Source organism: Carcharhinus amblyrhynchos, chromosome 2 (genome assembly GCF_965287045.1).
Source record: "Carcharhinus amblyrhynchos chromosome 2, sCarAmb.v2.hapA, whole genome shotgun sequence".
NCBI lineage: Eukaryota > Metazoa > Chordata > Chondrichthyes > Carcharhiniformes > Carcharhinidae > Carcharhinus > Carcharhinus amblyrhynchos.
In genome coordinates this window covers 113,846,748-113,918,836 of record NC_137325.1, presented here as the reverse complement: position 1 = coordinate 113,918,836, position 72,089 = coordinate 113,846,748, and the positions used below count along the sequence as shown (strand labels likewise).

General features: G+C 45.4%; 1 protein-coding gene across 1 annotated transcript; it reads left to right on the top strand.

The window, feature by feature from the left end:
• Window positions 1–33,540: 33,540 nt before the first annotated feature.
• On the top strand, window positions 33,541–69,581 carry enkur (enkurin, TRPC channel interacting protein). Its single transcript, XM_080217305.1, has 5 exons — window positions 33,541–33,660; window positions 39,045–39,190; window positions 53,119–53,339; window positions 68,141–68,287; window positions 69,072–69,581. Exons 1-5 carry the CDS (start codon window positions 33,584–33,586, stop codon window positions 69,243–69,245), a joined length of 765 nt encoding a protein of 254 aa, XP_080073431.1. The 5' UTR covers window positions 33,541–33,583; the 3' UTR covers window positions 69,246–69,581.
• The last annotated feature ends 2,508 nt before the right edge of the window (window positions 69,582–72,089 follow it).

The window sequence follows — 72,089 nt, the reverse complement described above, 5'->3', positions numbered from 1 at the left end:
CCAGGCTACTTTTGCCAGTTTGATTTGTCCAACCTATAAGAAGATCAAAATTTCCTATGGTTATTGTAGTCCCTTTCTTACAAGCCTCCATTATTTCTGGATTTATACTTTATCCATCAATGTAACTACTATCAGGACCTATAAATGACTCCCACCAGTGATTTCTTTTCTTTGCTATTTCCTATTACCACCCAAACTGATTCCACATTTTTATTCTCCCAACCAAAATAATTTCTCACTACTGCACTCATCTTCTCCTTTTATTAACAGAGCCACCTCAGTCTCCTTTCCCTCCTATCCTTCCAAAATACCCTTGAATATTGAGGTTCCAGTTGTGGTCACTTTGCAGCCATGTCTCGATAATAGTTATCAAATCATAAAAGAATCATTAAATCCCTACAGTGTAGAAGGAGGTCATTTGGCCCATTGAGCCTGCACCAACAACCATCCCACCCAGGCCCTATCCCCATAACCCCATGTATTTATCCTGCTCATCCTGACACTAAGGGTCAATTTAGCATAGCCAATCAATCTAACTTGCACATCTTTAAACTGTGAATGGAAACCTGAGCACCCGGAACAAACCCACACAGACATGGGGAGAATGTGTAAACTCCATTCAGTCACCCAAGGCCAGAATTGAACCCAGGTCCCTGGTGCTGTGAGGCAACAGTGCTAATCATTGTGTCACCGTACCACCCACACATACACTTATTTCTATTTGTGCTATCAATTCATCCAACTTGCATTCAGATAAAGAATCTGTTTTTCGAACCAATGTTCTCTGTTTCCACATTATTTATTGGTATACTATTTTGTTGATACTCTGGATATCATCACCCATTTCAAAACTCTACACGATTGCATTGTCGTCTCTTCAGCTTTCCAAAACTCAGATGAGTCTTCCCCCACTATTTATTTTAAACCTTTTCTACAGCTGTAGCTAGACAATCCACCAATCACAGCACAGTTTAGGTGAAGACCACCTCAACAGTATAACTCCTTTTCTCCATCAGAAGGTGCCAGGACCCTCATGTGCCAAAATCCTTTTCTCCCAATCTTTGAGCCACACTTCAACTCTCCGACCATACTTATCCTGTGCCAAATTATTTGTGGGTAAAGTAGTAATCTAGAGATTATTAACTTTGTGGTTCTTCTTTGTAAATCTAGTCCCCAGCTGCTCATAATCCCTCAGCAGAACTGGTTTCTTAGTCCTACCTAAAAGGAGGAATTTCTTCAGCCAGAGAGTGGTGAATCTGTGGAACTCATTGCCACAGAAGGCTGTGGAGGCCAGGTTATTAAGTGTTTTTAAGACAGAGATAGATAGATTCTTGATCAGTAGGAGATCAAGGGTTATGGGGAGAAGGCAGAAGAATGAGGATGAGAAAAATATCAGCCATGATTGAATGGCGGAGCAGACCCAATGGGCTGAATGGTCTAATTCCGCTCCTATATCTTACGGTCTTATAGTCAATATCATTGGTACCCAGGTGAATCAAGACTACTGAATCCTCCCCAAGTTCCACTCTGAGAAGATGTATTTAACCCTGACACCAACCTTTAAGACTCACATCCTCAGCTGCAAGGAATAATATCTAATCTTTTAATTATACTGTCCCATTCTACAACATCACTTTTTACTCCCTAACATGAACAGCTTGCTGCACCATAGTGCAATGGTCAGTTTCCTGATCTTTCCTGCAGCCCCTGCTCTCCTCATGTTTCTCAAACTGATTGGGCAACTGCAAGGGCTGAGGCTCCTCTGTAGTTACATTTCTGGATCCCCATACTTGCCCTATTCAATCATTCTTAACCTTGACCACAGACCAAATCTGAAGTTACTAGTTTAAGGGGTGAGGCTGCCTCCTGCAACAAAGCATTGAGGTAATTTTCCCTCTTTCTAACAAATGGTGGTCTCTAAAGCTCAGACTCCAGTTCATCAACTCAGAGCTGAAATTCGTTAAGTCTTCCCAGTACTGAATTTCCAAGTCTCCTCTTTACTGAATCCTCAAGTCTTCCCTGTACTGAATTCTCAAGTTAGATTTAAATTAAGAAAATCTCACCAGAGAGGCGCCCACCTGCACCACATTCCCAAGTTAACACTTGCACCTCAAGGAGCTGAGGCTTCATCACACTCTGCATGTCCGCACTCTGGTGAATTTTTACAATCTAGACACCTGAATTGCAATGATATCATCCACAGACATTGTTATTTCACTGGGCGTGTTGCATTCTCTGCTAAATACTTATCAGGACTACTGTTGCTACCTGCTTACAATGTTACCTTGCAACATTGCCCCCCTGTGGTATTTTACTACAATAATCTTTGATAAGTGCTAGAATATTCTATTTTCCTTTTCCTGAGACTGGGATAGGCAAATTGACCTGAAGAGGCCTACAGTGTAATATTAATGCAATAGCTTGATTGCAATTGCTGGATAATTCATATTCTGAGAGTCCTAAAAATGACACAAGTGATGGTGTGTGGCCCATCAACAGGTTATGCCTGTTCTGGTCACAATATTTGATGGTGAAATAATTTTTCTACATATATTGTTTCCTTACTGATAACACTTGCATGTACTTAGCACATGGAGCCCTGTGAAATTAAAAAAAGCCTTGTTTATTTTAAAATTTAATGGTGCAGTTTTTCTAAAAAAACAGACTGATTTTATATCAATTTTTAAAAATGATTTGTTCCTTTTATAAGTCACATAATATTTAAGTGGTTTAAGTGGTAGGCAGCATTTAGAGGAAGATTCTATACCACTGGTATGTATAATACATGTAGCTTCAAGAAGGTTATGAACTTAATGATTAAAAATGGCATCAGATGGTCTGAATCAATTGATTGATATTCAAAACAGATGGTAATTTAGTCTAGGCTAAGTTCTATTAAAGGTCACTGCACTGCATTGCAGGGGTGGCACAGTGGTTAACACTGCGTCAGGGACCCAGGTCCACCTCCAGTCTTGGGCCACTGTCTGTGTGGAGTTTGCACGTTCTCCCTGTATCTGCATGGGTTTCTTCCGGGTGCTCTGGCTTCCTCCCACATTCCAAAGATGTGCAGGTTAGGTGGATTGGCCGTGCTAAATTGCCCCTTAGTGTCCCAAGATCGGTAGGTTTGGGGAATTAGTGGGGTAAATGCATGGAGTTAAGGGGATAGGGTGGGTGATCAAACTGAGTAAGATGCTCTGTTGGTGAGCCAATTTAGACCCGATGGGCTGAATGGCCTCTTTCTGTACTCTAGTAATTCTATGACACTACAACAAAACACGTCTTTAAAAATGAGTATCGGTTAAAAGGATTAAAGCATAATTTGAGCTGCCAATCAGATGTCTGATCCCTTTCATTAGCATAACTGCCAGTATGATGGTGGAAGCTGATGATGCTAATTATTCAAATGAACAAATCTCTCAAATTGGCCGTGGTGATTTTATTGTGCTGTGGGTGGATCACAGCTGACTATTCCCAATACAAATTTTGATGGTCACAGAGACTATTTTCTTTTACATATTTGTTCAGAACAGTGGCTCAGTGGCTCAGTTAGCACTGCTGCCTCAGCACCAGGGACCCAGGTTCAAACCTCGGCTTGGGTCACTGTCTGTATGGAGTCTGCATGTTCTCTCCATGCGTTTCCTCCAGGTGATCCAGTTTCCTCCCACCGTCTGAAAGATCTGCTGGTTAGGTGCGTTGGCCATGCTAAATTCTCCCTCAGTGTTACCGAACAGATGCCGGAGTGTGGCGACTAGGGGATTTTCACAGTAACCTCATTGTGGTGTTAATGTAAGCCTACTTGATACACTAATAAATAAACTTTAACGTTTACTCTACATTATCACTTTGCCTGGTTTATTGAATACCAAAGGTCCAAGGCATGAGGTAGAAATTACACTGGGCCCCAATTTTCAACTGACCTGCCCCAATCTTCAGGTAACTAAGTTGCTCCTTAACAAGTATTTGGGCTGGAGTACTCAGGAAGGAATCTAACACTTGTTGTCCGGACGAGCCTAAAAATGATCCCCAGTTTGACTGTGGGACCGATGACTGTACTGCTTGCACACAGTTTCACTGCTAACTTGGCATGCTTAGCACCAACTCACACCCAAAAAAAACATTTACCAGGACTAGTGAGCCTGTGTTACAAGCAGAGGTTGGTCAGGCTAAGACTTTATTCCTTGGAATGTGGGAGAATGAAGGGTGACTTTATTGAGGTGTATAAAATCATGAGGGGCATAGATAGGATTAATGCACATATGGAGCGATTCTCCCAGGAAACATCCATGGAGGCCACTTAACAGACTTCCCACTGGGTGCCATCGCTTCTGTGAGTCTCCAGGCACCATTTTAAGGCGCTGTCAGCTCTGTGCCAGAAATCGAAGCAGAGCTGTATAATTTATGCAAATCAGGATTTGCATTCCATTAGCGGGCGGAGGATTGAAGTCTCTGGGCCTGGTAGCTTACCTCCCTGGAGTGGAAACCCCACTCAACTGGGGTTTATTTCAGTTCCCCACTGGCGGGGAACTGGCAGTCTGATTCCGCTGGAGTGAAAGAGGGCCATCGAGGCCCCGAGCATGTCAGGGATAAGGGGGAGTGCCCCCTCGGCATTACCAGCTTGGGCAGTCCAGGGGCCAGCCTGACCATTGGCCTCCTGACACGTCTGGGGGGCCAGCGGTCTGGCCGTGGGTGCGTCGAAGGGGCAGTGTTGCGGGGTTGTGGGTTGGCCAGCGATCGAGCTGGCCAGCAATAGGGAGGCTGGTAACGCGGGGTTACTGCATGTGCGCTGATCTTGGCACTGACAAATCGGTACATGTGCAGTGTCCCGCTCAGCGCTTTTTGGCAGGAATAAGCTCCACCCACCGATTTTTGACATAAATTGCGCTAGTGCACTCTGTAGTGTAGAGAGTGCGGGAAATTTATTTTGAAAATCCTGGTGAAAAAATCAGCAGGAATTACTGCAGTTTTTACACAAATTCGACACTTAGAATTTTTTTGGGAGAATTCCACCCCCATAATCATTTTCCCCATGGAAGGGGAATTGAAAACTAGAGGACATACGTTTAAGATGAGAAGGGAAAGATTTAAAAGGGGCCTGAGGGGCAACTCCCTTATGCAGAGAGTGGTGCGTATATGGAATGAGCTGTCAGAGAAAGTGCTTGAGGCAGGTACAATAACAACATTTTAAAAAACATTTGGATAAGTACATGGCTGGGAAAGGATTAGAGGGATATGGGTTAATGTGGAGAATTGGGACTAGCTGGGAGGGCACCATGGTCAACATGGACCAGTTGGGCCAAAGGGCCTGTTTCTGTGCTGTATTGCTCTATGGCTCTCTGTATGACTATCAATTTCCAACCCAAGGTATTTAACAGGAAATAGACAGCTCCTAATCATTTAAACAAAGCCCAGAATTATTTATTACTGGGGCCACAATTGAAATAAACTAATGATTTTGATATATTTCAAGAGAAATTAAAAGCATACATTCAAAAATCTGTTGATTTCTTTTTATCTTGCAATGCCCTGTTCTGACAGTGGATGTCGCCAAGGGAGCTATTTAAATCTAATTCCTCAATTATTTTATTGTCAAAAATCAATGTTAAATATTAAAAATGAGGCATTGTTACATTAATATTTATTCCAAAGTGAATGTATTTGGCTTGAAGCTATTTTCTTTTGAAAGGATTAGCATGGAGAACAATGTGCAAAACACAGTCATGAATTATTGAGACATACTCAAACCAAAAGAGAAATACGATATTTTGATAAATTTAAACTAACTACTTAGATTAGTCAGACAAAAACTGTTCATTAAACAAGGCACACCTAGTGTTTCCCAGGCAGATTCCGGGATGACTGGACTGATGTATGTGAAGAGATTGACTAGGTTAGATTTGTTTTTGCTGGAGTTCAAATGAATGAAGGGGGATCTCATAGACACTTATAAATTTCTAACAGGACTAGACAGGGCAAATGCAGGGAGGATATTCTTGATGATGGGGGAGTCCAGAACCTGGGGTTACAGTGGACCATTTAAGATGGAGGTGAAGAGACATTTCTTCGTCCAAAGAGTAGTGAGCTTGTAGAATTATTTACCACAGAAAGTAGTTGATGCCAAAACATTAAATGTATTCAAGAGGTAGCTGGATATAGTTCTTGGGGCGAATAGGATCAAAGGTTATGGGGACAAAGCAGGATTAGGCTTTTGAGTTGGACCATCAGCTATGGGCATCAAAATATTTGTGGGTTAGATGGGTTGGCCACGCTAAATTGTCATTTAGTATTGGGGGAATAGCTACGGTAAAGTTATGGCGATAGGGCCTGAGTGGGATTGCTGTTGGTGCAGACTCAAAGGGCCAAATGGCCTCCTCTTGCTCCTATCTTCTACGTTTCTATGTTTTACTCTCAGGCTTCCACTGCAGTACAATTAGCCACATCTGAAGATGGTACTTCAGTGATTATCACTCAAAAATAAAAAAAACAAATTACTTTTAGTATTGTTTTCAGCCATTATTACCTATTTCTGCCATGTCCACTGAATCCCACTGACTCCATCCAACTGATCTCAAGCAGGAAAATCTCCAATTTGTCCACTGAACACAATAAGAAGTCAACTTGGCTGTGATAGCATAGAATCCATAAAATCCTGCAGTACAGAAGGAGGCCATTTGGCCCATCAGGTCTGCACCAACTGCAATCCCATTCAGGCCCTTTCCCCATAACTTTAACATAGCTGATCCCCCTGATAAAAATTACAAATTAGCATAGCCAACCCACCTAACCCACACATCTTTGGACTATGGGAGGAAACTGGAGCACCCGGAGAAAACCCACGCAGACGCAGGGAGGATGTAAAGACTCTCTACACAGCCAGTGACCCAAGCCAGGAATCGAATCCGGGTCCCTGGCACTTTGAGGCAGCAGTGCTAACCACTGTGCCACCCAGATATGAGAACAATGACATTATAGGTAAGCTGCAGCATGAGAAACACAAAAAAAATGCAAAGGTAAACATAAATCAATTTTTAATATCTAACAGAAGAAAACAATTCCAAAATAAATTTGACTAATTTTATTTCTTGGGGGACAGTTTTAAAGCATTGAGGTTTCATACAGCCCCATGTCCATTGTCAAAGATACTGAACATGATTAAGAGCAACAAAATTTAAATGACCTCAGCAATTTCATTTCAGATAGATGTTTGAATTCTCCATTGGTTCCAAAACGGATTTAAAATCTTTGTCAGAATTTTATTTTGCTGGTTTTCATCTCATTCAAGCCATACCTGCCTGTTTATTACAATACTGGATCCACTGGCATTGCCCTCTGCCAAAATCCACCTAAACACTCTGGTTGAGTTTGTCCTTACTTTGAACTTGAGTAGAGATAATATTTGCACAATGAGCAGCATTGTTGGCATACGTTTGCACTTAGTACGGAGTAGTACAGAGATGCAAGGGACAGAGAGATGAAAGAGAATGTATATTGTTACGACCAGCCGGAGGTGGGGTTCCCAAAAAGGTATTGATCTGGGTGGGACCCTGCAATTTGTCACAGTCTGACTGGGATATCCCTTAATTGTCTCAAACTCAGGTGAAAAGGGATGACTGACTCCTTGTCATTGTTCTACCAACCCTCTGCTGGTGGTAACAAAGGTTTAATCCAACAAGGTTTTCTATTCCTTAAATATATTTTCCAGATCCAATAGTTATGTTTAAAAAGGAACAAATTCAACCAGGCTTTCTTGAGTTATGATAGAGTAAGTTTATTAACTGCTAAGTGGTCAGGAGAAATCGTAAGATACATGCAGCTGTGTTCATACAGATTAGAGATAAGAATTGAGTCCAGCAGGAAGTACATATATTTTAAAAGTTATGCAGAACAGTCCCTGAGTTATGTTGTGGCTGCTACAATTGTTCTCCATATAGTTAGCTTCTACTGGCAAACAATTCAGTTGTTGGTTCAGGTGGCCCAAGAGATTTCAGTTCTTTTCCAGCTGCAATCCTTCTGCTGGCTTATCAACTTTTACAGAAAGAGATGGAAAGGGAGTTTTAGATATTTCTGCAAAGTTGGTTATCTTTGCATGGACCCAGCCTCAGTTATTGTATTGTCATCAATGTTACAAACTTTCAGCCACTTTTCTTAGAGAGCACACACACACACACACTTACAGAGCAATGTCAGGCTTGTCATTATTTCCTCAGAGTTTCTCTGCAGTCCCAGCCAGTAACCTGTATCCACATTGGCAGAGACAGATAAAACTGTGACATTACTGTGAACGATGATATTCATAGACATCTTCAACCTCTCTTTACAACAATCTGAGGTCCCTATCTGCTTTAAAAAGACGACCACCATCCCGATACTAAGAAAAGCCAAGCAGCATGCCTTAATGATTATCAGCCAGTGGGTCTGACGTCTATCATTATGAAGTGCTTCGAAAGGCTGGTCATGGTGCGAATTAATTCCAGTCTCCCAGACTACCTGGATCCACCACAGTTCGCCTACCACCACAGCAGGTCCACAGCAGATGCCAACTCCCTGGCCCTGCACTCAACTCTAGAACAGCTAGATAACAAAGACACCTATGTCAGACTCCCATTTATTGACTACAGCTCAACCTTCAATACCATTATTCCCACAAAATCCATCTCCAAACTCCATGGCCTGGGGCTCGGCACCTCCTTCTGCAACTGGATCCCAAACTTCCTAACTCACAGACCACAATCAGTAAGGATAGGCAACAACACCTCCTCCACAATCATTCTCAACTCCGGTGCTCCACAAGGCTGTGTTCTCAGCCCCCTACTATACTCCTTATACACCTATGACTATGTGGCCAAATTCCCCTCCAATTTGATTTTCGAGTATGCTGACGATATCACCATAGTGGGATGGATCTCAAACAATGATGAGACAGGGTACAGGAATGAGATAGAGAATCTGGTGAACTGGTGTGACAATAATAATCTCTCCCTCAGTGTCAACAAAACAAAGGAGATTGTTATCAACTTCAGGAAGCGCAAAGGAGGACATGCCCCTGTCTACAACAATGGGGATGAAGTAGAAAGGATCAAGAGCTTCAAGTTTTTAGGTGTCCAGATCACCAACAACCTGACCTGGTCCCCAATACCAACACTACAGTTAAGAAAGCCCACCAATGCCTCTACTTTTTCATAAGACTAAGGAAGTTTGGCATGTCAGCTACGACTTTCACCACGTTTCCAGATGCACCACAGAATGCATTCTTTCTGGTTGTATCACAGCTTGTTATGACCCCTGTTCTGCCCAAGACCACAAGGAACTACAAAATGTCATGAGTGTAGCCCAATCCATCACGCAAACCAGCTAGTGTTGATTGTGCCTGCACTTCCTGCTGCCTCGGCAAAGCAGCCAGCATAATTAAGGACCACACGCCCCTCGGTGTTTTCTCCTCCATCTTTTTCTGTCGGGAAAAAGATACAAAAATCTGAGTTCACATACCAACCGACTCAAGAACAGTTTCTTTTCTATTGCTGTCAGACATTTGAATGGACTTACCTTGCATTAAGTTGACCTTTCTCTACACCCTAGCTATGACTGTAACACTATATTCTGCACTCTCTCCTTTCTGTCTCTGTGAACGGTATGCTTTGACTGTATAGTGCACAAGAAACAATACTTTTCACTGTATGCTAATACATGTGACAATACTAAATCAAATCAAATCAAATCAAAGACAATGGGGGCAATCTTACCCTCTCCTCCTCCTAGTCGATGGGCAGAGAGAGCTGGTAAGATTGCAAGATAGGTGAAAAATATGTTTAATGTCTGATTTCCTGCCGATCGCAATCTTATTGGGCCTGAATATCCAGCAAGATCAGCCTGGCATCCAAAAAGGGGATGTGGCTGATTACAATATTGAAATATTATATTATGTTATTTAAATGATACTAGCTGAAAGAACATGTCAGCTTTCTCCAATTAGCTGTATGCATCAAGATGCTACCAAGTATTTATGTAGATTCTGACAAAACTTCGCCATTTCGTCACAAGATTCAAATCATGATAGGGACAAATTCAGAGCACTGCCATCTGCTGCAGAAATATTCAACTACCTTGCATCATAGGACAAGCATTCAGTGACTGTAACAATGAGTAGTGGCCTAGATTTTGGGTGTACCTCTTTACATGCACTGTCAACTTGTGAGGTTGACACTACAGATTGACAGAGTGGATATCCCCCCTAATAATAATCACCTCATGAGGCACAACCCACCCATTAGTGGCAATCAAACAGAGTCAAGTGCTGGGCTACAGACTCATAAGGTTCATTTTTGCCTGTTACATCTTCGCCCCTTAGCAAAGGTTGCTAATCAGTTGTGTTGCCTTTTGCTATTCAGCTGACATGTTTTTCAAACACTTCTTCCGAGTAAGAGGGTGTTTAATTGTACCTTTTGCTATTTAGTATATTGTATTCGCACCTCACAATACAGTCTCCTCTATATTGGGAAAATCAAATGCAAGACTGGGTGACCATTTTGTGGAATATATCGACTCCAAGCATCCAATTTCCTGCCCTTTTAATACTCCACTGCACTTGTGCTCTGTCCTAGGCCTTCTCCACTATTTCAGTGAAGCCTGAGGAACAACACCTTATCTTCTCGGTCAGGCATTTTACAGCCTTCTGGACTCGACATTGAGTTCAACAGTTTCAGATCCTGACTTCTGCCTCCTTTTTTCAAAGGGCAGCTATTGGTAATGATTCTGCTATTCCCATTTACTCCTCCTTTGGACCCATCTTTTGTTTCTGTGTTGACCCATTTCCATTCCCTTCTCTCTTTGCACCATCACCTGTTTTGTCATTTAATCTCTCCTACCAATCGCAGACCTTCAGTTTTGTTCTTTCCCCTCTCCCCCTGTACCTGTTTAAAATCTGCTATATCTCTTATTTTTTCCGCTACTGATTAAATGTTGTCAACGAGAAACATTTACTCCATGAACACTGCCTTATCTGCTCAGCATTCCCTGCGTTTTTTATTTCTGTTTCAAATTTCCAGCATCCACAGTATACTTTTGTACAAAATGTGTTTTAAGTCTCTTCTTAGAATCCTTTCAGTGCAGAAGGAGGCCATTCAGCCCATCAAATCCGCACCAACAACAATCCCACCTATCCTCATCACCCCACATATTTGCCCCACTAATCCCTCTAAACAATGCATCCAGGGACAGCAATGGTCAATTTAGCCTGGTCAATCAACCTATCCCCACACATCTCTTGGAGTGTGGGAGGAAACCAGAGCACTCGGCGGAAACCCACACAGACATGGGGAGAACATGCAAACTCCACACAGACTGTGACCCAAGCTGGGAATTGAACCCAGGTACCCTGGAGCTGTGAGGCAGCATTACTAACAACTGTGCCAAAATGCCTGTCCTAAGATCCTTTGAATGGTTCCCATTGTTCCTCTTCAATGGTACACATCCAGTTAAATCTGGTGTGCACTCATTTTTGTTTTATTTCCCACCACTAATGATGTCCCTGAATATGTCTGAGTCTGAACCTTGTGCTGTGAATAAATTTGCATTTGAAGAATTTACTCTTTAATTTTTCAAGTAAGATTGGCAACAATTCTTAACCATCTACCACTGACTTGGAAATATCAACAAAAGTCATCTAGACTTTACCACTTCCTCTTCTGCAAGTATCACTGATGTGTAACTGCATGACTTGAATATTTGATTCAAATGTACAAATACACAGCAGTCAGTAAGACATGTCTTATTCTGAGGATAGCAGCCACATTCTCTTCTGTTCCTCCATGAGATTATAGATTCATAGACATTTACAGCATGAAAGGAGGCCATTCAACCCTTCATGTCTCTGCCAGTCAACAAAGATTTGATTACACTAATCCTATTTTTCAGCACTTGGCCCATAGCCCTGGATGTCACGGCCCTGCAAGCGAATATCTAAATACTTCTCAAATGTTACAATGGTTTGTGACTCAACCACCATTTTTTGCAAAAATATACCTTATTCATAAAATATCTGGAAAAACTTTACCAACATTTCAAAGTGGCCATCACACAAAGTGCAATAATATTCAGGTTTCCGACATAGATCATGTTGCACTCTGAGGTGCTTCAATACAGTCAGAGACATGACAGACATATCAAATTGGTCATTACAAATGGTGCAATGGTACTTAAATTGTATATCTAGATCGAGTTGCACTCTGAGATATTTCCATACAATTGGGTAGTGAGTTTCAGACTCCTGTTACTCTCTGGGTGAAAAGGTTTCTCCTCAATTCCCCTCTTCACCTTCTATCTCTTACCCTAAATTGATGCCTGCTTGTTAATGACCCCTCTACTAACAGAAAAAGTGCCTTCCTATTCACCCTATCTATGCCCCTCATAATCATATACACCTCTATCAGGCCCCCTCTCAACCTTCACTACTCTAAGAGAAACAGACCTAGCCTACCCAATCTTTCCTCATAGCCCAGACCCTCCAGCCCAGGGGGCATCATGGTAAATCTCCCATTTCAGTGGGAGATTTGAATGTATGAATGTGTCCTGCTTCTAGCAAATGTAATTGAGCTACATTATGAGCTTAACAGATTACCTCAACGTGGTTGTTAGTGTAGCTATCAGCACACTCAGCCATTTTCAGTAAGTGTGGTCCATAGCAGAATCCATCTAATAGTAAACATTTTGTTTTGGGTTTTACAAACATGGGCTGGCTGAGTGCGATCTGTATTCCTCCTGTTACAAACAACCAAAGAAACACGCTGTTTCATTTCATCAGGCAGTTGCTGGGATTTATGGCCTACATACCTAACATCTTACCAGCACTGAAATTCATATACAACATTACTCAATTGTGTAATAGGCAGAATGCCATCTTGGGCTAACAACAGCATCCTGTTAGTGGAAAATGCTATTCGTGCAGCCATTGCACAGTCGCAGCTTGCTTAACCTATTGTTCAGATTTTTGAGATACTTTGCCTTTCCTGGGTAATTTGTGGTAGACAGAGCATTATTCAAGTTCAGAAGTTATGGCCTTTGGTCCATTTGCGAGTCTGCATGAAATGCAGTGAACAATGATATGATCAGGATAGCCAGTGCCCTGAAAGTATCTCCATTCCACCCCTTCCTTCTCAAAATTAAAATATGGTGGGCAGAGGCCATTTTAAAGGAAATGGGTCTGTCGATCTTCCACCTTCCTTGATAAAAATCCAGCCATTACTTGGGTTTCTCCATGGCCAAGGCCAATGGATACATTGATCCACAAGGATCACCTTTTGGATAGCAGTTCCTACTGCCTATTGTGAGGCTCACTCAAAGATCTCGCTGATTTTCATGGCACAGCCAATGCATTCTCAGCAGAAAATGGAGTTGACAACAGGGGAAAACCATCTTAAGGTTTGATAGTCCTAGCAATATTGTAAAAGCATCCAAAAAACAAACTTGTGATTTCTCCAAAAATAGCAATAGAGAAAATCTTCCCAACTGTGTTTATGATGTTGCTGACACATAGCAGGCAGAGAAATTGTTCCGCCCAGATTGAAACAAAATCCTGTAAAACAGAAAGACAGCTGTGTATCCTTAAATGGCTTTCCTACTTGTAGGAAATGTCAAACGAGACTCAACTCAAACCTATCTATCATGATTAAGACTTTGTTTTGACAAGAAGGCAACATGCAGATGTCATAGCACCTCAGGAAATCAAACATAGGTACATATATTTAGTTCTGGATGCTTGCAAATGGAAAAAATTGTATATAGAGAAATGTCAAAGCACAATACAGTCACAAAAATCAGACTAAGTCATTATGAGGAATTAATCCTTTATGTTTAGGATTCAGCAAAGCTAATGATTTGAATGACTTGTCCTTGTGCTGGTGCATTAGCTTAGATTGCTTGGTCCTTGCAATTGACAAGGTACCTGGCCCACCACAGATGCAGGCCAGAAAAGTGCAGCCAGTCCATAATTTTCTGATCGTCACTCAGTGACCCAGGTAGGGGCAAATGCTCAGAGGCCTTAAGCTTGACATGAGTTATTGCCCTCTTCCTCAGGCTATCAAAGACAAGGAGCTCCTACTTCCATACCCTGTTTGCAAAAGAAGCCCTACAGTACAGAAGGACGCCATTCTGCCCATCGAGCTTGTACTGACAACAATTCCAACCAGGCCCTATTCCTGTAACCCTACGTATTTACCTTGCTAATCTTCCTAACATTAAGGACAATTTAGCATAGCCAATCAACCTAACCTGCACATCTTTTGAGTGTGGGAGGAAACTGGAGCACCTGGAGGAAACCCAGACGCGGGGAGAACATGCAAGCTCCACACAGACGTCACCCAAGGCTGGAAATGAACCCAGGTTCCTGGCACTGTGAGGCAGCAGTGTTAACCACTGTGCCACCGTGCCACTGATGACAATCATCCCAGATACAGCAGAACTTCAAACCTACAAAGTCATTGGAGTTACATGATACTTCTTTGCTTCTGTAAGCTGCTCCCAAATTTAATTGTTTTGAGATAAGATACAATCTGCATTTTCTTTTAAGGTTAAGAAATTAAATAGAAAGCAATTTAAAAGTAACCAGCCTGTCTGAAAGGTTGTATTTACTTGAGTCCAAGAACACATGCACCCGGAGGGCTTAGGCTAGCTTGTCAGCAGAATATTTTTAATCGCTTTAAAGCACATTCCCTGACTGCATATAAGATGCAAAATGCCTTATTACATGCACCATTCACCTCTTCCCAGCAGTTACTGTGAGATTCTGTCTTAAGGACAGAACAGCTTCTTCCCTGCTGCCATTGGACTTTTGAATAGACCTACCTCGTATCAAATTGTTCTTTCTCCACACCCTAGCTATGACTGTAATACTGCATTTTGCACCCTTTCCTTTCCTGCTCTATGAATGGAATGCTTTGTCTATACAAGCGCACAAGAAACAATACATTTCACTGTATACTAATACATGTGACAATAATGAATCAAATCAAATCAAATCAAATCAAGAACTGTGGAAATTGCATCTGGGATAACTGAAAGGGAACTTTTCTTTCAGCAGGCCCATAATATTGGGCTGTTTCACTAACTTGCATTTTTGTATAGGATATAAGAACAAAAGAACATAAGTACTCGGAGCAGGAGTTGGCCATCTGGCCCCTCAAGCCTGCTCCGCCATTCAATAAGATCATGGCTGATCTTTATGTGGATTCAGCTCCACTTACCTCCCGCTCACCATAACCCTTAATTCCTTTACTGTTCAAAAATTTATCTATCCTTCATTCAATTCAATGAGGTAGCCTCAACTGCTTTACTGAGCAGGGAATTCCACAGATTCATAACCCTTTGTGTGAAGAAGTTTCTCCACAACTCAGTCCTAAATTTGATCCCTCTTATTTTGAGGCCATGCCCCCTAGTTCTAATTTCACCCACCAGTGGAAACAACTTCCCTGCTTCTGTCCTATCTATTCCTTTCATAATCTTACATGGTTCTATAAAATCTCCCCTCATTCTTCTGAATTCCAATGAGTATAGCCCTAGTCTACGCCGTCTCTCCTTGTAAACCAACCCTTTCAACTCCAGAATCAACCTAGTGAATCTCCTCTGAACCTCCTCCAGTGCCCGTATATCCTTTCTCAAGTAAGGAGACCAAAACTGTACACAGTATTCCAGTCTTGTACTCCAGGGCAAGCAGATTTAAAACATTATGTGAGTGGTTTTGAATAGCTTTCAACCCCACCCCTGCTAATGGTCCCTCTAACTGCAAGACAGGGATCGGCATATCCTTTCCCCGACTCTGAGCCAATGGAACAATTCCACTGTCCTCATCCCTGGAGCCAGCTGCTCATATGTAACCAGTTTACTTGCAGCTCCTCCCTTCCTGTGCACAACATACCACATATTTCAAAGCAATCCAAAGCACCAACGAGCACACATTAAGAAAATGCACTGCTAAACTGTAAATAAGAATGTTCTAAGTGAAGTGAGGTAAACTAAATGCACATTTAATAATGGTGGAGAAGAGGAATTTTACAGAATTTTACATTAAATCCAGACCTCAGGAACAAGATTTGATATTCCGAGCACATATTGTACAAGCATCCAAAAATAACATTTTTGATATAAGACTGTCATAAAGAATGAGAATCACCCCTTGTCTCAGTATTACTGAGTTGCATTCAGGGAAAAGGCTACACTCCCTCAGATACAGGACAAATCTGTTCCTGATTTCATTTGTGCCCCAACTCCATAAGATCCTAAAATAGGAGTGTGGTGTCTGGACGAGGATTCGCTCTCAAAGAGTGGCACTTATTGACTGATTACTTTAATACGTTGGAATTTTTTTTAGCATACATATGTAATTCATGATAGGTCTCTGTGAAGTGAATAATGGAAAATTGGGTGGGTTGGAGGACATGCTGGTAATGGAACATGCATAATTTTCCTCAAACGTCTGTGGATTTTATGGATGAATAAAGCAGGGGAATGCTGATAAAAAGGTATAGACTTCAACAATAATGTGTAGTCTCCATCAACCACAACTCCTTCTACAAATCTCTCATGCATCAGAATTAATTTGACCACAATCAGAGAAGGGAAGCTAGTTAAGAGATGTGTTAATGCAATGTTATATATGCAACTAATGTCAAGAATTTCTCCAATTCCTTTTTGCATTTTTACTGACCCAAAGCTGTTCCTCAGAGTATCTTTCTTAATTATTCAATCTCCTGAATGTAGGTTTCCTACTCCTCTAGGTTCCCAATTATAATGACTCTTTGCACATCCATGCACTATACCTCACTTCTCTATTGGCTCTACAGTTCTGTTGATGCATGCTGACATTAGGGGCCTGATTTTACCATCAAGTTGCACCTGTTTTTAGATACGAAAACTTGAACAAGTCAAGCATGAGGTGATGAGTGCAATCCGTGCCCGTCTCCACGCCGGTTCCCTCTTTACCAAGGCCGGAAAATGGCTATGATTAGGACCGCATCCGAAACGGGTGCGATGCCCATTTAAATGCATTTGCATGCAACCTTACTGGCACTTCCCCTTTTATCACTGCATTCGGCTATCCAGAATCGGTGTGAATCAGACAAACTCCACAAAAGTCCGATTCAGGTTCTCCAGTTAGTGAAGAGGTAAGTGCCAAGTGTCTGAGGGCCCTCTGCTTGAAATCAATTGGGAGGGGTGGGCAAGGTTGATCCGATAGCTCTCTGCTTGAGATTGGTACATTGGTCTGCTGCCACTCTGCTTGAGATCAGTGGGGTGAAGGGGGAGGGCCCTCTGCCACTCTGCCTGTGATCAGTGGGGGGGAAAGAGGGGGACCACTGCCACTCTGCCAGAGATCGTTGGGGGGAAGTGGGGAGGGGCCCACGATCAGCGTGGGTGGCAGAGGGGGTGGGAGGATAAGGGGGTCAGTAATGTTGTGAGGGTGGGGCAATATCTGTGGGGGCCAGGGGAGACATTATCCTGCCAGAGAGGATGTAGCAGGGGAGCCGCATTCTATCATTTTTTTCAGCACATGTGCAGTTGAAGGTGCCGATCGGAGCTGCAGGATTTTGGGCATGTTAAGCCCCACCCACAAACTTCTGCAGCACGATTCGGAATCACTGATATTTTTTCAGGCAGAGTGTACATGGGGGCACCTGGGAATGGGTCTCAAAGGCGGATCTGAAACACTCCCAGTTTCTAGTCTGCCCAGCACTTAGAAACAAAATGGTAAAATAGGGCCCTAGATATATATGTTTCAATTGAAGTTTCCACTCATCCTTGGCTCTTTGCTCCTTCTTAGTCCTTTGAATTTCCTAAGATAGTAAATACCTAATCTATATAATCCAGATAAAAGAGAAATACTGCAGATGCTGGAATCTGAAACAAAAACCGAAAATGCTGGAAAACCTCAGCAGGTGTGACAGCATCTGTGGAGATAGAATAGAGCCAATGTTTCGAGTCTGGATGACCTTTCATCAGCCCTGACTATTCTGTTCTCTCTAAACAGATGCTGTCAGACCTGCTGAGATTTTCCAGCATTCAATTTGTGTCCACCAAAGTGTGCAGTGAGGACTTCCACGACGGTCTGCTGGAGAATGCTAGGAGAGGCCAATAAGAGAGGCTGTGTGGTTTTTCAAGGCAAATTCAAGACTGGAGTGGTGGCAGGAAAATGGATAGCATTTTGGTGATTGGAGCCAATCTTAACCTAACTCACCCAGCAAGCAATTACAAATCACCTCCAATTTACCACTCCTTTCCCAACAGAAACCCAGCACCATCATTAACATTGGAGCTGATCTGGGTCACAAATGCACCTGCTGGAAACAGGCAAGTGCCTCAACCATTAATTCAAATCAGGGTCATTTGGACCTATAATAAGTTCACAGAGGCAGAAGTCCCTTCACCAGAATCCCCTTTGTTTGCAATTCCAACAGCAGTATACATCGTGCTGACAGTCAGCAGTCTACCTTCAAGAGTGTCAGAGGAACTGACTCTCCTGGTTATATTACATAAAGTCTCCCTGATTGGCCCATAAATTGGCCCCTTAATCAGGGAGTTTGTATATTAATAGGCTAATTCCAATTACAGGACCCAATGCAATTTTTGCCACAAGTCCCACTGAGCAACAAGGCTGTTGAGTAAAATGTGGCAAGATTGGCTTTAGAAACTGTGATATGATGGCATCTCCAATTAAGGGACACTAACCATCAGGAACTTAGGATATTAGAATATATCTGGTGGTGTATAGAGCATATTTAAGGCAGTTTTGAATCTGCAGTTTGCTTCTTTCCAATTTTTTTCACAAAGGCCTTCATTGCCATCTTTATCAGACTAGAGTGATCACTTCAGAACAATAATGCAAGTCCGTGACAGTTTCACTGGGAATTGTCATAATGCTTTCATTCTGCATCGACTATCTACGTCTGTACTTTTCCAGCCATTAAAGAATATTAGAGGGTGCATTCGAGGGAACAAGGAACACTGCTCCACAACCACATTATGCCTCAGCAACACACGTGAAATGAGACTACATGGACGATCACTTAACATCTGAATGGCATTTTGAAGCAAAGGGCCAGATGTTTTGGTTACTCTGCAGGATTCCTAAAATATGGCCCAAAGAAAATAAGCTGTACCATTGTTATTGCTGCATTTTGCACCACTTTATGACCTGAATTGGAATTGGAGGAGACATCAGCAAGAAGAACATCAGGACAGAATATATTTGCTTTCTTAATCAGTATCTGTTTGTAATTAGTGGGCCCGATTTTACCATTTTCAGTCTAAGGGCTGAATCTGGGTGCAATTCAGTTCCGTTCTCAGGCGCCCCCTTACGCACTTTGCCTGAAAAAAATCAAGTCCAAATTGTGCTGTGGGTGGGGCTTATCATGCCTGAAACACCACTGGTCTGGTCAGAGCCTTCAACTGTGCATGTGCAGTGAAAAAAATTTGAAAAACATGCCCGTCACATCGGTCCCAGAAAGCAAAAAGCGGATAAAGCGGCCCTGGAGCAAAAAGTGGGAGCAATGGCCCCTACAGACATCGCTCTGCTCACACAATAAAACTGTCACCCTTATCCACCCACCCAGATTGATTGTGAGCCCCGTCCCCTTTTCCTTCCCCACCCCCCCCCCCCCATTCGCCTGCAGAGTGGCTGCGGACCCCTCCTGCCCGTCTCCCGCTCTCCCCACCAGAGAACAATCCCCTCCCGACACAGAATGATTGGACCATCCTCGCAATCCCCCCATACCTGCACCACGCAATGACCTGGCCTCCCTCTCCCTCCTCCCCACCAGAAATGATCTGGCCTTGCCCCTCCCCCCCACCACAAGAGATGCAACTGGCCCTCCTCCTCCCCCCACCCACCAGAGAACAATCTGGCCTCCCTCCACACCCTCCATCCAGCAAGAGGCACTCCTCCTCTCCCCCCTCCCACCAGAGAGCCTCCTCCTCCCCATCCCACCAGACAATGATCTGGGCTGCCTCCCTCTCCCTCCCCATCTCTCCCCTTTCTCTCCTACCACCAATCTGAGGCAGAGAGCCGCCAGAAACTCTGAATTTACCTCTTCAGAAGCTGAAGCACCCAAAACAGACCTTTGCCGAACATGTCTGTTTCGTGCTGAATCTGGACGGGCAAATGTGATGGTAACGGGGGAATTGCTGGTAAAGTTAGGCGTCCAGCTCATTAAGTCAACTTAAATGCCTGCAAATACGTTTAAATTGATGTCATGCCCGAAATGAGTGTGGTTCAGATCGTGACCGTTTTCAGGCCCTGGTAAAATGGGCATCTGTGCAGATACAGGCACAGATTGCACTAGTCACCTCACGCCAATCTTTTCTAAGTTTTCATGCCCAAAATGGGTGCAACGCAGTGGTAAAATTGGATATAGTATATTTTATATGTAAAGAGCTGTGTCTTTTCTAACCCTTGGAATGTGTGTTCTAATTAAATAATTCAGCAGCAACTTTGAGTTTGAAATAAAGGAAGTTATTTATTCTCACACTTATCTGAAATTCGTGCAATGTCACACATTGCTTCACACACACAAGTATTGGATACAGATAAAGATAGTCCACTTTTACAGATAACAGTTAACTCAGTCTCTGCTTCACTATTTCAGTCTCCCACGTGGCAGGCTTGTGGTCTCTTGAATGGTTTTGATCATTTAAACTTGAAGTGAGGGTCTTGTAAAATGAAGGGTTCATAGCAAGCTGTGTGGTTTCTTACATTCAATCATCCAGGAGGTTGCTTCTCAGGTGAACTTTTAAACTGGAACAGATTAAGTACTTTGGCTGCTTGGATGACTTGCAGTTAGTTTCTGAGTCTGGTTCTCAAACTGGCTGATGGTTGATGGATGTGCTGGATCCTGGGGTAATAAGTGTATGGTCCCTGAAATTAGCTTTGATCACATGACTACTGGGTTAACACGTCTGAGGTCCACTCAGTCTAGTTTGAATGAAGGGGACTATTGTAGTAGAATGTTGATAAAAGCCATTGAATTCCGATCTTCCTTTTTGCCCAATATGAAACATACAGGTAGAAGTGTGGAAGCTCCATTAGCCCGTCCTTAAACAATAAGATATGTAAATTCAGCAAATGGCTGTGAGGAACTCTCCCCTAGGTGTATCTTTAATTAGTTATTTGCTAGAGATTTGATAATATCAGTAGAACAGATTACAAAAATCAAGTGATTTACAGTAGTCATCTTAACAGCTTGTTTGTGTCCAATTTTTAGAAGTATTGACTGAAAGTTTAAAATATGACATGCCCATACTGGGCATAACAAGAGGCACTGTCAAACAAGAAATGTGAGGGAAGATCACAAGAAGTAGAGGTAACACACACGTCGGCTAGGCAGGCCAGAGAATAGTGGCCTTCTGAATCCCTTTATCTGAAAAGTTACAAAACCTGCCTCAGCTTTAACAATCCTTGTTAACCCATCGTCACTTCCTTATTTTTACATTAAAGAACTTCAAATTCAGCCAATCTCTATGCTAATGAGACAGCTCCTAATTTGAGCTCTTTATATATGTCTGTAATTCTTGTAGTTAATAAATATACACTGTGGTCACACTTAAGAGTACAAACAGTTCAGTAAGACCTGCTGAATGGTATCCAACACCTTACAACATTCACCAGTGCAGGGTGATTCCTTACATGGAGATTCTTCCGATTCACTCTCTTATCCAGATGCAAAAGCAATTTCTACATTGGTGTTTAGGAGTGATGCAGCACATGATATACGTGGGCAGCACAGTGGCACAGTGGTTAGCACTCCTGCCTCACAGCGCCAGAGGCATGGGTTCAATTCCAGCCTTGGGTCACTGTGCAAACTTCACACAGACATTCTCACCATGTCTGCATGGGTTTCCTCTGGGTGTTCCATCCAAAGATGTGTGGATTGGGTTGATTGGCCATGCTAAATTGACCCTTAGTGTCAGGGGATTAGCAGAGTAAATATGAGGGGTTACAGGAATAGGGCCTGCGTGGGATTGTGGTTGGTGTGGACTCGATGGGCCAAATGGCCTCCTTCTGCACTTCAGGGATTCTATGATGATTGTGCCTCTTCAGAAGGACTCTCTTTTTCTCCCTTGATTTTCAGGAGGACCTGGAAGAGCAAGGAGGGGAAAGAACAAGATTTATTATGGTGGCACGGTGGCTCAGTGGTTAGCACTGCTGCCTCACAATTCCGGGGAGCCAGGTTTGATTCTGGCCTTGGTCACTGTCTGTACAGAGTTTACACATTCTCCCTGTGTCTGTGTGGGTTTCCTCTGAATGCTCCAGTTTCCTCCTACTGACCAAAGATTTGTGGGTTAGGTTGATTGGCCATGCTAAATTGCCTCTTAGTGTGTCCTGGGATGTGTAGGTTAGAGGGATAAATGTGTGGGCTTGTGGGAATAGGGCCTTCGGTGCGATTGTTGTCGGTGCAAACTCATTGGGCTGAATGGCCTCCTTCTGCACAGTAGGAATTCTATGATTCTATTTTATGGCATTAAGAGATCATATATTAATATATGGAATGCATCACAAGGTAGTGCTGCTGTGTGAAGTTCCTGTAACCTTGTTCAGAAAAGCTCATGGTCAATAATGAGCACTGGGAATTAAAATTAGCCCAATCTCTGGAACAGCACATTTGTTTCAATCCTGCAAGGAACTAAATTCAGGGCCCAAATTAACAGAATAGATTAGATAAATGTTAAAAGGAAATGGGAAGTAAAGGGATATGGGAAAATGACAGGCACATGGGTTTAGAAATACAGCTCACAGACGGTAAATATCAATGTGAACCAATTAGGTTTGTGTCTGCATCGTAATTTATTTGTAATTCAATGTTTAAAAGTAATGCTCCGGTGTGAGGAAATAACGTAGCAAACTAATTATGCCACAGGAAATGCAAGTGTGGCAGATAGGAAGAATGTGCAAGGCACAAGGCTATATATGCATCTAACTTGATGTTTTAATGAACATTTAATGCCAATGTATATTGCTGACGTAGACTGCTGATGGAATTTACACTCCTGCAGTTTATACTTGTCACCTGCACCCACATCTGCGTCACTGTGGATTAGCTCAGAATAAAATTAAATAGATTTTTAAAAATGCATTTAACCAATAAATACTGAGGTAGAAAGTAAGCATTTAAATTGCTGCGAGTAATATCTATGTGAGAGTTACTTGTATTTGAAAAAAATCATTGTGGAATAAAAATTTTAAAAAGCGAGCGAATTTACAAGCACATTGTCTATTCTGTTGATTCATGGCAATACTGAAGAGTTGGCCCCTCTTCACCTCAGACCACTTTGGTAGATCCACTACATAATAATCAAAAGATTTACTTTAAAGTTGCACTTATAACAAGAGTGGAAAATGTCAGAGGGATAAATTTCATTCGATGAAAGGCCTTTTCATCTTTTAGTCTACATGACTGAAAACAGGAATTCTGATTTCACAGGAGAGCATTTGGATCAGGCTAAATGGAAACAAACTGGGCACAATTCAGCAAAATGAAAAAATAAGTGCTGCTGCCAGTGGGAAAAGCACAGTGCTTCCTGCTAGTGCTGGCAGCACCTGTCAGGTGGAATTCAGCCACCTTTACAATGTAAACGTGTGCAAGACAAAACAAACCAGCCAGTCTGGCTTCATAGAGATCGAGCGTCATTTCTAAAGGGCAGCATGATCTCAGCGTTCAGAGACAGGCAGCCCCTCCTCCACTATGGACATGGTGACCATCCGTTGACAAGGGGAGCACCCCGCAACTCTTCAGCGCAGAAGGGCATGCCACCCACCCACCCCCCCATGACTAAAAGAACAGATCATGCCCACCACACCACATTGGCATGATGTTGACCTCCCCACCCCTCCCACACAAGAGACACACTCTGATGTAAGGTCCCCCCAGGCCCCAACCCCCCTCACGCAGCATCTTCCATCAGGCTCCATCTTAGATGCCCCCTTCATGTAGAGTGTCGAAATTTGCTGATGACACCAAGATTGGGGGAACGGCAAATTGTGTGGAGGGTGTGGAGAGTCTGCAGAAGGATCTAGATAGGCTGGGCGAATGGGCCAGGAACTGGCAAATGGAATTTAATGTTGGCAAGTGTGAGGTGGTCCACTTTGGTAGGAAGAATGGTAGGAAGGACTATTACTTACGGGGCGAAAAACTGCAGCAGGCGATGGTGCAGAGGGACCTCGGGGTCCTTGTACATGAGTCGCAAAAACCCAGCTTGCAGGTGCAGCAGGTGGTCAGGAAGGCGAATGGGATGCTGGCCTTCATAGCGAGGGGGATTGAATATAAAGGTAGGGAGGTCTTGCTGCAGCTGTATAGGGCATTGGTGAGGCCGCAGCTGGAGTACTGTGTGCAGTTTTGGGCGCCGCACCTGCGCAAAGATATTTTGGCCTTGGAGGGAGTGCAGAGCAGGTTTACTAGGCTGATACCGGAGTTGAGGGGGTTGAGCTATGAGGAGAGGCTGAATAAACTGGGCTTGTACTCATTAGAGTTTAGAAGAATGAGGGGAGATCTCATTGAGACGTATAAGATGATGAATGGGATGGATAGGATAGAGGTGGAAAGACTCTTCCCGCTCAAAAAAGACAGTAGGACTAGGGGGCACAGCCTCAAGATAAAAGGGGGGCGGTTTAGAACAGAGTTGAGGAGGAACTTCTTCACTCAAAGGGTGGTGAATCTCTGGAATTCTCTGCCCGTTGAAGCGGTGGAGGCTGCCTCGCTAAATATTTTTAAGACGCGGGTTGATGGGTTTTTGATAGGAGAGGGGATTAAGGGTTATGGGGAGAGGGCGGGAAAGTGGAACTGAGCAGCGACAGATCAGCGACAGATTGAATGGCGGGGCAGGCTCGAAGGGCTGAATGGCCTGCTCCATGTTCTTATGTTCTTATGTTCTTCCCCTTGACAGTGGCAACCTTGCACTGCTCCCTGGCACACTGACACTGGCACACTGGCAGTGACACCCTGACCTGGTATCTTGGATTCCAAGAGGGGCAAGGAGGTAAATAAGTACTCTCATATGTCCCTCTGCCACTGCCGGGCTGCAGAGGGAGGGTACTCCAAGGGAAAGGGGTTGGGTGGGCTTAGGCTAGAGAGATGGGGTTGACCTCGTTGGGGACTCCCCTCAGGAGTGAGGGTCCCATAGTTGAACTGCCCCTTCTTGCCCTGGAGAAGGTGGCTATCACTCTTAGCATGGTGATCTCAGGCAACTTTCTGATCAAATTCTTCCCAGGTTTGGAACTGATGCCTAATTCAATGGATCATCGTAATTCCTACCAGGGACTGTTTCAAGGTAAAGCACCAACTTTTATTCTCCTGTTAACCACAGCAACATTTGTAAAAAAAAAAATCCAATAAATAACTTTATAGCTTCAAATTTGAAACAACATTCAAAGAAATATTATTTTGTCCGTTGACCTTTGCTCGTTAGCGAACAGATTTTCTCAGGGTGATCAGAGGGTTCTTTAAATTCATTGAAAAAAGGAATCATACAAAAAAAGTGTGAGATGTGACTTCTGACCACTTATTACAGATCTTGCATCCATAAAAATAATTGCAGATAAGTTCATTTCAATTTGACAGACATTTTCTCATCTAATCATTGTGAATGGGTTTCCATCAATAAAGAACTTTTCAGCAGTTAACAAGGATTAACATGATTGAATTGGGTGCCTGTTACAATATAATTTATGGTTCTTAATCATTTGATTAAGGTTTCACAGTGCATGTGAAATTAAAGCTTTCAGGAGTAATTAAAGCCCCAGTGACTCCAACACAAGAAATGGAATGGCTGGGTGCAGGTTTAATCCCCAAATTTCCCAACTGCTGGAAATGTGATATTGTGGACAGATAGCTGGGGAAGGAGATGTCTGAGGATCACGATTGGCTTCCCTTGAGATACTGATATTGGCAGAAGCTAGGAAGCAGATGGCCCAATTGACTTTGCAGACTGCCATAAATAGTTGTACTGTGGGCCAGGAATGTTAGCCATATCTGCAGCAAGGGAAAGAATTTTAAAATAAAAAAAGGATGGGCTTAATTCCCAATTTAAAATCCGGACAAGCAGCAAGGCCTGGATCAGCAGGGCAAGGGTCAGGCTCATCAGGGCTTGTTGATTTGAGGCTTGATTTTTGGGCTATTTTTAAATACATCAGACAAAATAATTATCCAAACCCAAATCAGTGAAATAAGAAACACGGGAATGCATCAAGCATGAAGCAGGAGGCTTCCAACGAGGATACGCAGGAGAACTCTCAGGTGACGAATGGAGGAAAGGAATGGAGGTGATTATGGTCAGGGGAAGAATGGAAATCCTGGACCGGGGAGGCCCACATTTTGCACATAAAGTTTGTGTCTCCTGCTCCTCCCAGCTCTCAAGCAATCTCATGAGCAGAACAAGTGGAGACTCCACTTGTTCATCTGAGAGTGACACCACCCAAATATCAAAAAGAGACATTATGGATAGCTCTCAAAATTCCTATGGCAGGGATTCGGAAAACCCGGGCTGTTAACCTGACACTTCTACAGGCGAGGTCTTCACAGAATATCATGCAGTTTTATGAAACGTGCCATATATGCTAGATCCTGGGTAAATAACAACCTATCATCAAACCAGCACCCTTAATTCCCATACCAATTTTTGAGTAACTATTTAGTAGAGTGTTGGTCGATTTTTACCGTCTGTTACTGAAAATGAAAACAGGACACCAGTATAGCATTCCTATTATGGATAGGGCAACCCGGTTTCCAGAGGCTTCTTTTGAGAACAATAGCAGCTAAGATTGTGGTAGAGAAGGTAACCCTGTTCTTTAACCAGATATGGATTATCGATGGAGATCCTGTTGGATCAAGCTTCCAATTTTATGTCTAAAATTTCTAAAAAAAAATGTTTGGATACAAAATAGTTAAAGTCGACACCGTATCATCCACAGCACAAAGAGTTCTAGAGGGGTACCAGCAAACTCTCAAAACAAAGATTTAGGGCACGATCTCACCGGCCATTCACACCCTGCTACTGCTGCAAATGAGGGGGGAAATTTGGCACTCAGCCAAATCTCCGTTCACTGCAGCAGGACCAGATAAATCCCATCTGTATCGTTATGAATATCCCCATGATTAGGATACAAGGCTGGACTTCCTTTTTTTGCTACCCGAGATTCGCCAAATGAATCTAACGGTTTTGGTCCTTTTGAATTAATTTATGGGCATGAGATAAAAGGTTCTCTGAAATAAATCCTGAGAAAAGGTTTAGGATAGAGGAATGAATCCTCTATTAGATTGTGTATCTGTGTTCCAGGAATGGCTCACTGGAACCTGCAAAGTGCTTCAAGAACATCTTAAAGTTTCTCAAATGAAGCTGAAGGAATGGGCTGATGTGCAGGCTGTGACCCAAATGTCACAACCAGTGGATGAAGTGTTAATGCTATTGCCTTTAAGGTCAAACGTCTGAATGCATGGTTCAGTGGTCCATCCAAGTTTTTTTTAAAGAGGGCTGATAAAGTAAATTATTTGATACACATCCCAAATTGTAGTAAGAAGAATCAACTGTCATATCAATGAGTTAAAACAATACAACCATTTGGAAGACGATAAGAAGGAGCAGGTAGGTCAGGTAATAAGGACAGTGGAGGATGAAAGAAACAAAGAGAGAAAAGCAGAAGGAAAGCCTATACTCTCTGGAATTTAAAAGGATGAGGGGGCATCGAATTGAGATGGTAAAATGTATGGATAAGGTATATTCTAGAATGGGAGGCCATTGTCTTAGGATAAGGGGTAGCAAATTTAAAACAGTTGAGGAGAATCTACTTTTCCCAAAGGGTTGTGAATCTGCGGAATTCACTGTCCCCAAAGTGTGGTGAATGCTGGGACAGTGAGTAAATTTAAGGAGGGATTAGACAGATTTTTAATTGGTAATGGGTTGAACGGTTATGGGGAGAAGGCAGGAAAATGGCCACGTATGATCTGGATGTTGGGAAATCTACTTCTATAAAGCAATGCATTTATCATTTAAGCCTTGAAATGCAGGTCTAAGTGAAAACGGAGATTCAACACATTTTGGAAAATCGTCTGATTGAACCTAGTCAAAGCAATTGGATTTCTCCAGTGGCATTAATGCCTAATGGGTCTTGCAAATTTTACATAGATTACAGAAAGATTAATGGAGTAACAAAACAGACTCCTGCCCAGTCCCTCGGTTAGGGAGGAAGCCCTATTTTAACAGATCTCAAAAAACCTTGGAGATGAGTTTGTGAAAGCACAGGTAGCTTATATCGGACATATAATAGGATAGCGACAAGTGTGGCGAAGAACAGTATGGTGTTTGTTCGAATTTCCTGCCCCTAAAACTAAACAAGAAATCATGAGATTTTTCAGGACACGTGGCTGCTACCCTACATTGGTGCCAAACTTCAGTACAACACCTGCTCCACTAACGAAGCTATTGCAAAAGAAGACAAAGGTCGTAAGGACAAGAGAGCTCCAGACAGCTTTTGAGAAACGGGAGATAATTCTAACAAACGAATCGGTGGTATTAGCTGCCCCTAACTTCACTAAATCCTTCAAGATGGCAATCAATGTTAATGACTTGGGGTGGGAGTGACCTTATTTGCAACAAGGTGAATTAAGCACAGAGAAGCCAGTGGGATACTTTGCTTTCAAAAAAAAATCAGCATTGAAAAGGATATTCTATGGTAGAAAAGGAAACCCTGGGATTGTTACTGGTTCTTACAAACATTTGGAGGTATACATCTATGATGGCTGCCTGTATGCTGACCAAAATGCCTTGGGAGAAGTTTAAGACTCATATTGCCAAACAGTTCTCATGGGGCTTGTTAATGCAGCCTTATATCTTAAAGATTGTTCATATTGCTGATAATACAATTGCTGATAATGTAATTTTTGAAAATGAAAACTATTTAGATTCTGTCTGAGGAGTAAATGAGAGTAGGTGGGTGGACATTTGAATTTTTAATTGGTGCATATGTTTTCCTGTACATTTTGCAATGAGGTGCATTTGGAAATGGTGTTTCTTTTCTTACAGATGAAGGCATGTTAGCAATGTTTGAATTTTATGCTTTTAAAAATTGGAAAGTCTTTACTCAACTCTTTGTTAAATTTGCTACCCCTTATCTTAAGACTATGGCCTCTCATCCTAGAATGCACCACGTCTACCTTATCCATACCTTTTACCATCATATGTACCTCAATTTGATCTCCCCTCATTCTTCTAAACTCCAGAGAATATAGGCCTTCCTTCTGCTTTGCTCTCACTGTCTCTTTCATCCTCCACTGTCCTTTACTACCTGACCATTCTGCTCCTGAATTTTGTGAACACAGTCCTGAGTTTTTTTTTAAAAAAAGGGCTACAAGTTCACTTTGGTCTGTGGGCAAACTGCATTTCCCAAGAAATCACATGACTTCAGTTAGCTAACCAGCAAGACACTTGGTAAGCAAAAAGAGTTACTTGAGTTAAAGCAAAAAAAAACTGCTGTTGCCAGGCTGTAGGGGCTTGCTGTTTGGTTAAAAACATCTGGTTTCAGAGATCTTTCTGAACATTTTGTTTTAAACTCAGTTGTGTTGCGACTTGAAAGCAAACTGTGAAGGAAGATTACTTCACTCTTTTTCTCTCCCTATAATGCCTGCAGTTCCAGAATGAGTTTTTACCTTCAGCCAGAAAATTTTCCAAACAGTACAAAACATCTGTACTTTGAAAGCTGGCAAAGCTGCGACAACCAAGAGCTAACAAAGGCCGTTTTCCATTGAAGATCCAACTGAAAGGACTCCAATTAACTATTGTGACCAGCACCTTGTCAGATCACCAACATCCAAACCATTTTGAACTTTACCCTTTTTTATAGTGTTCCCCCAATACCAACCTCTCCAGAGATCTTAAATGTCTTTTATTTTGATTTTTATATGTGTGTGCATTGAAACTTGATTTATTTTAAAAAGGATTTGTTTTATAATAAATTAATTATTCTGAATTTATTGAAAGAAGCCAACTTTAGGTCACTTTATTCAGGGTCTATCAGTAGTATACTAGCCATTTTGGTGAATGAATTAAACATTTAAACTATTACTGTAACCTGTGAAGTAGTGGAGTTGGAGCAGTGATAAACAACCTAGACAAGTGAATGGGCTGCTTGAGTGGCCTCCTTCATCTCAGTGGAATCAGGCTTGTTCTCTAACCATGACCCCACGAATTAGATTAAATACATTTAATACATGCCAAATATTTCATAACTTTTGAAAATCCATAACCATTTATATATTAATAGAACAGTCAACTCCAAATCAAAAGGACGCAGAGAGTGCACAGCTTTCACAGTCAATGCCACATGTAATCAGTATGCACCTCACTTCATTTGCCAGTTCCTTACATGCATGCCACTTCAGTCATTTCAGTTAAGACAAAATTACACAGACAGAAATCAGCAGAATGTGGTAGCCCTGTACATAGACAATGACCAACAAGATGTCTCATGGGACACACTCAGAACCCAGATGGGCTGCATATGCCCTTGGACCGCAGGTTGCCTAGCACTGAGATAGAGAATCTGCGCACTTCTCCCAGGCCGATTATAACAGTGTCCCTTATTTCATCAGAGTTAGTCATCCCAGCTATATAAGGCGGAGGGTGAGTATGACGTGGACAGGGCGAGGGCCACAATATTGATATTTTAATCCCTCGCACAACAGATTTTCATCAGGCATATAGGAATGTTTGTAGAAAAGGATACAATTGAACTGGGAGATAAGAGATATTTTTAAGTCATCTGAAGATAAATTGAAGCTATAAAGAATTCGGTGTGATCAGATGCAGCATATAACACATCACATTGCCAACTATAAAAGCCTGAAATTTAAAAGCCAGTATTTAATCACACACAACACACACGTGCGCACACACACACATTAAGACATTAAGAGTATTCAATCATGACGTGCAGAGAACAGACATTATTTTCCATTCCTTGGATTCCATGAATCATACAATCGATGTGAATGAATAAATGATCTGCTAAAACAGACACCTGAGATTAATCTGAGTGCCAAGATTGCATGCACTATGTGTAATGATGCTGGTTACCAGGGTCCACCAATCCCCATACTTCATGTAGCAGACACTAACATTTATGCTGCAGCAATTACTTCTCTAAAATAAATTTCATTTAATGTATATGAATAGTTAATAAAGATAATGTCCGTAATATTAAAAAGGGAGAAGTATTTTTATACTTTTGCCATTTATATAACAAGAATGGCATTAAAGAACAATGTCAATGACCCATTGTTATGACAGTCACAGGGGATCATCTACAGATCTGCCTGCAGGCCTCATGGAGTAAGAGCTCCCTGATTGTGTGAGTGGAAGCTTGCCTGGAATTCAGTCATGAGCTTAGAAGACACAAAGGCCAAGCTAGCCACCGACACATGGGAACCATTACAGATAATGGGCACCATGGCAAACCAACTGAATTACAGGCTCAACTTCCACTCATCATTGTACAGGGACAAGGACCTAGCCTTGTGAAGAGGTTGATGCTTAGTTTGGAGGAGTCAAAGAGTATGTGTTGGCCTTTGAATGAGCACTCACAAGATGCAAAAGGGGTTTCCGACATAGCTTCACAGGACACTTCAACCATTATTAAGCTGCAATGAAAGTCACAGTATCACAGAATCTTTAAAATGCAGAAATAGGCTATTTGGCCCATCAAGTCTGCAATGGCTCTCTGAAAGAACATTCTACCTAATCCCACCCTCTGCCTTATCCCCATAACCTTGCATGTTCTTTTGTTTCAAATTGTAAACCAATTCCCTTTTAAATACCTTGATTGAACCTTCTTCCACACCCTCTTGGGAAATTCATTCCGGATTCCAACCACTCCAGGTGAAAAAAATTTTCTTCACATCACTTTTACTCCTTTTGCCAATTATTTTGATCTGTGCCCTCTACTTTCTGTTGCTCTCTTGAATGCAAACCATTGTTCACTATTTACCCTGTCCATACCCCTCAGGATCTTGAGCAGAACAAAGAAAAGTACAACACAGGAACAGCCGCTGGCCCTCCAAGCCTCCGCCTATCATGATGCCATAACTAAAAAAGAAACCTTCTGCCCTTACTTGGTCCACATCTATTTTCTGCCTATTCATGTACCCATCCAGATGGATCTTAAATGTTGCCAATGTGCCTGCTTCCACCGCCTTCTCTAGCAGTGCATTCCTTGCACCCACCACTGTGAAAAACTTTCCCTGCACATCTCCCTTAAACTTTCCCTCTCTCATCTTAAATCTGTGCCCCCTTGTAATTGACACTTTCATCCTTGGAAAAAGCCTCTGAACATTCACCCTCTCTCATAATTTTGCAGACCTCTATTGGCCTCCGTCTTTCCACAAATACAACCTCTCCTCATAGCCAACACCCTCAAGACCAAGCAACATCCTGGTGAACCTTCTCCAAAGCTTCCACGTCCTTCTGATAATGTGGTAACCAGAACTGCACGCCACACTGGCTGTTCTCTTGTCCTCTAGAACCTTGCCTGTTTTCAAAGAGGGTGTGATGATATCTGTTAAGGCCCCAGCTATTTCTCCCCTTGCCTCCCGCAGTAACCTGGGATAGATCCCATCTGGCCCTGGGGATCTGTCTACCTTAATGGAATTTAGGATATACAATTCCTCCTTTGATATATTTTGGCAGCAGGGTGGCACAGCTGCTGCACAGTGCCAGGGACCTGGATTTGATTCCTGGCTTGGGTCACTGTCTGTGTGACATTTACACATTCTACCCAAGTCTGCATGGGTTTCCTCCAGGTGCTCCAGTTTCCTCCCACAGTCCAAGAATGTGTGGATTATGTTGATTGGCTATGCCAAATTGACCCAAGTGTCAGGGGGATTAGCAGGGTAAATGTGTGGGGTTGCAGGGCTCAGGCCTAGGTGGGATTATGGTTGGTACAGACTCAATGGGCCAAATGGCCTCCTTCTGAACTGTAGGATTCTATGATATTGACATTCTCTAGTGCATTCATACACTATCCCTGACCTCAACATCCATCAAATCTTTCTCTTTGGTGAATACCAATACGAAGTACTCATTAAGGATTTCACCAACTTCCTGGGGCTCCACACATAACTTCCCTCCATTGTCCTTGAGTGGGTCTACTCTGTCTCTTGCTCCTAATATATGCCTTTATTCTCACTGATCACATTTGCTAAAGACATTTCATGGCCCCTTTAAGCACTCCTAATTCCACATTTAAGTTCCCTCCTACTTTCATGTACCCCTCAAGGGTTTTGTCAGTTATAATCACACCCTCTCTCCATGTACATAGAACATATATCTATCTATCACACACCCTCTCTCCATGTAACGAACACACTTTTTCTCGCTCTCAGTGCCACTTACGCGCGCGGCTTCCCTCTCCTGTTCAAATGCTCCCGCGGTTGGTGACGGAGCTGATGTTTTATCCCAGCAGAGAGCGCGGAAATGACGTTCCCCGGCAGCTAGCCTGTTGTTGGTAACGGTCGCCATGGTGACGTAGCATCCTCAGTCCAGCTGCTTTCAGACAGCGCGGCCAGCCGCCATGGAGGAGGAGATCCCCAGCGAGTGCATCTACAACCTGCTGCCCCGACCCGAGCCACCACCTCGACAGCCACTCAAGTGAGATACACCCATCCTCAGCGAGACGGGAATGGACATGTGTAAGGGGAATGGAGAGGAATAGGAGAGGAGGGAGGGGGATAGGGGATTGGGCAGGTGGAGACAGGAGAGATACGGGGGAAGGGGGACTTGGGGGGGAAGGGGGACTTGGGGGGGAAGGGGGACTTGGGGGGGGGAAAGGGAAGGGGGACTTGGGGGGGGAAAGGGAAGGGGGACTTGGGGGGGAAAGGGAAGGGGGACTTGGGGGGGGAAAGGGAAGGGGGACGGTGGGGGGGAAAGGGAAGGGGGACGGTGGGGGGGAAAGGGAAGGGGGACGGTGGGGGGGAAAGGGAAGGGGGAGGGGGGACGGTGGAGGGGAAAGGGAAGGGGGGAGGGGGGACGGTGGAGGGGAAAGGGAAGGGGGGAGGGGGGGGCGGTGGAGGGGGGAGGGGAAGGGGGAGGGGGGGGCGGTGGAGGGGGGAGGGGAAGGGGGAGGGGGGGGCGGTGGAGGGGGGAGGGGAAGGGGGAGGGGGGGCGGTGGAGGGGGGGGGAGGGGAAGGGGGAGGGGGAGGGGGGGGCGGTGGAGGGGGGAGGGGAAGGGGGGGGCGGTGGAGGGAGGGGGGGCGGTGGAGGGGGGAGGGGAAGGGGGAGGGGGGGAGGGGGGGAGGGGAAGGGGGAGGGGGGGCGGTGGAGGGAGGGGCTGGGGCGGTGGAAAGGGGGAGGGGGGGCGGTGGAGGGGGGGAGGGGGAGGGGGGGCGGTGGAGGGGGGGAGGGGAAGGAGGAGGGGGGCGGTGGAGGGGAAGGGGGAGGGGGGGCGGTGGAGGGGGGGAGGGGAAGGGGGAGGGGGGCGGTGGAGGGGAAGGGGGAGGGGGGGCGGTGGAGGGGGGGAGGGGAAGGGGGAGGGGGGCGGTGGAGGGGAAGGGGGAGGGGGGGCGGTGGAGGGGGGGAGGGGAAGGGGGAGGGGGGCGGTGGAGGGGAAGGGGGAGGGGGGGCGGTGGAGGGGGGGAGGGGAAGGGGGAGGGGGGCGGTGGAGGGGAAGGGGGAGGGGGGGCGGTGGAGGGGGGGAGGGGAAGGGGGAGGGGGGCGGTGGAGGGGAAGGGGGAGGGGGGCGGTGGAGGGGGAAGGGGGAGGGGGGGCGGTGGAGGGGAAGGGGGAGGGGGGGCGGTGGAGGGGGGGAGGGGAAGGGGGAGGGGGGAGGGGGGCGGTGGAGGGGAAGGGGGAGGGGGCGGTGGAGGGGGGGGGGGAGGGGGAGGGGGGCGGTGGAGGGGGGGGAGGGGGAGGGGGGGCGGTGGAGGGGGGGGGAAGGGGGAGGGGGGGCGGTGGAGGGGGGGGGAAGGGGGAGGGGGGGGAAGGGGGAGGGGGGGCGGTGGAGGGGGGGGGAAGGGGGAGGGGGGAGGGGGGAAGGGGGAGGGGGGAGGGGGGAAGGGGGAGGGGGGGGGAGGGGGGAGGGGGAGGGGGGAGGAGGGGGGGCGGGGGAGGGGGGAGGAGGGGGGGCGGTGGAGGGGGGGAGGGGAAGGGGGAGGGGGGAGGAGGGGGGGAGGGGAAGGGGGAGGGGGGGCGGTGGAGGGGGGGGAGGGGGGCGGGGGAGGGGGAGAGGGGAAGGGGGAGGGGGGGGCGGTGGAGGGGGGGAGGGGGGGCGGTGGAGGGGGGAGGGGGGCGGGGGAGGGGGAGAGGGGAGGGGGGGCGGTGGAGGGGGGGCGGTGGAGGGGGGAGGGGGGGCGGTGGAGGGGGGAAGGGGGAGGGGGAGGGGGGGTGGTGGAGGGGGGGAGGGGAAGGGGAGGGGGAGGGGGGGTGGTGGAGGGGGGAGGGGAAGGGGGAGGGGGGGTGGTGGAGGGGGGAGGGGAAGGGGGAGGGGGGGTGGTGGAGGGGGGAGGGGAAGGGGGAGGGGGGGTGGTGGAGGGGGGAGGGGAAGGGGGAGGGGGGGTGGTGGAGGGGGGGAGGGGGGGTGGTGGAGGGGAAGGGGGAGGGGGGGTGGTGGAGGGGAAGGGGGAGGGGGGGTGGTGGAGGGGAAGGGGGAGGGGGGGTGGTGGAGGGGAAGGGGGAGGGGGGGTGGTGGAGGGGAAGGGGGAGGGGGGGTGGTGGAGGGGGGGAGGGGGAAGGGGGAGGGGGGGGGTGGTGGAGGGGAAGGGGGAGGGGGGGTGGTGGAGGGGGGGAGGGGAAGGGGGAGGGGGGGTGGTGGAGGGGGGAGGGGAAGGGGGAGGGGGGGTGGTGGAGGGGAAGGGGGAGGGGGGGTGGTGGAGGGGGGGAGGGGAAGGGGGAGGGGGGGTGGTGGAGGGGGGGAGGGGAAGGGGGAGGGGGGGTGGTGGAGGGGGGAGGGGAAGGGGGAGGGGGGGTGGTGGAGGGGAAGGGGGAGGGGGGGTGGTGGAGGGGGGGAGGGGAAGGGGGAGGGGGGGTGGTGGAGGGGGGGAGGGGAAGGGGGAGGGGGGGTGGTGGAGGGGGGAGGGGAAGGGGGAGGGGGGGTGGTGGAGGGGGGGAGGGGGGGTGGTGGAGGGGAAGGGGGAGGGGGGGTGGTGGAGGGGGGGAGGGGAAGGGGGGGGGTGGTGGAGGGGGGGGGAGGGGAAGGGGGAGGGGGGGTGGTGGAGGGGAAGGGGGAGGGGGGGTGGTGGAGGGGAAGGGGGAGGGGGGGTGGTGGAGGGGAAGGGGGAGGGGGGGTGGTGGAGGGGAAGGGGGAGGGGGGGTGGTGGAGGGGAAGGGGGAGGGGGGTGGTGGAGGGGAAGGGGGAGGGGGGGGTGGTGGAGGGGAAGGGGGAGGGGGGGTGGTGGAGGGGAAGGGGGAGGGGGGGTGGTGGAGGGGAAGGGGGAGGGGGGGTGGTGGAGGGGAAGGGGGAGGGGGGGTGGTGGAGGGGAAGGGGGAGGGGGGGTGGTGGAGGGGAAGGGGGAGGGGGGGTGGTGGAGGGGAAGGGGGAGGGGGGGTGGTGGAGGGGAAGGGGGAGGGGGGGTGGTGGAGGGGGGGAGGGGAAGGGGGAGGGGGGGTGGTGGAGGGGAAGGGGGAGGGGGGGTGGTGGAGGGGGAGGGGGAGGGGGGGTGGTGGAGGGGGAGGGGGAGGGGGGGTGGTGGAGGGGGGGTGGTGGAGGGGGGTGGTGGAGGGGGGGAGGGGGAGGGGGGGTGGGGGAGGGGGAGGGGGAGGGGGGTGGTGGCGGGGGAGGGGGAGGGGGGTGGTGGAGGGGAAGGGGGAGGGGGGGTGGTGGAGGGGAAGGGGGAGGGGGGGAGGGGGAGGGGGAGTGGTGGAGGGGGAGGTGGGGGGGGGGGAGGTGGAGGGGGGGGGGAGGGGGGTGGTGGAGGGGGGAGGGGGTGGTGGAGGGGGGGAGGGGAAGGGGGAGGGGGCTGGTGGAGGGGGGGAGGGGGCTGGTGGAGGGGGGGAGGGGAAGGGGGAGGGGGTGGTGGAGGGGGGGAGGGGAAGGTGGAGGGGGGAAGGGGGAGGGGGGTGGTGGAGGGGGTGGTGGAGGGGGGAAGGGGGAGGGGGGTGGTGGAGGGGGGGAGGGGAAGGGGGAGGGGGGTGGTGGAGGGGGGGAGGGGAAGGGGGGTGGTGGAGGGGGGGAGGGGCAGGGGGAGGGGGGTGGTGGAGGGGGGGGAGGGGAAGGGGGAGGGGGGTGGTGGAGGGGGGGGAGGGGAAGGGGGAGGGGGCTGGTGGAGGGGGGGAGGGGAGGGGGGGGGGTGGTGGAGGGGGGGGAGGGGAAGGGGAGGGGAGGTAGGGGGGAAGGGGGAGGGGAGGGAGTGGGGGGTGGGGAGGGAGGGGGGGAGGGGGAGGGGAGGGAGTGGGGGGTGGGGAGGGAGTGGGGGTGGGGAGGGAGGGGGGGAGGGGAAGGGGAGGGGAGGGAGTGGGGGGTGGGGAGGAGGGGGGGAGGGGAAGGGGGAGGGGAGGGAGTGGGGGGTGGGGAGGGGAAGGGGGAGGGGAGGGAGTGGGGGGTGGGGAGGGAGGGGGGGAGGGGAAGGGGGAGGGGAGGGAGTTGGGGGTAGGGGGGGAGGGGGAGGGGAGGGAGTGGGGGGTGGGGAGGGAGGGGAGGAGCGGAAGGGGGAGGGGAGGGAGTGGGGGGTGGGGAGGGGAGGGGGGGAGGGGAAGGGGGAGGGGAGGGAGTGGGGGGTGGGGAGGGAGGGGGGGAGGGGAAGGGGGAGGGGAGGGAGTGGGGGGTGGGGAGGGAGGGGGGAGGGGAAGGGGGAGGGGAGGGAGTGGGGGGTGGGGAGGGAGGGGGGAAGGGGGAGGGGAGGGAGTGGGGGGTGGGGAGGGAGGGGGGAGGGGAAGGGGGAGGGGAGGGAGTGGGGGGTGGGGAGGGAGGGGGAAGGGGGAGGGGAGGGAGTGGGGGGTGGGGAGGGAGGGGGGGAGGGAGGGGAGGGGAAGGCGGAGGGAGTGGGAGGGGGGGAGGGGAAGGGGAAGGGGGAGGGAGTGGGGGGTGGGGAGGGAGGGGGGGAGGGGAAGGGGGAGGGGAGGGGGTGGGAGGGGAGACTGGGGAGGGGGAGGGAGTGGGGGGTGGGGAGGGGGAGGGAGGGAGTGGGAGGGGGTACAGGGGGAGGGAGTGGGAGGTGGGGAGGGGAGGGAGTGGGGGGGTACAGGGGGAGGGAGTGGGAGGGGGGGTACAGGGGGAGGGAGTGGGAGGGGGGGTACAGGGGGAGGGAGTGGGAGGGGGGGTACAGGGGGAGGGAGTGGGGGGGTACAGGGGGAGGGAGTGGGAGGGGGGGTACAGGGGGAGGGAGTCGGGGGGAGACAGGGGGAGGGAGTGTGGGGGAGGGGGGACAGGGGGAGGGAGTGTGGGGGAGGGGGGACAGGGGGAGGGAGTGTGGGGGAGGGGGGACAGGGGGAGGGAGTGTGGGGGAGGGGGGACAGGGGGAGGGAGTGGGGGGGAGGGGGGACAGGGGGAGGGAGTGGGGGGGAGGGGGGACAGGGGGAGGGAGTGGGGGGGAGGGGGGACAGGGGGAGGGAGTGGGGGGGAGGGGGGACAGGGGGAGGGAGTGGGGGGGAGGGGGGACAGGGGGTGGGGGGGAGGGGGGACAGGGGGAGGGAGTGGGGGGGAGGGGGGACAGGGGGTGGGGGGGAGGGGGGACAGGGGGAGGGAGTGGGGGGAGGGGGGACAGGGGGAGGGAGTGGGGGGGAGGGGGGACAGGGGGAGGGAGTGGGGGGGAGGGGGGACAGGGGGAGGGGGTGGGGGGGAGGGGGGACAGGGGGAGGGAGTGGGGGGGAGGGGGGACAGGGGGAGGGAGTGGGGGGGAGGGGGGACAGGGGGAGGGAGTGGGGGGGAGGGGGGACAGGGGGAGGGAGAGGGAGGGGGAAGAGAGGGGGATGGATGGAGAGGGACGAGGGAAGAAAGAGGGGGCAAGGAAGGGGAATAGAGGGAGAAGGTGTTTGACGGGGAGATGTCCATTCATGTGAAAATACTCAAAAATGTTTAGAAAGCTTTTGGTTCTTTTTGTCAGATATCACTCACCGCAACGGAAAGTTGTACAAAAAGAGTGGGATAGTAAGAAATCAACACACAAAACAATGGGGTTACCCAAAGTTCTGCCTCCTTGCCCAAAACATCATCTACTGAAGCATTCCAAGGGACCAAAGCTTCCAGAAAGTAAGCCTCTTGTAAAATATTGCAAAATATTTTATACCTTCAAATATCTAACTGTACAAACTCAAATAAATACTTCAGTTTTCTGTATGACATTCAACACATACTTCCAGGTACTTCAGTTTTTCTTTCAGAAGGTTCAACTCACTTTGAAATGGACACGTGTGGATGCTATATGCAAGTTGGGGGTTGTTCCGCAAGCTAAGCCAAAGCACATGACTTTTAGGGGATGTTGGAAACAAATATAAAAGATCAGAATCAATGGAAAGATAGGCAACGAAGGTATGGATGAAAGTGGGAATGGGGATCAGTGAGAGGAACAGAATCCCATCGTGATTTTGCAATGAGATATAGATAGATGGGCGATGAGGTGCAAATGGAGTTTAATGTGGGAAAGTACTCTAAGGTTGATTGGGGGAGCGCATTGGAAGGTAGGTCTGCTGAGGAACAGTGGAGGATCTTTAAGGAGATCTTTCTTGGTGCTCAGCAGAAATTTATTCCGATGGTTAAAAAGGATCGTAGGAGGAGAGATAATCAGCCGTGGATAACAAAGGAGGTAAAGGAAAGTGTTAAATTAAAAGTGGATGCGTTTAGAGTAGCTAAGAGTAGTGGGCGAGAAGAGGATTGGGAGAGGTTTAAATATCAATAAAGAATGACAAAGAAGTTGATAAAGAAGGGTAGGATAAACTATGAAGCTGGGCTAGCGCTTAATATAAAAAAGGATAGTAAGAGTTTTTATAAATATATAAAAAGGAAGAGGCTGACTAGGGTGAACGTTGGACCCTTAGAGGATGAGAGGGGGTACTTAGTGGTAGGGGATGGGGAAATGGCTGAGGCCTTGAATAACTTTTTTGTTTCGGTCTTCACGGAGGAGGACGTGAATAACTTGCCGGGTGTTAGCGATGGAAAGATGGTAGGAGTGGAGGGCCTGAATGACATTAGTGTTACTAGAGATGTGAGAAACGGTCAGATACTCACTTTATGATTCCCCCCCTTGAATCAAATACACGGATGAGTTCAGCTAACTGTCGGTTTATTCGATCTTGCAAGAAAGGGTGCCGTCCCGTGGGTACACACACCTTGCTTTACACAATCTTAGTTTATATACATTTTTCCTAGATAACAATAGGACAGCCCTCCTTTCTTTATTGGGTACCACTCCTTAATCTCTTTACTGAGTGATCTCCTCCCTTGTTGACATCCCATTAACTCTAATCCAATCACCCCTTTTAAGGCTTAAATCGTTTTACCTCTCATCAATTCAGCTAACTCTTTTTCATTGTCCCGTAAATTGCTTACCCATTTATTTTATATGGTGTAAATCTCTTTTAGGCTATGCTGAAGACCCCGAGCGCCTGCCAGTCTCATGTTTTTTTTCTTCTTTTTCTGCGTGTTTCATCATCTGCTGGTCTTAGCGTTTAACCCCTCAGGTTACACTAACGGTTCTGTCATGGTTTCCGCCCCAGATGGCTTGACTCAAAAATTACACTACCGCTACCATCCCTCACAATCCCCCCTGTTTTTCTTACGCTTTGTAATTTTTGACATTCTTCTGGTGTTCCAGGCGTTCCAGCAGGTCGAGGGCCTGTTCATCCAGAGTTTTATCGCCTAAGAGGCTTATCCTCTCTTCCGTCTCTAAATTCATATTTATCACTTTTCCATTCAGGACATCCCCCCTAGTCAGGGCTGTTTCGATTAGCCGCTGAGCCAACCCCCGAACACAAGGGATGATACAACACCCTAGGGCGGCCAATACCCCTGCCGTCACCATGAAAGAGACAAGGACGGACATTACTACTCCTTTCCATTTGCCGAACCAAGCTTCCAACCGCTTAGTGAGATCTGGGTCTGTACCCGAGTTCTCAGCTAGTTCATTAGCTAGGGTCGTTAGCCCTTCGAGGGCTCGGGTAATTGACCCATCGGGAGCTGTGTTATTTGGGCTCTTAAATCCTTTACCTCCACTACCCTGACTTCTCCCGAGACTCCCCGGCTAGGGGCGGAGGAGTTCCTGGTTTCGGCATTTTTGACTGTAACCCGCACACAACACAGGGCCACCCCCACCCTCCCTGTGTGTTCCTTGATCTTGACCCCAAGAACTTGTCCGTCGAGGCCCTCTGTCCCACCGTCGTCTGACTTTTTTATGGTGAGGTAGAGGGGGTTACATTGGTTTAGCTTACAGTCTCTGGGAAAGATCTTCTGTGGAACAAGTGATATTTTCTCGCGAATCCTTAACTTAACGTCTTCATTTAACCCCCCTACTTGACAAGATTCTACTTTCCCCTGTTCATTTTTAGTACACTTTGGGTTCTTATCGAAGACAAGTAATTCTATTTCCCTCCCCTGGTATCCCTTCTGCCCCATGAGGTCGTCTTTGCAGGGTACCATTCGACAAAGGTCAATCTCAATTACCTGTGCCTGGGGTGATTGGATTATAGTAAGGGAGTACACTTGGGCCGCCTGCCCAACACCTATGCCCCCATAGAGTAAACATATTATTAGTAACATCCCGCTATTGCCGTATATTGCCCAAATTAACATATCAAAAATCAAGTCCAATCAGTTCTTCGCGGTGTGGTGGCCAGGGGTAGAGACTTCTTCTGCCGGTTCTGGCACCGGTCCTTTCACTCGAGTGTAATGCGTCCAGCCTTTCTCAGCCGTGCGGATAGCCGTTTCCGTGGTCAGAAGTACCAAGAAGGGACCATCCCAAATCGGTTCTAAAGTCCGGAGTTTCCAGTTCTTGATTAGGACCCAATGCCCTGGCTTGATGGTGTGTATCGCAAACTCGAGAGGTGGTGTCTGTGCCAGGAGTCCCTGTTGGCGTAAATGAGATAGAGCAGACCCCAGGACCTCAACATATTTATGCACAAATACATCGCGGGACTCGAATGTGGGGAGTTCCCCTTTTGGTCCATTAAAGGGGAGACCGAACATTATTTCGTATGGGGACACCCCCAAGTCCCGCCGTGGCTGCGTTCGTATTTGCAGCAAGGCAAGGGGAAGGCACTTGGTCCAGGGCAACCCGGTCTCCGTCCTGAGTTTCGTCAGCTGTTTTTTAATAGTCTGATTCATTCTCTCCACCTTGCCCGAGGACGGGGGATGCCAAGGGGTGTGGAAATCCCAGCTTACCCCCACTGCCCGCACTATGTTCTGTAGGACAGTGGACGTAAACTGGCTCCCCTGGTCTGAATCGATGGCCCGGGGGAGTCCGTATCGTGGGATAATTTGTTCGAGAAGGACCTTGCCCTGTCCTGCCAAATAATTCAGAAGGGTATTTGTTCCCGCTACGACCTCCGCTTCTGTGGGTCCGGACAACAGGAGGTCATCCACATACTGTATGAGTTTGAGGGCTGGGGAAAGGATCAGTCCCTCTAATACCTGTTCTAAAATCTGACCAAACAAATTTGGCGATTCGGTGAACCCCTGGGGAAGCACTGTCCAGCGGTATTGCTACTTCCTGCCCGTGTCAGGGTCCTCCCACTTGAAGGCGAATAAGTCTCTACTGGCCTCGTCCAACGGGCAGGCCCAGAAGGCGTCCTTTAAATCCACTACACTGAACCATTCATGTTCTGGGAGTATCCGCCCTAGTATAGTGTATGGGTTCGGCACCACCGGGTGTCGTACCTGTACAATCTTATTGATTTCTCTCAAGTCTTGGACCATTCTGTAACTGCCGTCGGACTTCCGGACTGGCAAAATGGGAGAGTTATATCTCGACATACATGGTTCCACCAGCCCATCACTTATCAGATCTTTCATCACTTCTTTCAGGCCCTGTCTCCCTTCCCGGGAGATAGGATACTGACGTATCTTGACAGAGGGGCTCTGGGGCTTAAGATCAATTTTTACAGGCTGAATCGAGAGTCGCCCTCTGTTTCCCTTGGCCGTCCATACTCTAGGGTCTATACCCGTGAGTCGGTCCTTGCTAAGGTATGACATAGTTACCACCAGGTCTTCGTCGTCCCCTACATTTATTCGGTGCCCGAAGCGGATTATCAGGTCCCGCCCCAACAGACCATAGGGGAGATGAGGGAGGTGGAGGAGCTCTGCTAAAAGCTCCTCTTCCTCCCATTGTAGTACCTGTGGTTCAAATAGTTTCGCCCTAAATACCCCTCCCTTTACTCCTGATATGTTCAACATTTTAGTTTGGTACTTGGCTCCTGTAGGATAGATTGGGATTGAAGATCTGCCTGCCCCCGTGTCGACTAAAAATGTAACATCTTCCTTTTGTGGACCCACCTTTAAATTTACCAGGGGTTCTTGGTAGGTCCTTTTTCCGATTCTCCCCTGACCCCTCTAATCAACCTCACATTCCATTTCATAAATCCCTTCTCGTTCCTTCTTAAATTCAGGACACTCTCTTTTGAAGTGTCCCGGTTTCCCACAGTGGTAACACCCGGCCGCCCGGGGCCGGTCACCACCGTAAAATTCTCCTCGTCCTCTACCTCGGCCCCTCCTGGCCCCCCTTTCCTTCCAACCTCCCCTTGACCTTCCTCTACCTACTGTATATCCTTCATCCGTTATCCCGGTGGACTTACATACTTCCCTAACGGCTGCCACCATCATCTTTGCCTTCTGCTTTTCCTTTACAACCTCTCTCTGAACAAAGACCTTCTGCGCCTCCCGCAATAATTCCACCATGTCCTTCCCACTCCAATCCTCAATCTTTTGTAGTTTTCTCTGGATATCTGGCCAGGATTTCGTTACAAAATTAATTTTTAGCATTCCCTTTCCAATTTCATCATCAGGATCGATTCCTGAATATTTGCGGACAGACTCCCTCAGTCTGTCTAAGAACGTGCTGGGTGATTCATCTTTTCCTTGCCTAATATCAAATGCTTTTGCCACATTCTGCTGCTTGGGGACACATGTCTGGATCCCCCGAATTATAAGATTTCGGAGATCCGACATGTTTGTCCGCCCTTCCTGGGTATTATGATTCCAATTTGGATCCTCAAGAGGGTATTTTTGATCTCCCCTGAGTTGTTCTTGCTGTTGGTGATCCCTATCCCAAATTTCTATGGCCCTATTTCGGATCATAACTCCTTCATCATAGTTGAATAATATGCTCATCATGGCCCGGAGTTCCCCCCAAGTATACATGCTTGGACCCAGGAATTGGTCAAGTTGTGTCGCTACCGCGACAGGGTCTTCTAGGAGAGGGGGCAACTCCTTCCTAAGTTGTCGGATGTCTGCCAAGTTAAGAGGCACCACCGCGAACCCTGTCTCTCTTTGTCCGAAGGGAACCTCCCTGAGGGGGTGCATTTCCACCTCAGGCGCTGAAGCCCCATTATTCTGCTGTTGTTCCAGGGACTGTTTTATTACTAACCTCTCGGACCTCCGCAGACCCTCAACTGGGGGTCCGCCTCCTGCGCCGTTCTCAAGCTTTATGAGATCTTGCCCTTGGGCCCCATTATTATTTGGTTGATATGCAGGGGGTACATTTGGTACAGGAGGGGGTGGCGGCGGGAGGTTGTCAAGAGGGTCCCATTGCCCCGGTCTGCTCTGTGGGATCATTGGATACAGGGAGACTGGCTGTGGCGATCTACTCATCGCGCCCACCCAACAGGCAGCGTACTTACTTTCCTCGGGGTTAAAGGGTTGTTTACTATTAACATATAAATTTAATATCTGACAGACCCAATCCTCATCCGATCCATATTTTGGCCACAATACAGATGGTTTTCGGATTGGTTCCTTCGTCCACACAAAACAACAATATTTTATCATAACCTTCTTTTTTAAGTCCTTAGTCCTTTGGTCCCAATCCCAATTTTCTAACTGTATCCCCAGAGGACTGTCGGGGGTATTCCCTTTTCATCATTATTATTTCCCGGTTTCCCATCCTTACTCTTGGACGGTTTACCTCCCATGGTTAGTCTTCAGTTGTCGTCTTGGACACAAGTTAATTTATTTGCGCCCTCAGATCAAACTGTCATAACCATAAAGTCAACAAGGAAGAAAATGACTCTCACCCTTAATCAGCCGAATTCCCGGGAGAGAAATTTCTTACCTTGATCCGTGCACGGAGTTGTCCGACTTCTTCCAGTGATGTGTATACCCCCTCACAAATTTCAGTCACAGTCCTAGCAGTCCTAGTGTATAGAAGTCATCCGTGTGATTTCCAGGGTCCAGAATTATCTCAACTGAGTGGTTTCAGATTCCCCTCCTCCCAGACCAAAACGACGTTTTTACGTGTAAATATACACTAGACGCGTCTTATTCCATCGATTTGGTCTAGTCGAGGGAAACCCCCGTTATAATTCCAGATCCCGGACGAGCCCCCAATTGTGAGAAACGGTCAGATACTCACTTTATGATTCCCCCCCTTGAATCAAATACACGGATGAGTTCAGCTAACTGTCGGTTTATTCGATCTTGCAAGAAAGGGTGCCGTCCCGTGGGTACACACACCTTGCTTTACACAATCTTAGTTTATATACATTTTTCCTAGATAACAATAGGACAGCCCTCCTTTCTTTATTGGGTACCACTCCTTAATCTCTTTACTGAGTGATCTCCTCCCTTGTTGACATCCCATTAACTCTAATCCAATCACCCCTTTTAAGGCTTAAATCGTTTTACCTCTCATCAATTCAGCTAACTCTTTTTCATTGTCCCGTAAATTGCTTACCCATTTATTTTATATGGTGTAAATCTCTTTTAGGCTATGCTGAAGACCCCGAGCGCCTGCCAGTCTCATGTTTTTTTTCTTCTTTTTCTGCGTGTTTCATCATCTGCTGGTCTTAGCGTTTAACCCCTCAGGTTACACTAACGGTTCTGTCATGGTTTCCGCCCCAGATGGCTTGACTCAAAAATTACACTACCGCTACCATCCCTCACAGAGAGGCAGTGCTCGAAAGACTGGAGGGACTGATTGTGGACAAGTCCCCAGGACCGGATGGAATGCATCCAAGGGTTCTGAAAGAAATGGCGGAGGTGATAGTGGATGCCTTGGTGATTATTTTCCAAACGTCGCTGGATTCCGGGGAAGTGCCGGAAGATTGGAAAACGGCTAATGCTACGCCGTTGTTTAAGAAGGGTGGCAGACAAAAGGCAGGGAATTATAGGCCGGTTAGTTTAACGTCTGTTGTAGGTAAAATGTTAGAATCCGTGATCAAGGAGAAAATAGTGAGGCATCTTGAGGAGAATTGTCTGATAGAGCAGACGCAGCACGGTTTCGTTAAGGGGAAGTCGTGTCTGACGAATTTATTGGAATTCTATGAGGACATGTCTAGGGCGATGGATAGAGGAGAGCCGATGGATGTGGTGTTTCTTGATTTTCAGAAGGCATTTGATAAGGTGCTGCACAAGAGGTTATTACAGAAGGTCAGGGGGCATGGAGTTGGGGGTAGGGTGTTAGCGTGGATAGGGGATTGGCTGTCAAATAGGAGGCAGAGAGTGGGGGTCAATGGGTGCTATTCGGATTGGCGGTTGGTGACTAGTGGAGTGCCCCAGGGGTCGGTGCTGGGGCCTCAGCTATTTACCATTTATATAGATGATCTGGAGGAGGGAACTGAGTGTATGGTGTCGAAATTTGCTGATGACACCAAGATTGGTGGAACGGCAAATTGTGCGGAGGGTGTGGAAAGTCTGCAGAAGGATCTAGATAGGCTGGGTGAATGGGCCAGGAACTGGCAAATGGAATTTAATGTTGGCAAGTGTGAAGTTGTCCACTTTGGTAGGAAAGACTATTACTTACATGGCGAAAAACTGCAGCATGCGACGGTGCAGAGGGACCTTGGGGCCCTTGTGCATGAGTCGCAAAAACCCAGCCTGCAGGTGCAGCAGGTGGTCAGGAAGGCGAATGGGATGCTGGCCTTCATAGCGAGGGGGATTAAATATAAAAGTAGGGAGGTCTTGCTGCAATTGTACAGGGCACTGGTGAGGCCGCAGCTGGAGTACTGTGTGCAGTTTTGGTCACCGCACTTACACAAGGATATTTTGGCCTTGGAGGGAGTGCAGAGGAGGTTTACTAGGCTGATGCCGGAGTTGAGGGGGTTGAACTATGAGGAGAGGCTGAATAAACTAGGCTTGTACTCGTTAGAGTTTAGAAGAATGAGGGGAGATCTCATTGAGATATATGAGATGATGAATGGGATGGATAGGATAGAGGTGGAGAGGCTCTTCCGACTCAGAAAGGACAGTAGGACTAGAGGGCACAGCCTCAAGATAAAGTGGGGGGTGGTTTAGAACAGAGTTGAGGAGGAACTCCTTCACTCAAAGGGTGGTGAGTCTCTGGAATTCTCTGCCCGTTGAAGTGGTGGAGGCTGCCTCGCTAAATATATTTAAGACGCGGGTTGATAGGTTTTTGATAGGCAAGGGGATTAAGGGTTATGGGGAGAGGGCGGGAAGGTGGAACTGAGCCACGACAGATCAGCCATGATCTTATTGAATGGCGGGGCAGGCTCGAAGGGCTAGATGGCCTACTCCTGCTCCTATTTCTTATGTTCTTATGGTCATGTACTTTGGTAGGAGGAATCAAAAGGCAGATTATTGTTTAAATGGAGACAAACTGCAGATGAGTGTGAAGTACAAAAGGATCTAGATGTTCTACTGCATGAATCATAAAAAACTAGCAGGCAGGCCCAACAAGTAATTAAGAAGCCAAACGGCATTTTGGCCTTTATAGAGCGCTTCTGGTGAGGCCTCACCTGGAATACTGCGTACGGTTTTGGTACCCTTACCTAAAAAAGGACATAGTCACATTGGAGGCAATCCAAAGGAAATTCACCAGGCTAATTCCAGGGATGAGAAGGTTGTCCTGTCAAGGGAGACTAAATAGTCTGAGTGTATATTCCTTGGAGTTTAGAAGAGTGACCTTATTCAAACATATAAGATGCTGAGGGGCCTGACAGGTAGATGGTGAGACGCTTCAGTAGTGGAAGAGTTGAATAATGGGACAAAGCAACAAGATAAAGGCTGGTCATTTAAAACTAAAATGAGTGGAAATTTTGTCTCGCAGACAGTGGTGAATCTCTGGAATTCTCTACCCCTAAAGAGTGGTGGAGGCTGGATCATTAGAAGTATTTAAAATGGAGGTGGATAAATGTGGAGTTTAATTTAGATAAATGTGAGGTGATGCAATTTGGTCGGATCAGGGCAGGACTTAATCAATTAACGGTATTGTGTTGGGGAGAATTATAGAACAAAGAGATCTAGGTGTACAGGTTCATAGCTCCTTGGCTAAAGTAAACATAAATCCTTTTGACGATGAGAAAGGGGATGTGATAACTGGAAATGAGAAAATGGCTGAGGCATTGAAAAAGTATTTTGTGTCAGTCTTCACAGTGGAAGATACAAATAACAAGCCAAAATTTGATGACAGGAAGGCTATGGCAGGTGAGGACCTAGAAATATCACTATTACAAAAGAGGTGGTGTTGCACAAGCTAATGGGCTAAAGGTAGTCAAGTTTCCTGGTCCTGATAGAATGCATCCCAGGGAACTAAAAGAGATGACATGGGAAATAACAAATGCACTAGTAGTAATTTACCAAAATTCACTGGACTCTGGGATGGTTATCTTAGGATATAGATAGGCTGGAAAATTGGGCGGAGAAATGGCAGATGGAATTTAATCCAGATAAATGCGAAGTGATGCATTTCGGTAGATCTAATGGAGGGGGGAGCTATACAATAAATGACAGAACCATCAGGAGTATAGACACAGAGGGACCTGGGTGTACAAGTCCACAGATCCTTAAAGGTGGAAGCACAGGTGGAGAGGGTGGTAAAGAAGGCATATGGCATGCTTGCCTTTATTGGATGGGGCATAGAGTATAAAAGTTGGCATATGATATTGCAGCTATATAGAGCATTGGTTAGGCCACATTTGGAATACTGCATCCAGTTCTGGTCGCCACACTACCAGAAGGATGTGGAGGCTTTGGAGAGAGTACAGAAAAGGTTTACCAGGATGTTTCCTGGTATGGGGGGTCTTAGCTGTGAGGAGAGATTGGGTAAACTGGGGTTGTTCCTGAAAAGGAGGAGGATGAGGGGCGACCTAATAGAGGTGTATAAGATTATGAAGGGCGTAGATAGGGTGAGCAGTGGGAAGCTTTTTCCCAGGTCGAAGGTGATGAACACAAGGGATCACAAGTTCAAGGTGAAGGGGGAAAGGTTCAACACAGATGTCAGGGGAACGTATTTTACACAGAGGGTGGTGGGGGCCTGGAATGCACTGCCAAGCAAGGTGGTTGAGGCGGACACGCTGGGATTGTTTAAGACTTATATAGATAGTCACATGAACAGACTGGGAATAGAGGGATGCGAACACATGGTCTAGTTGGGCTCACAAGCGACGCAGGCTTGGAGGGCCGAAGGGCCTGTTCCTGTGCTGTATTGTTCTTTGTTCTTTTTTGTATCCGCAGATTGGAAAATGGCAAATGTGGTGCCACTGTTTAAAAAAGGAGGTAGATAAAAGGCAGATAACTATAGGCCGGTTAGCTTAACTTCTGTAGTAGAGAAAATGCTTGAATCTATAATCAGGAAGAAAAGCAAGACATCTGGATATAAATTGTTCCATTGATAACACGGGGCATGAGTTAATGAAGGGCAGGTCAAGTATGACTAATTTGGTGGAATTCTTTGAGAATATTACATGTGCAATGGACAATAGCAAACCTGTGGATGTAGTGGATCTGGATTTCCAGGAAGCATTTGACAAGGTGCTGCACCAAAGATTGCTGCATAAGATAACGGTGCACGGTGTTATGGGTAATGTATTAGCATGGATAGAGGATTGGTTAACTAACAGAAAGCAAAGACTGGGGATAAATGGATGTTTTTTTGGTTGGCGATCAGTAACTAGTGATGTGCCTCAGAGATCAGTATTGGGACCGCAATTGTTTACGATTTACATAGATGATTTGGAATCGGGAATCACAGGTGACACTAGTTTGAGTGGCAGAGCAAAGTGTGCGGAGGACACTGAAAGTCTGCAAAGGGAAATAGATAGTCTAAGTGAATGGGTGAGGGTCTGGCAGAAGGAGTACAATGTTGATAAATGTAAGATCATCCATTTTTGTAGGAATAACAGCAAAATGGGCTATTATTTAAATGGTAAAAAAATTGCAACATGCTGCTGTGCAAAGGGACCTGAGTGTCCTCATGCAAGAATCATAAGGAGTTGGTTTGTAGGTGCAGCAGGTAATTAAGGCGGCAAATGGAATTTTGTCCTCGTCGCTAGAGGGATGGAGTTTAAAAACAGCGAGGTTATGTTGCAGCTGTATAAGGTGCTGGTGAGGCCACACCTGGAGTACTGTGTACAGTTTTGGTCTCCTCATCTGAGAGAGGATATTATGGCACTGAAGGGGATGCAGAGGAGATTCACTAGGTTGATTCTGGAGTTAAGAGGCTTGGCTAATGAGGAGACACTGAGTAGACTGGGGCTATACTCATTGGAATTCGGGAGATCTTATAGAAACATATAAGATAATGAAGGGAATAGATAGGATAGAAGCAGGGAAGTTGTTTCCACTGGTGGGTGAAACTAGAACTAGGGTGTATGGCCTCAAAATAAGGGGGAGCAGATTTAGGATTGAGTTGAGGTGGAACTTCTTCACAAAGGGTTGTGAATCTGTGGAATTCCCTGCCCAGTGAAGCAGTTGAGGCTACCTCATTGAATGTTTTTAAGGCAAGGATAGATAAATTTTTGAACAGTAAAGCGATTAAGGGTTATGGTGAGCAGGCAGGTAAGTGGAGCTGAGTCCACAAAAAGATGAGCCATGATCTTATTGAATGGCGGAGCAGGCTTGTGGGGCAAGATGGCCTACTCCTCCTGGTTCTTATGTTTTTATGAAAGTGGAGTCAGAGGTGGTGAAGAAGGCATTCAGCATGCTTGGTTTCATTGGTCCGGACGTTGAATACAGGAGTTATGACTACTTGTTGAAGTTAGTAAGGCCACACTTGGAATAAGGCTGTGTCCTCAGCCCCTTACTATCCTCCATATACACCAATGACTGAGGCCAAATTCCTTTCCAACTCAATTTTCAAGTTTGCTGATGGCACCACCGTGGTGTGTCAGATCTCAAACAATGACGAGACGAGCACAGGATAGAGAATCTGGTGAACTGGTGTGGCAACAATAATCTCTCCCTCAATATCAACAAAACGAAAGAGATAGTCATCGACTTCAGGAACATGCCCCTGTGTACATCAATGAGGATGAAATGCCAGGTGGGTGCCTGGAACTCACTGCCGAGTGAAAGGTTAGGAGGTTTTGGTTAAGTCGAGCAGCGCAGAGGGCTGAAGGGCCTGTTCCTGTGCTGTAATTTTCTTCGTTCTTTGAAGTAGAAATGTTGGCGAGCTTCACATTTTTAGGTGTCCATATCACAACAGCTTGTTCTGGTCCCCTAGTGCCAACACTACAGTTAACATAGCCCAGCAGTGCCACTACTTTCTCAGAAGACTAAGGAAATTTGGTGTGCCCACTACAACTTTCACCAATTTTTACAGATGCACCATAGAAAACATTCTTTCTGGTTTTATCAGAGGTTGTATGGCTTCTGCTCTGATCAAGACCGCAATAAACTACAAAGGGTCGTGAATGAAGCCCAGTCTATCACTCAAACCAGCCTCCCACCCATTGACACTGTCTACACTTCCCGCTGCCTCGGAAAAACAGTCACCAAAATTAAGGAACCCATACACACCAGACATACTCTCTCCCACTTTCTTCCATCGTGAAAAAGATACAAAATCTGAGGACACGTACCAACTGATTAAGAACAGCTTCTTCCCTGCTGCCATCAGACTTCTGAATGGGCCTAGCTCAAATTAAGTTGATCTTTCTCTGCATCCAGCTATGACACGACATTCTGCACTCTCTCATTTCCTTCCCTATGAACGTTTTGCTTTGTCTGTATAGTGCACAATGAACAATACTGTATACCAATACATGTGACAAATTAAATCAGTTCTGGTCACCCTATTATAGAAAGGATGTTATTAAACTAGGAAGAGTGCAGAAAAGATTTATTAGGATGCTACTGGGATTTAATGATTTGAGTTATAAGGAGGGGCTGGATCAACTGGGACTTCTTTGCTTGGAGCATAGGAGGCTGAGTGGTGATCTTATAGAGGTCTATAAAATAATGAGGGGCATAGATCAGCTAGAAAGTCAACATCTTTTCATAAGGTAGGGGAGTCTAAAACTCGAGGACATAGTTTTAAGGTGAGAGGAGAGAGATACAAAAAGGTCCAGAGGCGCAATTTTTTCACACACAGTGGCGTGTATCTGGAATGAACTTCAGAGCCAGTAGTAGAATGGATACAATTTTGTCTTTTAAGAAGCGTTCGGACAGTTACATGCGCAAGATGGGTATAGAGGAATATGGGCCAAATGTGGGCAATTGGGGCTAGCTTAGTGGTTAAAAACTGGGCAGCATGGACAAGTTGGGCCAAAGGCCCTGTTTCCATGCTATAAACCTCTTTGGCTGCCAATTACATATAAACTATTGGTAAGTTTTTCTATTACTGTTGGCTATGAGGAGAGTCTAAGTGTTATTAGTATTATGATTAGTTGTTGCTGCAATGTTTGTGAGTTACTATTACAGATAGAATCAAGATTTCTACTGCAATTCTGATTTTTCTTAACTTTTATTTCCTCTACTCCAGGGATGTAGGAACCAACTGCAGTGATCTAACTACCACCATAGCTGAGATCAGCTAACTTAGCATCGACTTGGACCTTTGCATTGCTTAGTACTACATCAGGCAGTGCCTCCAGTTGTTAGAGAGCCGATTAGGAATTTTCTATAAATTCATTCATTGCTTCACAGGTAGCTAGGATGTGTCTCTTCTCAGCAAAACCATGGATGGGGGAACCATCATTTCACACCTCTTTCTGGGCCGTTGCTGAACAATGATGGTAGTCATAAAGGAAATCTGCAACCTACATCAACTCAGGAACATAATCTGTTTTATTCCACAGGGGAACCTTACAAAGTCCCTGTGGAAGGAATAAAATCCTCTATCCCATCTGACAAGCCAATGATGGGACTTCGCAGCAAGAAAAACTTTGTTCAAGCCAATATAGTCGATGTTCAGATGTCAGTGCCCAAGAAACCTGTGCCCATCCTTGTTGATACCAGAAAAGGAAATAAAATATTACTGGAACCATCAGGGCTTCTTCCAACGCTCCTGCACAGAAAGGTAGATACCAGCATTTGTGTGTTAAGATTGGAATAAATGTTTGCTGTTTTTTTATTAACATGTCATATCAACTTTTATATCCTTCACCAGATACAAAGGAAACGTTATACATGTTTGTCCTACACCAAACATTTACAGTCCCCTGAAGGAAAATAGTGTCTCTCCCAAATATTCAAATGTCCCATTCATCTGCAGCTGGTCGCCATGACAATTTGAAACTAGAGAAGTAATTTCTTCCCTTATTATTTTTCAGACCCCACATGCTAGGTGTTACATTGAAGCGTGGATTTTTAACACTACTGCTTTATCATCTTAATAGCTGTAAAATATTTTAAAGCAGTTTTTCCCTGAACCTGGGTCAATTTAGGTCAAACACAAAATTGACTTTCTGGAACAAGATATAATTCATTTAAGAAAATTAACCAATCGGAGTTTTCCATCTGAATGTCTTTGGCGTCTAATCTAATCCCAGAACAGATTTGGGTAAATGAGTATCATATCAAAATATGGACTTAAAAGAGAATTGGTTATACGTATTAAGAATAACATAAGGACATGAGGTTAAGTACGTATGTTTCAAAAAGTGTCTTAAAGCATTAATGTTTGCAAGCAGTTTGTGTTTAAAATAGTCCTATTTGTGGGCTTTCAAAAGAGCAGTATATATTTATTTTGCCTATTGAATAATGAATCAAAAATAGTAATACACCTTAAAGAGCTTGATTGCGTATTAACAACAACTTGTATTTAGATAGCATCTTTAAAGTAATAAAATGTCCCATACACTTTACAGGAGTGTTACAAAGCAAAATTAAACATCGAGCTACGTAAGGCGACTTTAGAGCAAATGACTAAATGCTTTGTCAAATAGGTAAGTTTTAAGGAACATATTAAAGGAAATAAGATAATTAGAGAGGCAGAGATATTCAGGGAGAAAATTCCAGTGTTTAGGGCCCAAGTAGCTGAAGACAAAAACACCAATGTTGCAACAATTAAAATTGAGGAAGTTTAGGAGGTCCGAATTAGAGCAGAGCAGATAATTTTGAGGGGCAGCAAGAGATTATTAAGATACGGAGTGAAGCAACAATAGGTCATGAAAACAAGGAAGAGAATTTGAAAATTAAAAAGCTGTTTAACCAAGAGCTAATGTAAGTCAGTGGATATAACAGTGCTGGGTGAATGGGACTTGGCATGAGTAATAAACAGTCTGAGCAGTGCTGTTTTGTGTGACCTCAAGTTTACAGAGGGCTGAATGAAGGAAGTCAGCGAGAAGTGTGGTGGAATAGTCAAGTCTAGAGGTAACAAATTCATGGCAAGGCCAAGCCAGGTAACGTTACAGAGGTGGAAATAGGCAGTCTTATTGATGACATGGCTTTGAGGTTAGAAAATCATTCTAGGTCAAATGTGATTCCAAATTTGTGAACCATCTGGTTTAATTGCAAATTGTTGCCAAAAAGATGAATGAAATCAATAACTAGTGAACAGAGTTTGAGGTTAGGACCAAGGAAATTGTTTGTCATCCCAATACTTAATTAGAGGTAATTTCTGCTCATCCACTACTTGGGGCTGAAGTTTGTGGTCCTGATGTGAGTGGGTGCAGAATTTTCCATTGGTGTACCGCTTCCCAACTTGCCCTCCCTCCTTCATAATGTCAGAAATGGGGAGTTTTGCTGATGATTGCAGAATGTTCAGCACCATTCAAAATTCTTCAGATACTGAAGCAGTCCATGTCCAAGTGCAATAAGACCTGGATAATTAATATCCCGGCTTGGGTTGACAGGTGGCAAGTAACATTCTGGTCACACAAGTATCAGGCAATGACTATCACAAACAAGAGAGAATCTAACTCTTGTGCCTTGAAATTCAATGGCATTACCATCACTGAATCCCCCACTATTAACATTCTGAGGTTAACCATTGACCAGAAATTGAACTGGACTAGCCATATAAATACTGTGGCTACAAGAGCAGGTCAGAGGTCAGGATTCCAACAGAAACAGTAACACACCTGTTAACTCCCAAAGCCTGTCTACAATCTACAAGGTATAAGTGTAATAGACCACTCTCCCTTTGCCTTAATGAGTTCAGCTCCAACTGAAGCTTGAAGTTTGACACCATCGACGACAAAGCAGCAGGCTTGATTAATACCCCTCCCACAAACACTCTCTCTCCAGCACCAATGCACAGTAATAGTGTGTACCATCTACAAGATGCACTGCAGGAGCTCACCAAGTTCCTTAAACAGCACCTTCCAAACCCACTGTCACTACCATCTAGAAGAACAAGGACAGCATTTGCAACAGAACACCACCACCTGGAAGTTTCCCTCCATGCAACTTACCAGTCTCACTTGGATATATGTCACCATTCCGTCAATGTTGCTGGGTCAAAATCATGGAATTCCTCTTCCCCCACACACACACCTTCCCCCCCCTCCCCCCGACCAACAGCATTGTGTGTGTGCCCACATCATTGAGACTGCAGCAGTTCAAGAAGGCTACCACAACAAGTACAATTGGGGATGGCAAATGAATGCTGGCCTAGCCAGTGAAGATGTGGAGATGCCGGTGTTAGACTGGGGTAAACGCAGTAAGAAGTCTCACAACAGCAGGTTAAAGTCCAACAGGTTTATTTGGTAGCAATTTGGCTACCAAATAAACCTGTTGGACTTTAACCTGGTGTTGTGAGACTTCTTACTAGCCAGTGAAGTCCACATCCCTTGAATGTATAAAATAAAAGTAAAAGGGTCCTACAGTACTAGAAATGGGCACCAGTGTAAAGTCCTTCCAATGGCTATCCAAAAACCAGTCTTGATAATGAGGAATTATCCTGCAAAACCTAAAAAAGTAACATACATTTTTGATGTCTCCTTAATTCTCTTAGTGAATTAGCACAAATGATGAACAAAGAATAGAATTAAGTCAATGTTTTTTGTTTTCCATTTCAAACTGACAGCTATCTAAAGATCTTTAAGACAAATTTGTTGGCATAGCTTTGAAGCAAGTGAGTTACTGCTTCCCCTTTCTGGTCTTTTCTTTTTAAAGAGGGCATTGCCCCTAAGAACCACAGCTGGATTTCCTCAAAGCAGGTTCATCACCAACAAAAAGAGGTAAGTGGGTTGGGCAGGTGAGAACCGATGGGAATTCCTTATTCTGCTGTATTAAACAGCTGCCCTCAGTCAAACCTATTGTTGACAGACCCCTCAAGGCTGCAAAAATCCTAGGACAACATGAAATGAATGGGCCTCTAGATGTCTTGCCCCTTTTCCATTGCTTTATGACTAGTGAATAAACATTCCACAAAGTACAGGAAAATTGAACATGTAGGAAATTGAACAGGAGGATGAAGCAGAGAGTGAATTCTTTTAGTTGATGCACAGTGCTAACTCTGTACTAGCACATATGATGAACAAGGAGTAGAACTAAAACAATGAGGTATTCATTTTTTTCTTTTGCATTTCAAACTGGCAGCTGAATAAAGATCTTTAAAACAAAGTTTTTAGCATAGCTTTACAGTGCAGTAATATTCTCACACCTTGTAAGTGCAAGGTGCCTTGATCAGGATAGGAAGAGTACACAGTTTACCTCACCTCAGCACTCCTGTCACACCATTAGTTTAACCATCTACTAAAATGGCCATTTATTCACCTTTTGCTGCTGTTAAACCCAAAGTAAAAGTAACTTTAACCAAGCTTCTCTGAATAAACTCAGGATTGATTGATTATGAAACGCAATTTTTTTTTTAAAGCAAGTTTTAAGAATTACTTAACATACACTTTAACCTGGAAGAATAACTATCCCTTTCAAAAATTCATGCTCACCTAGTCCCATGCCCTCCCTCCCCCACACACAACACATGCACAATAAACACACAAACTCTGCAGAGATGAGCTTTGGAGGATAGGCTTTATAAAATAAAGGATGAAGTTTGATGGTTTTGACGCTGTCGATTTGGATCTCCCTCTCGTCCCAGTTGGGATTTGGAGGTTCTCACCAGCAGAGCTTCAGCATGGGGGAATCGGAATCAATCCGTTGTGTCTGAGCCTCACGGATTTCCAAAGACAGACAGGTTCCACTGAACTGAGGATTCATAGCTGGATACTTCCTAAAACTTTATTTGTAAAATAAAACTTAAAGACCAAATAATGCAATGTCCTTCCAAATTTAAGAAAAATGCAGTTCATGACAATATGGTTTTCCCAACAAAGGTTTCTATAGGAAAGGTTATACTATGGTTTCTAATCTGACAAAATGATTTCCTCAGACAAATTGTTTGCTGTGATTGAAGTGATATTGAACTCCAGCACCTTTAAGGTATAAGTTACAATTAGAAGTTGTTGGAAAACTAAGGGAAGCTCAAAAAAAGCTGCTAGCTGAATTAAGAAATTTAAGAGCATATTTTGTGAGAGGCTAATTTATTTAAATCAACATTGAAGCATAGAGAATAGTGTTGTCCTAATGTTAATTTGGTGGATGTAATTTTGAAATCATTAAGCAAACTTAGATAATGATAAGTGCAAGGTGTGAGCTAGGAAAAAAACTAACAGCTTACCAACAAGAAAGAGGATAGTTTGCACCAGTATATCTTGGAGATGGAACAGAAATAGCACAGGGGAGACTGAACTATTCAATATCACAGTTTACATGTTACTCAAGGAGAGAGCTTGTATGTATTTATGCATAAGAGCTTGAATACATGTATGCAGAAGACCTACTAAGTTTGCTTGTGAGGTTGTGGTTGAAAATCTATACTAAACAGTAATTATCAAAGAATAATCTCTCAATTATCAAAACTCAGTCATATAATACTATTATTAGTGTTCATGGCAGAAGATTTGTGTGTATATTTATGATTTAATTTTTTTACCTCCTCCCAAGTGGATATGTGTGGGCTGGTGCTTGAAGTAGTTAAGGTGCCATGACAGAGTGACTGAGTCAAGAACAGCAATGGATACTGTGGAGCTGTCAATTTTCTCAATGACGTATACAAAGAACATTTATTTTAAGAGAGTGCACTCTAAATTGTGAATAATGTGTGACTGAGTAATGATTGAGGGTTTTCAAGTAACCAGAATTGTCTGTAAGTTACAAACACTTAGCACCATAAGCAATTTTATCTCATTACCATCTTGAACCTGACAGCTCTCCACCAACTTCTCCATCTCCCGTTACCTGTACAATTTGTCTTTGAGGATATATAGAGCTTCCTCCTCATGTCTTCTCAGGCCTGATGGTTTCTATTTTTCCAGAAGTGGCATCACTTTTGCTCTGATTGGGGTTAGCACTGCTGCCTCACAGTGCCAGGGGACATGGGATCATGTCCTGTAAACAATTTTTTTAAAAATTGGGCTACATCTTCCCGTTTCAGTTGGAATATGCAATGGTATGAGATACAGTAGGAAACTATATACAGACAATTGAACAACACACAAATGAAACAAGCCAACAATGCTTAACTACTTACATAAATAGTGAAGTGTGGATTAAGCTGTTGCAGTTGGTCCATAGTCCATCATTTCTCCTTCTCTTCGCTTCCTCCTCACCTCCCACCATACCCGCCCCCTGCCTTCTTCTTGTGGAAAGATGAGTTTCAAAAGCCAGCTCTAGTTGAGATGATAAAGTACTGGAACCTTGTGTTCATATTGCTCAGGCACTCTGAGCATGTGGTTATGATGGTTGGTGGTGCTTTCTCATCTTTCTCTGGCTATTTCCCTTCATGTGAACAATCTGGAAAACTCCATCAGCATATTCTGTGGGAACAGGATCACTCCAATAGTCTGTACATCCATTAGTTTGTGGGGCCTGTACCATTGGCTGGATGACTAAAATGCTATGTCACATATTGGTACAGATTCCAATAGCTGCAGGAGGACAATGTAGTTGCGTACATAGTCAGTTCTGTCTGAAGCTACCACGTAACTGTTTTTGGTTTTGGAGCATGTTTGACTGCCACCACCAACTGGTCATGACCACATGTGGTCTGGTGTTAGAGGGTCAAGCCTGTAAGCATTTGATCATAGTACGGTTTGTTTCTCAATCTACATTGCATGAGACATGCTCCATTCACACTACTTTCCAGTTTCTGCTGCAGCAGAACCTTAGCTGCAGGAATCGTAATCCAGGTATGCCAAGGAAAGAGTCATTGAACTAATAAGGGCAGGCCCTGTCATGGTAAGCTTTGTAGGCTGAGAAGTACAGCATGATGGTCTGTGCGATCCTGTGCATATTTCTCACGAAGCTGCTTATTTGGGAGTACTACCCATTCTGTCAGACCATTTGACCATGACCATTGGAGGCTGCTTGTGATGTGCTCAAAGTCTCGTGCGTATGCAAAGTTCAGTGCAGACGAATTGGTGAGCGTTTCCTGTCATGAGTCTCTGTGGGATGCTGTGTGGCAAAGTGTCTCTTGAGTTTGATGATGACTGTGGTACCCAGCATGTTTGGCAAGTAGTCGAGTTCAAACCCCCTGGGATACGAATCAACTAAGATTAAATGTTGTTTACCATGCCATTCAAAGATATCAGCTGCTGTGAACAACCATGGGAGGTCTGGGACCTCACATATATGCAACGACTCTTTTGCTCGATGCGGCTTGAGTGCATTGCATAGTGCCCGTCTGGAGGAGGATTGCCTGAAATGTATAGGGGATGTTTATCTTGACAAATATGTGGAGGAACCAACTAGAGAGCAGGCCATCCTAGACTGGGTATTGTGTATTGCAGGGATTAATGAACAAACTTGTGGTGGAAGATCATTTGTGGAAGAGTGATCATAATATGGCAGTACTCTTCACTAAGATAGAGAGTGATACAGTTAAGTCTGAGACTAGTGTCCTGAACTTAAGGAAAACTAACTTAATGGTATGAGACATGCATTGGTTAGGATAAACTGAAAAGGGATACTTGAGGGGTTAACAGTGGATAGGCAATGGCAAACATTTAAAGTACAGATGGATGAACTCAATAACTGGACATGCCTGGCTAGCATAAGAATAAAACGGAGAAGATGGCTCATCCATGGCTAACAAGGGAAATCAGGGGTGACGTTAAAGCCAAAGAGAAGGCATATAAATTGGCCAGAAAAAGCAGCAAACCTGAAGATTGGGAGAAATTTAAAATCCAGCAGAGGAGGACAAAGGGTTTAATTCAGAAGGGGAAAACAGAATGAGAGTAAACTTGCAGTAAACATAAAAACTAACTGCAAAAGCTTCTATAGATATATGAAGAGAAAAAGACAGGTGAAGACAAATGTAAGTCCCTTATAGTTAGAATAAGGTGAATTCATAATGGACAACAAAGAGATGGCAGACCAGCTGAACAAATATTTTGGATCTGTCTTCACTAAGGAGCACACAAATAACCTTCCAGAAATACTAGGGGCCAGGGGTCTAGCATGATGGAGGAACTGAAGGATATCCTTATTAATCAGGAAATTGTACTGGGGAAATTGCTGGGATTAAAACCTGATAAGCCCCCACAGCCTGATGTTCTCCATCCCAGAATACTCAAGGAAGTGGCCCTACAAATAGTGGACGCATTAGTGATCTTTTCTAGCATTCTAAAGGGCCCAATGGATTCGAGGGTAACTCATGTAACATGGCAGATGGACTTCAACGCGGATAAATGTGTAGTCGTCCGTTTTGGCAGAACCAACGGGATGAACGAGTACACTATCAAGGGCAGAAGTCTGAGTAGTGTTGAAGAGCAGAAGGATCTTGGGGTCCGGGTCCACAGGACTCTTAAATCGGCCTCGCAGGTGGAGGAGGTGGTCAAGAAGGCGTATGGTGTACTGGCCTTCATTAATCGAGCGATTGAGTTTAGGAGTCGGGAGGTAATGCTGCAACTTTATAAGACCCTTGTCAGGCCTCATTTAGAGTATTGTGCGCAGTTCTGGTCGCCTCACTATAGGAAAGATGTAGAAGCTATTGAGAGGGTACAGAGAAGATTTACAAGGATGTTGCCTGGACTGGGAGGCATGCCTTATGAAGTTAGGTTGAGGGAGCTGGGACTCTTTTCCCTGGAGAGACGAAGGTTGAGAGGCGACCTAATAGAAGTTTACAAAATGTTGAGAGGAATAGATAGGGTGGACTCTCAGAGGCTATTTCCCCGGGTTGAAATGGTTGCTACGAGAGGACACAGATTTAAGGTGCAGGGAGGGAAGTTCAGAAGTGATGTTAGGGGTAAGTTTTTCACTCAGAGGGTGGTGAGTGAATGGAATCGGCTGCCGTCAGTGGTGGTGGAGGCGAACTCGCTGGGGTCTTTTAAAAGACTTCTGGATGAGTATATGGGGTTTAATGAGATTGAGGGTTATAGATAGGTCTGTAGGTTGGTAGGTGTTGATGTGATCGGCGCAACTCGTGGGCCAAAGGGCCTGTTTGTGCTGTAGTGTTCTATGTTCTATTACTTTTTAAAAAGGGAAGAGAGAGAAAATGGGAAATTATAGACTGGTTAGCCTGACATCGGTGGTGGGGAAAATGCTGGCGTCAATTATTAAGGATGTAATAACTTAGCATTTGGAAAGCAATGACAGGATTGGTCCAAGTCAGCACTAATTCACTAAAGGGAAATCGTGCTTGACAAATCTTGTGGAATTTTTTGACAATGTAACCAGTAGAGGGGACAAGGCTGAACCTGTGGATGTTGTGTATCTGGACTTTTAAAAGGCTTTTGATAAGGTTCCACACAAGAGATTAGTGAGCAAAATTAAAGCTCATGGTATTGGAAATAATGTAGTGATATAGATAGAGAATTGGTTGGTAGACAGGAAGCAGAGAGTGGGAAGAAACAGATCCTTTTCAGAGTGGCAGGCAGTGACTTGTCGGGTACCATAGGGTTCAGTACCGGAACCCAAGCTATTCACAATATGCATTAATGATTTGGACGAAGGATTTGGATGCAATATATCCAAATTTGCAGACGACACTAAGCAGGGTGGCAGTGTGTGCTGTGAAGAGGATGGTAAGAGGCTCTAAGGTGACTTGGACAGGTTGGCTGAGTGGGCAAATACTTGGTTAATGCAATATAATGTGGACAAATGCCACTTTGGTGGCAAAAACAAGAAGGAAGGTTATAATCTGAATGGTGGCTGTTTAGGAGAAGAAGTGCAACTTGACCTCAGTGTCATGGTGAAACAGTAGCTGAAGGTTGACATACAGGTACAGCAAGCAGTGAGCAAAACTAGTGGCATGTTGGTCTTCATAGCAAAAGGATTTGAGTATAGTAGTAAGGATGTCTTGCTGCAGTTATACAGAGCCTTGGTGAGGCCATGCCTTGAGTATTGTGTGCAGTTTGTTTCCTAGTCTGAGGAAGGGCATTCTTTGTTGTTGAGGGAGGCCAGCAAGGGTTCACCAGGCTGATCCCTGGAATGGCAGGACTGACGTATGAAAAGCAACTGGCCTTGTATGCACTGGAATTTAGAAGAATGAGAGGAGATCTCATAGAAATATATAAAATCCTGATGGGACTAGACAGGCTAGATGCTGGAAGACTGTTCCTAATGTTGGGGAAGTCCAGAACTAGGGGTCACAGTGCAAGAATAAGGGGTAAGAAATTCAGGACTGAGATGAGGAAGAACTTCTTCACTCAGAGTTGTGCACCTATGGAATTCTCTACCACAAAAAGCTGTTGAGACCAATTCGTTAGATGAGAGATCGAGTGGGACACTGAAAGTGCGTGATCATATTGAATGATGGTGCAGGTTTGAAGGGCTGAATGGCCTACTCCTAGAAATAGGTTTCTAAACCTATTTATTTCTAAACTAAATAGGTTTAGAAATCTATTTTCTATGTTTCTATATCTTGAGATTTATGACAGGCAAAGACTAAAGCAAGGAGTTCCTTTCCAATTTGGGCATAATATGTGTTAGTGAGGGGTCCTTGAAGCAAAGGCTTTTGGTCTGCCATTCTGTATGCAATGGTTTTATGATCACTGATTCCCCCACTGGCAATATCCTTGGGGTTACCATTGACCAAAAATTTAACTGGACCTGCTACATAAACACAGTGGCTACAACAGCAGGTCAAAGGCTAAGAATACTGCAGTGAATAACTCACCTCCCCAAAGCCTGTCCACCATCTACAAGGCACCAGTGTATTGGAATACTCTCCACAGGATGGGTGCAACTCCAGTAACACTCAAGAAGCTTGACATCATCCAGAATAAAGCAGCTCATTTGATTGGCACCACTTCCACAAACATCCATTCCCTTCACCACCAATGCTCAGTAACAGCAGTGTATATTATTTACAAGAGGCACTAAAGTAATTTACCAAAGATCTTTAAACAGCACTTCCAAACTCACGACTACCCCCAGTTAGAAGGACAAAGGCAACAGACACATGAAAGTTCCCCTCCAAGTGACTCACCATCCTGACTTGGAAATATATCGCAGTTCGTCACAGTCACTGGGTCAAAATTCTAGAATTCCCTCCCTGATGGCATTATTGGATTTTAAGAAGGCAGCTTACCACCACTTTCTCAAGGGCAACTAGGGGATGGGCAATAAATGCCAGCTAGCAATGTCCATGTCCCATGAATGAAATTTAAAAAAAGTCCATGTTGAGAGGAGTCAGCCGCTATAAGTACAAATGCTCAAACATCAAAGTATTATAGCACCAGTGATGATGTGATGGTTTGAGACCATTGAAGACAGCATTTCTGCACATAACTTCCACACTCCTGACCTGTGACCATGTCATCATGGCAGCATCAGATCACTCGGTCTACAGAATGGAAAAAGATGATGCGTTGCTGTTCAGGGTCAACTTGATAACATGGCCCTGCTGGCACTTTGACCTCTGAATCAGAAGATTGTAGATTCAAACCTAACTCCAGAGAGTTGAATTCTTAATCCATGTGGACATCTCGACGCAATGCTAATGAGCTGCCATATTGAAGATGCCATCCTTTGAATGAAAAATCAAATCAAGTCTGCTCACTTCAGTAAATGCAAAAATTTACTCTGGAAGAATCTATACCATAGCCACCCTGGCCACATTGGAGGATGACATGCTTGGAGATCAGCTGAGTGGCAAACACAATGTTAGCAGTGCAGCTGATGTGGCAAATACTTGGCGACAGCATTCTGATGGAAGGGTTAGATTTCCTCACGCACCCAGGTAATGTAAAGCATCGCTGGATGAGGCCATTAGAGGCTTTTCTTGCAGTCAAGTGAGTGGCTGCAGGCACCATATCTGGCTGCTCAGAGGCGGAGGATGCCAATTCTGCATATTCCTCTTCCTGCAGCTTGATTCCTCAATGGCACAATCTTGAAAAAGGCACAGCAGACACAGCCATTTGAGAGACCTTTGAGGCACATTGAAGGGCACCTTCAGATCTGTTGCTCTGTTATTGCCTTTGTAGCCATGTAGCTGCTGCTCTGATTCACTACTAAGCTTCCTCACATGAGTTATTGGTCAAGTCTCTTCTTCCAGGGGCCAGCCAATGATACTGTGTGGAAAGCCGTAAACCTGTGGAAGAGATTGCTCGAGTGAATGAATCATGATAGCTGCCTGGATAACTAGAGCAGACATGTATGCTAACCTTTTGGGTGGTCAGAAACTATCTGAACAGTGAGGGAATGGAATCCCATGTAATTGTTGAAGACTCCTGGCTCATTGGAAATGTCTTGAATGCCACGGGACTGCAATCAATAACTCATTGTACCTGAGAGGATCTAACCTCCGTAATGGCAGCGGCATAGTGGCACAGTCATTAGCACTGCTGCCTCACAGTGCCATGGAACTGGGTTCAATTCTGGCCTCGGGTGATTGTGTGGAGTTTGCACAGTCTTGCTATGTCTGTGTGGGTTTCCTCCAGGTATGTCAGTTTCCTCCCACACTCCAAAGATGCACAGATTAGGTGAATTGGCCATGCTAAATTAATCCTTAGTGTCAGGGGGATTAGCAGGGTAAATGCATAGAGTTTTGGTGGTAGGGCCAGGGCGGAATTGTTGTTGGTGCTGGCTGGATGGACTGAATGGCCTCATTCTGCATGTAAGGATTCTGTGAGGTTATTCTAATGAAACCAATTGCCGTCTGTGTCTGATTGGCCTCGTCCATGTCAAAATGCACAAGTGGCAGCATTGGACAATAAGGCATGTGTGGAATGAGAGATGCATTTATAGGCAGTAGAATGTGAGATTCCGGAGATGTCACTAGCTGAAGACAAAGAAATTCAGAGAAGTGATGACCTTGTTGACAACTGGAAATGCTTGCCCGCCTGCCCTCTTGGAAGCAGGTCTCCTTCCATGAGACTGCAGGTGCCAGCAATGACATACTACGAAAACGTCAGTATGATGAGGCATTGTTGCTCTATAATATTGAGAAGCACACTCTGTTTGCTCTGTGCTGGGGAGTCTCACCACCTTCGAATTGAACCCTTAACTCCAACTATCCTCCATTCCCTTTATCCTGTGGAGTGGTAAGTTGCTGGGAAAAAGACAGCCATTGTTGGTGTTCTTGCGTTTGTCATGGCTCCTTGTTGCTATAATGGCTACTTCCAGTTGCTTCTCAGCAGGGGTCCAGGCTGCTGCTGCTGCATAAGCTGCTTCCATGAGTGAAGGCTCAAAGCAGGAGAATTGAGATGAAGAAAAGTAAACTCCAAGGCAACTGAAAGTACATTCCGAAAGTTCCAAATGACCCTCAAAGTACTGAAATCAGATTATCAGAACTAATCTTGCAAGCACAACAAGCCTTTCACTGAAAGAAAAACAAAGTACTGGAAGTACTTAGCAGATCTGGCAGCATCTGTGGACAGAGAATTGAGTTGAATATGATTGCTTTTCAGAACTGCCTCTGAATAAAATCTTTCAGTGGGGCTAGCCACAACACTGTGCGAAAGGTGTCCCAGCGAATCGGTTTCACTGTTCAATGAATCCCTGCTATGTTCTCATTTAATGGATCCCTATCAAGTTGGACAAAGCTGAGGAAGCCTTTGCATTGCTTGATGATCTAATTGCTTCTTAGAATATCTTAACACCCGACAGCTCACAGGGGTATCCTGCTTGCATACAAAGCTGTCTGGTTACACTCAAGTAAACAAGATGATGTCAGGTTCTTGACTCCATACCACTTATGTAGATCTTCAGCTAGCCCTCCCCACCCAACCTCGTTTTGCCAGCACCCAAACTAGCCTCATTTTGGCAGTTAAAATTCTGCTCCATGCCTCCTCCATTACTTAAGCAAACCTAGGCTTCAGCCACACTGACCCCACTGATACTGCTATTTCTACCATTGCATTTGTTACTTAAGCTCTAACTACAAAGTGCATTTAACATTGCAAAAGAAGCTGAATGTCTGTAAGATTAATATATCTTCAAAGGTTTGTAGAACATGAGACAAAAGCTACACCACATGCATAATCAGTTCAATCTCCTATTTACCATTCCTTGGTGAGATCACATTTGTGTGATCTCTGTGTATAGTTTCAGTCTCCTTATTTGAAAGAAGGATAGAATTACGTTCAACGCAGTTCAGAGAAGGTTCACTGGACTTATTCCTGGGAGGAAGACCTTATCTTATGAAAAAAGGTTGAGCAGATTGGAGTTGTTGGAGTTTAGAGGAACGAGAGGTGATCTGATTGAAACATGCAAGATCCTGAGGAAACTTGATAGTGCAGCTGCTGGGAGGATGTTTCCTCATGGGAGAGACTAGAACCAGGGGCAGAGTTTATTGTAGAGATAAGGAATTATTTTTTTCCCCTCAGAGGATTGAGAGTTTGTGGAATTCTCTTCCCCAGAGGCTGGGTCACTGAATTTATTCAAGGCTGAGTTAGATAGATTTTTGATCGATAAGGAAGTCAGGGTTGGGGGGGGGACGTTGCTGGTGCAGACAGGAAGGTGAAGTTGAGATCACAACCAGATCACCCACGAACTTAAATGGTGAAGCAGGCTCAAAAGGACCAGATAGCCTACTCCTGCTTCAATGTTGCTCAGTTTAAACCCTCTTCATGCTTCCTCTTATAACACACAAACTGAACCTGAATAAAGCTTTCAAATTTGTCCTGCAGTTTATTTTCAAAATTGTGAAAGATAAGTGGATTGAACCAGTAGGAATTGAAGAGAAATATGACTGCTGATGCGTTCTGGAATATTAAATATTCAATATTTAAATTTTACTTTCAGCTAACCAAGTCATAGCACCAAGCAAAAGAACAATCAAGTCAAAGTCCAACATTTAAGAGAGGCTGAGGCCTTCAAGTAAAAACTTCAACAAGGGTATAAAAGTGACAGAAAATATCAATGAACCATTTTTGTGAGATATGTAGTTATTTGAAATTCTTTCTGATTGAAAGGTCCAGTTGCATATTTTGGTCATTAAAATTTATAGTTACTGATGAAAAGAAATAGCAGAAGAAATTTTTCAGGTAGCAATTGAATGATTCACAATGCCACCTAGTGCAACAACAAGTAATTATTAAAGAAGAGTGTTATTTAGGAATGGTAGTACTTTTAGAAAGTTTTCTAGTCATCTGACAGTAACAAAAAGTGTGACAGGTAGATGATAACCTTTTAACATTAAAATTCTAATTAGAAAAGTTTAACTAACATTTTACAATGTTAAGTCATGACATGAAGTATTTGTATTCAATTGTATGGCACTTACAAACCTTGAAGAATGAAATCTGTTTAGTCAATGGACATATATTCCAGAATCTTACTTCTGTGATGCTAATAAGCCCAGAAACCCCTGCATTTAGCAGCTATAGTTTTCCATATCTAATTATTATATCTAATATTAATTCCACAATAAAGCAAAAAAGGATGCCTAGAAACTCATGAGATTATTCTGGGCCATTTCACTTGCAGGAATTTGGTAAAGTTCCAGATTATCTGATTAAACGGACTGAGGAGGAGAAGAAAGCACAGGAGGAATATGATGCCTATGTAAAGGAGCGTATACAGCAAGGTTCCATGAAAATGTTGACTGAAGAAGAGCGGAACAATGTGTTATCGGTTAGCAAGAATTATCCAATTTCATAACGAGCGGAATTTTCCCAGAGAATTCTAAGTGTCATTACAGCATGAAAATGAGAGTCCACGCGGATCTTCTGAGCGGGCTCAGCACTAATCTTTCAGCACTCCGTCATTATCTTTGACGGTTGAGAGCTTTGCGCCAGGGAGGGGGTCAGAAACCAGCTTTAGAGCACTTGGGCGCTACTGTGTTCAGTTTCTACTGAACTGGGAGACCTTCTTCCACCTCCCACATCCCCCAAACATTGGCAGAATTGTCAGCCCCTCCCCCCCTCACCACATCAACGTGGGTCACCGACATCAGGGCATCAGGACCCTCCCAGACACACCTCTAGAATGACCAACCACCCCCCCCTCCCCACAACATTGCCATAAACTACTTTTCTTAACAATTGGTTTAAAGAGTCATACCTTATTAGCTCTGCCCTGAAAGAAGAGTAAACGCTGGACATTTTGGATGAGATTTGCCAAACTCTCAGCCATGTGTTTCCCGCCAACGGGAGGTGGCGCATTAGTTGCTAACAGTGGGATTCTCTTGTCCCACTGCTGTCAATGGGAATTCCCATTGATATCGTCCTATGCTGGCAGGAAACTCACGGATGGGGCTGTGCTGCTGGTGGGACCAGAGAATGCCGTGAACGGCCAGAGAATTCCAGCCTTTAGTTTGATTATCTGTTGATATTAAGGTAGCTGAACAAAAATAATTTTAATTTCAAGCTGAGCTACAGTGTGTTGATCTGTTTTTCTATTTCTGCCAATCTTTCAGGGACTAAAGCAGAACTGGGCGGAACTGAATCATGCCTATCAAAGTCTTTCCATATTGATAGATACTGTTTCCAAGCAAAATCACAAGGAACGACTTGAGGCCAAAATGAAAAAACTAGAACAAGATATTGACAAGATTGAGAAACATAAATTTATCTACATCCCACGAAATTAATTTTTTTTACTTCTCTTTCGGTAATAAATTTATTATGTATCTGTCTAAAACAAGTGCTATATTGTTATGCAAATCCTGTTACATTTTTGATCTGCGAAATAGCTGCCCATATGAAATACCTACGAGTTCCATAGTTGAAGGATACATATCTGGAAGCACCAAAATGAAGAAATTCTGATGTGACAATTGAATAACAAAGTTTCAATTTAAATTCATTATCATCGCAAGATTTCCCTTTTATTTCATTTGACGAATTGTTGTAAATGGCAATTGATATATTGTATTGTATAAAATGTTAAATATTCTTTGTGCATTAATAACATTGATTTATTCTGAGGAACTGTCACTGGTTTTGCATTCAGAGAAGCAAATTTTGGCACAGCATAGCTTACACTACAAAAGTCACCACCTCATTGATGGAACAATAGAGGTTGAACAGTAAGGGCAGGATTTTCCAACCATCCCAAAACCGGAAAATCCTGCCTGAGGTCAATGGACCTTTCCATGGTCCGCCCCTCGCCTACTACAATTCCTGTGACGGACGGAATGGAAAATGCACTCCTAAGAGTGCAATCTGTAACAGAGAAAGTGAACTTGATGTTGGCTGTTCAAAGGAAGTTGCTCGGGGGGAGAAATGTCACAAAAGTAAAATTGGAGCTCAGGACATGATGAGCACATAAAAACCATTGAAGGCAGGCAGACAAGTGCTAAAATGATTTAGAAATGAATTCAATGATATTGTATGTCATGATAACATACAGAGCAATCTGCAAGAACTAATTTCCCTCAAGCAGATAACCTTGTTTTAATCCACACTGTTATGTTTAAAGGTAAAATCTTACGCATAGTAAGAAGGTTTGGAATGAAAACTGGAGAAGATGAAAAGAGAATTGTGAATTAATTCACAAAGCAAATACAGATAGTTCTTCCAGGAGGCAGCATTTCTGAGACACATCAAGAACTGGTGACTTAGTTATAGAGGTTTACTCTTTCAGCCCGACTTGTCCATGCCACCTTTTTTCTTAAAACCCCTAAACTAATCCCAATTGCCCGCATTTGGCCTATATCTCTCTTTACCCATTGTACCCATGTAACTATCTAAATGCTTTTTAAAAGATAAAATTGTATCTGCCTCTACTACTACCTCTGGCAGCTTGTTCCAGACACCACCCTGTGTGAAAAAATTGTCCTCTGGACACTTTTGTACCTCTCCCCTCTCACCTTAAACCTATGCCCTCTAGTTTTAGTGTCTCCTACCTTTGGGAAAATATATTGACTATTTACCTTGTCTATGCCCCTCATTATCTTATAGACCTCTCTAAGGTGACCCCTCAGTCTCCTATGCTCCAGAGAAAAAAAGTCCCATCTATCTTTCCTTGCAATTCAATCCATCAAGTCCCAGTAGCATCCTAGTAAATCTTTTCTGGTCACTCCATTATAGAAAGGATATTATTAAACTAGAAATAATGATATTTCTAGTTTAATAATATCCTTTCTATATTAGGGTGACCAGAATTGCACACAGTATTCCAAGTGTGGCCTTACCAATGTCATGTATAACGTCAACAAGACATTCCAACTGCTGTATTCAATATTCTAACTAATGAATTCAAGCATGCTGAATGCCTTCTTCATCACTTTGTCCACCTCTGACTCCACTGTCAAGGAGCTATGAACATGTACCCCTAGATCTCTTTGTTCTGTAACTCTTCCCAATGCCCTTCCATTAACTGGATAAGTCCTGCCCTGGTTCAGTCTACTAAAGTGCATCACCTTGCATTTGACTAAATTAAACTCCATCTGCCATTCTTCAGTCCATTGGCCCAAATGATCAGGATCTCGTTGCAATTGGAGATAACTTTCTTCACTGTCCAATCTTGGTGTCATTTGCAAACTTACTAACCACACCCCCTATATTCTCACCCAAATTATTAATATAAATGACAAATAAGAGTGGGCCCAGCATTGATCCCTGAGGCGCACCTCTGGTCACAGGCCTCCAGTTTGAAAAGCAACTCTCTACAACCACCCTCTGGCTTTTGTCAAGAAGCCAATTTTGTATCATTTAGATACCTCACCCTGCATCCCATGAGATTTAACTTTATGCAACAACCTACCATGCGGTGCCTTGTCGAAGGCCTTGCCAAAGTCCATGTAGACAACATCAATTGCACTGCCCTCATCTACCTTCTTGGCTACCCCTTCAAAAAGTTTAATTAAATTTGTGAGACATGATTTTCCACTCACAAAGCCATGCTGACTGTCCCTATTCAGTCTTTGCATCTCTAAATTCTTGTAGATCCCGTCTCTCAAAATACCTTCCAACAATTTACCCACCACAGATGTGAGGCTCACTGGCCTGTAGTTCCCAGGCTTTTCCCTGCAGCCCTTTTTAAACAAAGGCACAACATTTGCCACACTCCAATCTTCAGGCACATCACCCGTGACTATCTATGATTCGAATATTTCGGCTAGGGGACCTGCAATTTCCTCCCTAGCCTCACATAACATTCTGGGATATACTTCATCAGGTCCTGGGAATTTATCTACCTTGATGTGCTTTAAGACTTCCAGCACCTCCTTTTCTGTAACATGTGTTCTCCTCAAGACATCACTGTTTATTTCCCCAAGTTCCCTAATATCCATGCTTTTCTCAACAGTAAATACTGATGAGAAAGATTCATTTAGGATCTCACCCATCTCTTGTGGATCCACACATACATGACCTTGTTGATCCTTAAGAGGCCCTACTCTCTTCCTTGTTACTCTTTTGCCCTTTATGTATTTGTAGAAGCTCTTTGGATTCTCCTTTGCCTAATCTACCAAAACAATTTTGTGTCCCCT

Bases quoted from the DNA above. Each gene is read 5' to 3' on its own strand.
- enkur (XM_080217305.1), top strand. From the start codon at position 33,584: ATGGAGGAGGAGATCCCCAGCGAGTGCATCTACAACCTGCTGCCCCGA. The intron at 33,661-39,044 runs GTGAGATACACC...TCTTTTTGTCAG, and splicing joins CCACCTCGACAGCCACTCAA to ATATCACTCACCGCAACGGA. The intron at 68,288-69,071 runs GTTAGCAAGAAT...CCAATCTTTCAG, and splicing joins AGCGGAACAATGTGTTATCG to GGACTAAAGCAGAACTGGGC.